This window comes from Helianthus annuus, chromosome 7 (genome assembly GCF_002127325.2).
Source record: "Helianthus annuus cultivar XRQ/B chromosome 7, HanXRQr2.0-SUNRISE, whole genome shotgun sequence".
Lineage (NCBI taxonomy): Eukaryota > Viridiplantae > Streptophyta > Magnoliopsida > Asterales > Asteraceae > Helianthus > Helianthus annuus.
Window position 1 is genome coordinate 98,757,776 of NC_035439.2, and position 72,089 is coordinate 98,829,864.

Consider the following 72,089-nt stretch of genomic DNA (forward strand, 5'->3'; position numbering starts at 1 on the left):
AAACAACCAAGCTTAATGAGTATTGTACTATTATTCAATATACACGATTAACACATAATTTAACAAAAACACTACGAAGCGTAAAGCCTCGTACCTTATAGCTTATCCTTCAACCGTGCGTTCGCTCCGGCTTGACTTCCCGATGCTTCACTTGTGTTGCCTAAATGTACAAGCCAAATGTTATTATGACCTCTCAGCACATGATTAAGGCATATAAATAGCCAAATACACTACATCGTGTTCTCATTAACGATTTTCGTTCATTATTTAAAAATGGCAATTCATTTAGGTATTTTGTCAAACATCTTGCATGCATATAATTTAGCTAACCATTTTAGTTCAATTAAATCATGGCTAACCAAGAATCCAAACTCAACAAGTTCAATTACTAATCATAATTCACATTAACTTGAAATTGCAACAAACTCGTGTTATTAGATTCTTTATTACACAAGAACATAGGGCTTTTCATACTAGCATCAAAACCCACCTCTTCATACAAAACATAATAACTTCAACACATAATTCTTATAATTCTATCAACTATATTCAGTTAGGATTTGATTCTACACTTAGATTACACATTACTTAGGTCATAATATATATCAAATTGTTCATGGACTTAAATCCTCAATTTTCACCAAAGATAAAATATCACAAAAACTGAAATTGCAACTTACTTTGTGTTAGACAACTAAGGATGATTGATATTCTTGATTCGAACTCGAATTTTAGACCGAAATTGTTGGAAATATTGTGAAAATATGAATTTTCACAAATATAGGAAATGCATTTTTCCGATTTTTAACTAGAAATTAATATAAGAAACGAAGGAGATTTCATATATTTATTTGTGGGTTTGTGTTCTATGTTGGAAGATATAACAACCCTCCTAAAACATACTTGGACACCCCTAAACATTCCTAAATATACCCCGTACGCGAGAAATGAGCCCGAAATACCCTTATACTTAGAAAAATCAAATAAAAACCATTCCTCACCTCGCTCGCGGGCCGCGACCCAGTCCTTTGGGTTTGTCGTGGGGCGCGACACTCGGTTACTTGCCGAGCACCTGGTCCGCCACGTGTCCGGTGACACGGCTAGCCTACACCCTTGACTCGACCAAGCTAGGGCCTAGCCTAGAGTCCTCGCGGGCTGCGAAGGACTTGGCTAAATTTGTCGCGGGGCGCGAGCCGCCCTAGTCCAGCCCTATAAATTGAGGTGATCGGCTCATTTGTTCAGTCGTTCAAAAATCAATTATCTCTCAAACTTTCTATAGGCAATTATTATACCCGGGCATAATACCTACTATTAAACATAGCTCTGTCTCGTTGTAAGTACTATAACCCTGCAATTATCTTACACGATCAATTTAGGATTCCGTAACGCATGTCGGCTCTGCCCGACGCAGTCGTTAGAATTATGTCTCGTGTTACATCCGATTAATCTAGGGCTCCGTAATGCATGTCAAGGCTCTGCCTAACTTAGTCATTGGAGTTCTTTCTTGAGTTGTACGGTTAATGTGATTTGGGTTATTTTACTAACACATGTGCATTGTTTAATTTTAATAGATAATAACCAGGAGAAACACCAGGAAGCTATAGTAGTATCACCTAAATCTACAATGTGAGTACATCTTCTTTTTGTCACCTTTTTGCAAATATATTTCTGTGAGTCAAAATGTTTTACCAAAACCTCAAATGTTTTAAATTACACTTAACAGTAATTGAGTATTTGTGATTCTACAATTACTGCCGGTATGTTGGGGTTTTGTATACAAAATGTGAAAGACGTTACCATTGGACAATGAGATAGCCAATGAGTAATATAACCCACAGGTCAGGTGTTGACAGTACTGAATGAGTAATTGAGTAGATGTAAACAAATGTAATTGCGGATGCCTCAATTCTGTAAAGTTGTAAAATTGTTTTGATTAAACTGGGATGCACTCGCTAGTATTTCTTGCTGATAAAATCTTTTTAAAATGCGTTTCAGGTAACATAATGTGAAAGCCAATAGAAGCCAGCTGGAGAGCACTGAAGGCTTGGAAAAGTGGCTATAAAAGTTACCTAAATAAAAATGAGTTTTTGTTTTCAATAATTAGAGTTTATCCCTACAAATGTATTATCAAATGAACATGAATTTTATCCCAACAATTTATTATTATAAAAAGTTTGGTGTTTTACTCTGATAAAAATATTTCCTAACTACGGCCCTGATGTATTCCGCTGTTAAATTAATAAACACCAATAGCACTGATCTAGACCCTCGCGGCTCCCGCTCCCGGGGTAGGGGTCGGGGGCTGCGACAGAAGAGCTTCGCAACGAACTAACCCGCGTCCAAGAAGGAGCTAAGATGAATGAGATATCGATGCTCAAAGTTTGGTGTTTGAAACATTGAATGCTGAAAAATTGGAAAAGTGGCACCTTGTCCCACATAGGAGGAGAGATGAAACTTAAAGGGGTATTTAAGTGTGAACACTCCATCCTTATTGTTTCATGGAAGCACACAGTAATTGTACTCGCAATGGGTTCGGAGCACCCTAACTCGCACTCGCACACGCGCGCGCGCGTGGTGTGGGCGATGGGCGCAATGTGGCGCTTTGATGGCGCACTTTGGTGTGACAACTCGAGTTTCCAAGATTTCCATCTTCGCATTAATTGCACGTTAACTGTTTACATTGTTTGTTTACACGATTTGTTTGCCTTGTAACTGTACACTGGATTATATGTTGTGATGCTTGTTTGATATGTTATCTATGTAATGTGATTAAGGTGTTTATCATGTATCCTGTTTGAAAAACTTAAACTACTTAAACCTTGAAGAGGTCCGACGAAACACAAGAGTTTCACCATAACCCACACCGACGAAACAGAGTTTGTTTCGTCACAGGCACCCCGTCGAAACGGGTGTTTCGCCGGCCCAATGATTCGTCGAAGCCCAGTAAGGGCCCAGTACGTTACACGGGTACTTATAGGGTATTCTGCTTCATTCATCACGTTGTTGGCGGTTTAGAAACCCTAGAACTCTCTCTCCCTATTAACCGCGACTGTGTGCCCTCGGAGCCATCTATAATCGATCAAATCATTCCTTCTGTTCATCGTGGTTAGTCTTTAAACCCTTGCATGATTGTTGCTTGAAATCATTAACTGTTAATCGAAATCGTTAGGTATTGATGCTAAGTAATGTTATGTTCATGTTTAGATGATGAATTGTCTATAATAGAATCTAGTTTATCGGTCACAATTTCGTGTATCGAGATCGGATTGCTTGTTGTTGATGATCAGAATAGGATGTTGATATTGATGAATCTGTTAATGTGCTCTCATGTAATGGCTAACACATATGCTAGATTGCCTAAGGTTAACACGTGTTTATATCATGATTGGTATAATAAATGGTATCGATGATTGCTGTATGACTGTATGAATTGACGTATGATGATGATCGCTGATAGTGTGTAACGGCTGTGGATAATGGTTAGGGTTTCTGGGTAATCGTCAGTTACACGACGTAACTGACCTTGTAGACGAAACGCAAATCACGGCAAAACTGGGGGTGTTTCGCCGAGAGTAAATATGACGAAACGGAGGGTGTTTCGCCGAAGATGATCACGACGAAAGGGATGGGTTTCGTCGAAGGGTTACACGACGAAACAAGTATGTTTCGTCAAGGGGTTAAACTGCACAGTGAACTCAGTTAAGTCTGTTAAGGGTTAACTGAGTTAGCTAATTGTTGTTAAATGATAGACATGACTTGCATGAGCTAGATTGCGTGCTTTGTGTTATTTGGTGATCACTGAGTCAATACCCACTGTGATTGCACTTAAACGTGAACTTCGTGAACATAAACTGATTATGTAAATGTGCATACCATAGGCCCGAACTGATTAATTGGAACCAAGTAGTTAATCAAACTGAGCAAACCAAGGTGAGTTCACACTCTTTCCAAGGCATGGGATTCCCGGTGGGTTTGGGAATGGGATTGAATGACTACCCGTACTTTCATCACTACTAGACTACTTATCACCGTCCTCGGTTTGGGAAGGACGCCAGTGTTAAAACCTACGTAAAACCTACGTACCATTGTCCTCGGATTGGGAAGGACACCAGTGTTAGAACCTACGTAAAACCTACGTACGACTGTCCTCGGTTTGGGAAGGGCACCAGCGCTAAACCTACGTGCTCTATACGTACTATTGTCCTCGGATAGGGAAGGGCACTTACGTAAAACCTACGTAAACTCATACTTACTATTGTCCTCGGATTGGGAAGGACACCTATAGATACAACTAGTCTAGTACATACAACATGGGAAGCCCCCACTTATCATTGTAAAGGTTTGGGAACAAGGGTACTGGGTAACGCATGGTTATGAAAAGAACTTACAATTTCTGAAACGAACTCATTAACTGAACAATCAATTGTGAACTCGCTCAACTACGTTGTTGACTCTCTGTTACATGCCTTGCAGGATGTTAGGTACTTATGGAGCTTGCACTGGGAGGCGCGGTCGTCGTGGGACATGGACGGTGGATGCCATGTAAAAAACATTAAAACATTTCGAACTTAATACTTATTTTTGGGTTTTCACATTTATGCTTCCGCTAAACACTTAACTATGTTTTGATTTGAACACCTTTTGTATTGATGGGTTGAACTTTATTTATTACTTACAATGTTCAATATGATTGGTGGCTTGATCCTGGTCAGTTACGCCTCCAAGCGATGATACTCCGCGTGTGGATTTTTGGGGGTGTGACATTTGGCGCTTTGACGGCGCGACTGTCTTGCGTATTCGTATAGGTTCATTGGTGTCTAATGCACGCGCGCATGTAAGTGAGCCAAACCAGCGCACGCGCAAGGGCCCTGCTCGCGCATGAATGTGAGCCAAAGTGGCACACACGCGCGCATGAGTGTGCAGAACTGCGCGTGCATGGCGTGTGCACAAGTTATCTTGCGCGCGTGCGCACAGAAGCTTCCCGACATTAATGACATAGCAGTTTCATTTCAGCATTTGAAACGGACGAGTCAACGGTCTTGACTGAGAATTAAATGACAAATTAAAGTGCGTTGAAGACATTCAATGCAATTTAATTCTCTCCTTTAATTCGTTTTGGCTGTTTCAACTCAGATGCTGTATAAATACAACATCTCTTCCGCTGCAGAAGACGCCAACAACAACATAAAGTTATGCAATCTGTTCTCCATACAGTTCTAATCTTCTTCATACTTCTTTCATGGTAGACTTCGGGTCCTCGTGCTAGCTCCGGCAGTACACACTGCTTCGGCTGTTGTACCATGGGAAACAAAATGAGTTCTCCTGGGAGACTTGGAATTTTTTTTAAGGGGCCTATGTTAAACACAACCCTCGGCCACTGTTTCTTTCTGTTTCATCTATTTCAGTTGTAAAAGTACTATAGTTTTTCAGCTTTCTTTATTTGTGTTCTGTAATCATTGAATAAAAATTGTTTTATTTTATTTAATTACGCGAACGGTTCCTATAATCTTAAAACAAATTTTTAAAACACCGTTCGTGTATTCAAAACCATTCTGTTTGTGATTCAAACCAGTTTTGTTTCACACAGTTTGTGTTTTAAAAAACAGATTTTATTTCTGTTTTCATCTTCAAAGGAGCGACTTTGGTTGAAAACAGTTTTCTGGTTACTTTCAGTTATGTCCTAAAAACTGTTATAAACTTTCTGTCTTGGTCTTCAAAGTTGGACTTAGAAGCCAAACAGTAAGTCTGTTCTTATAATTATAAAAAAATTTCTGGTTTGGTCTTCAAAGTTGGACTTAGAAGTCGAACAGAAAATTTGTAGTAAATCTAACTAAGAAACCCCTTGGTTATTTGCACTAAACCTAACCCGCGGGTTGTCTTTGATTGTTATCAGCGTGCAAAACCTCGGAGGTGTACCCCACTTGACATTAGAAATTAAAATTAATAGTTTATTAACTTTTGAACTAAACTTGGAAATTTTAATTTTCAGAATGTCGACTGAAAACGTTAACATCAACAACAATATGAATGTCGTGACGAGAACCCCCTTGAACGCCAACACTGTGGGAGCGTCCACCGTGGCCAATCACGTTGAAAGACCCGAGAAGTTCTTGGGTTTACACTTCAAAAGGTGGCAGTAGAAGATGTTCTTCTACTTGACCACCATGAACCTTGCGAGGTTCTTGACTGAAACCGCTCCCCAACCTGCGGAAGGGGAGACCGACGCCCAGGCTTAGTGCGCGGTAGATGCTTGGAAGCATTCCGATTTCATATGTCGAGGCTATGTGTTAAACGGCCTGTCAGATGCATTTTATAATGTGTACTACAATGTCAAGAATTCCAAAGATTTATGGGATGCCTTGGAAAAACAGTACAAAATGGAGGATGCTGGCATAAAGAAATTTGTGGTAGCCCGTTTCTTGGAATACAAAATGGTTGATTCTAAAACCATTATGAATCAAGTCCAAGAATTGCAAATTATACTACATGACATCCTCGTGGAAGGCATGACACTTAGCGAGACATTTCAAGTGGCAACGATGATTGAAAAGTTACCTCCTAGTTGGGTGGATTTTAAGAATTATCTTAAACACAAACAAAAGGAGATGGCTATAGAAGATCTTATTGTTCGTCTTTGGATTGAAGAGGACAATAGAGTGGCCCAAAAAGGCAGCCTTTCGTAAACTACTGCTAGCGCAAATATGGTTGAACATGGGCAATCCTCTAAGGGCAATAAGGGTAAGGGGAAGAAGGACAAAGAGAAAGCAAATGTGACACCCCGTTGAAACGCTTTCACTTACACTAGCTTGACAGTGGCTGCCTTAACTTTCGGGACGAAAGTTCCTAAAACTTGGGGATAATGTGACACCTCGGATCTTTCCGGATAACCTTTCGATGTAACGAACGTGTACGTAATCGACTAACAGTAAAAATGTATGAAAAACTATTTGTTATTATGTGTTATATGCCGAGTTACTTATGTGTATGTATATATATATAAGTGTTATATATATGTGAACCGAAACCTCGACCCGACTCGAGACCCGGAATGGTCTCGAGTGAACAATAGCAATTGGGCCGTTTGGGCCTTGTAACCGAGAACCCAACCCGAAACCCCCCCCCTAGCCCAACTCGGTACACTATATAAACCCAACCCCACCTCCCTTAATCATTTTACACACTCTCTTCTCACACTCTCCTCTCATCTTCTTCACTAAACCCTAAAACCCTAAATTTCTAGCAACCAAAATCATCTCCCCATTCTTTCATATCTCTCGGATCAAGTGAGCTATCAACAAGGAAGATCGGCCGAACCAAGAGACCACCCGAACACCCATTTTCTCTCAACACCGAGTAACCGGTTAGTGTTTTTATGTTCATGATTGTTGATGATTGATATGGTTTTATGCTTGTTGATGTGATTAGAGATTTTAGTATGAATATTAGGCTTGTATGTTCCTAAATATGCTAAGGAAGGTGGTTACTTGATGATGTTTGTTGTGAATGTTTATGATGTTTGTTGTTATGATATCCGGTTTGTGGTTTGTTATGATTTTGGTTAAATGTTTCATATTGTTTAAGTTGATGGGTTTTACTATCCGATGATGTTTAAAGATTTAGGCTTGATTGTTAGTTAATGTCCATGATTGTGGCTATTAAAATACATGTTTGGGTTTAATTTTGTTTATGATTTTGTCCGAAAAATAGGTAGGAGTTTTAAACAGGATTTTGGGATGTTTGTGAATGAAATTTGAACATGATTGATGAATATATGATGAACAGCTTGAATGTTGCTAAAATGTTTTGAATCTGCCGATTTTGATCTAAATTGTGCACAAAACCGACCAAGAAACATGTTTAGTGGCATAGTACAATATTTACATGAAATAGCAATTCTATTGGGTCGTACACTGCAGGTTCTAGAAGGGATTGCCATGCACGTTATCACGGTTGCGAGTCGCAACCATTGGTTGCTACTCGAAACCGCACATGACCAGCCGAAACCTCCCAGTTGCGAGTCGCAATCAGCACGCATCGAACCTGGTTGCGAGTCGCAACCACACCTGCTAAGTCGCAATCTCCGGTTACGAGTCGTAACCAAAACGTGACGGACCGAGACCGCAGTTGCGAGTCGCAACCTCGGTTGCGAGTCGCAACCACCTTAGTTTCGACTGGGCTGTTTTATGTTATTGGGCCTCGACTGTTTGTCTTGTTGTTTTGGGCTTCAACTGTTGGGCCTCCTATTGACTGGACTTCATTTTGATCTGCTACTGCATGTATATACGTTACTGTTTGTATTTCTGCCTGTTAACTGTATGTATGTCTACATGTTACTGTATGTATACGTGTTTACTTGTACCCGACTTGACCCATGCTTGGTAACCATGCTAGGACGTGGTAACCAACGAGCTTAACCAAGTAACGTATCTTACCGAGCAACCCAAGGTGAGTTCACAACTTAACAGCATGCGTCCCGGTGGTTTGGGACACGAGACTAAAACAACCCTATCCCCTTGTAAAGGGGATACCGTCTACATTCCTTCCCTAGTTATTGGGAACAAACTTACTTTATCTTCCCTTGTATTGGGGAAACCTTTTTAGTTAATTACTGTTTATACGGAATGCAATCAACGGCACTAAACGCAACTCTATCACTCAAGTCCCTACTACATAATACCGATTAGTCGCCGGTGCCAGGCGAACGGGTTATTAGTTGATAGCGCTATTTAGGTCTTACCAGCCTCACACCGTGCCATGGTATGGGATCGGTCGTGAACTAATGTACTCAGGCATCCGTCAATGATGATAGAACATTGACATCGGGGCATCCTGCGGAAACGCAAACGGTTACCTAGTGTTCGGTATTGGAAAAACAGTTTAGTCGCTAACTTTTGGGGTAGCTCCCCATGGCATGTATAAACGGATACATTAACTGGTGAAACGAGCTTTTGGTAATTAAAACTGGACAACTAGTGAACTCACTCAGCATTATTGTTGACCCCTTTACTGCATGCTTTGCAGGTGGCCAGTGAATGGAGCAGCTGCTTGGGATGTGTAGTGGTCGTCTGCCCGTGTGTTGGGCATTTATTATGCTTACCTTATGAACATTGTTCAAAACTATTTAATTATGCTTCCGCTACTTGTTACTGTTTAAACTTGAAACCTTAAACTCTGAACTTGATATTTGCTAATCCTATGGTTAGTAAGTATTACTTTAATATTAACCAATGCTTAGTATAATTGGTGGCTGGATCCTGGTCAGTCACGCCCTCGAAGCGGGTGTTATCCGCAGGTGGAATTTGGGGGTGTGACAGATTGGTATCAGAGCCATTGGTTATAGTGAACTTGGTTTTAAAAAGGGAAAACCTTTTTGAGAAAAAAACCAGACTATAACCCGTGACTCGTGACGACACTACACTCCAAGTACAAGGCTCGACTTATCTGACCTCATAGCTCGGACCCATAGTTTCTTGCTTAATTGTTTTATGCTTTCTGCTTTACTATACGTACTAGTTTGCCTGATTAGGTAGATACATCTTCCCTCTTCTATCCTATTCTCGCTATCACACACTCATACTATGTTTTCTGGTTATGAAGACAATGAGTGGACGCGGACGAGGAAACGTCAACATGACTCAGGCTCAATTCGCTAACCTGCTCAACACTGTGGCTGCAGCTTTCGCAGCTCACCCTATAGGTAAACTCGTTGTTTTAGGATGTTTAGATCCTACCGCCACCTCGTCTTTTCGCCTCTAAACCTATTTCGCTTCACTCCTCACAACAGGTCAGCCTGCACCTGTGCAACCACGTGTCTGTACCTTCAAGACCTTCATGGATTGCAAGCCTCTTCCGTTCAGTGGCACGGAGGGTGCCATAGGTCACCTACACTGGATCGAGAAGGTCGAAGCTGTCTTCGCTGTCTGCGAGTGTCCCCCTGCTAATTGGGTGAAGTTTGCTACTGGAACTCTTGAGGGAAGCGCACTTTCATGGTGGAAAGCGCAAATTCAAATGCTTGGTTTGGAGACTGCAAACGCTACTGCGTGGGAAGATTTCAAGGATATGATCAAGGAAGAGTACTGTCACAGGGATGACATCCACAAGCTGGAGAACGAGTACTATGAACTCAAGATGGTTGGGTCAGAGGTTGAGACCTACACCAAGCTGTCCAACGACTATGCTGCCCTTTGTCCAAACATGTCTCGACCTATGTATCGAAGGATCGAACTGTACATCAAGGGTCTGGCTCCAGAAATTCGAAGCCATGTAACTTCAGCTAACCACACTACCATTCAGCCGATCGTTCGACTTGCTCACAAACTCACTGATCAGGCCGTGGAAGAGGGCAGGTTGCCCAAAAGGATCAGTGCTGCGGAAGGAAGTTCCAGTGATGGAAAACGAAAGTGGGATGGAAATCAAGGCAAGGATGCTAACCCTACTCAAGCCCCAGCTCAACAAAGGAAAACTGACAACAACAAAGGCACTCAGCAACAGGGTGGCTACCGGGGAAACTACCCTAAGTGCAACAAGTGTAACAGGCACCACAATGGGGCATGCAACAAGGGTCAGTGTCAGCGATGCCACAAGATGGGGCACGAAGCCAAAGATTGTAGAAGTCAGTTCCCGGCAAGGCAGAATCAGCAACAACCCCAACAGCAACAGCAGCAGGGAAACAACAGGGCGTGTTTTAAATGCGGGGCAACAGGGCACATGCGAAAAGATTGCCCTGAACTGAATCAGAATCGCAACAACAATCAGGGGGCTGGGAACAATGAGCAGAACAACAATGCTGGGAATGCAAGGGGAAGAGCTTTCGTGATTGGAGCTGGAGAAGCAAGGAACGACCCCAACGTCGTGGCGGGTAAGTTCCTACTTGATGATCGTTATGTTTTTGTGTTATTTGATTCCGGTGCCGATGCCAGTTATGTATCCCTTCGCATTAGTAAGAAACTTAAGCACTCGCCCGCATTATTAAGTTCTAAGCATACCGTCGAGATAGCAAATGGCAAGAACATCGAGGCCACGCATGTGATCCACGACTGCACCCTAGAATTGCCTGGCCACACGTTTAGTATCGATCTTTTCCCTGTCAAACTTGGAAGCTTCGACGTCGTCATTGGTATGGATTGGTTATCCAAACATCGCGCTGAGATCCTCTGTCAAGAGAAAGCAGTTCGTATACCTCGCCGTTCTGGTCAACCCCTCATCGTTAAAGGCAACAGAGGTGGAGAAGTCACAGGCATTATCTCGCTCCTAAAAGCCCAGAAGTGTCTACAAAAAGGGCACACCGCTATCTTAGCACTCGTCACCAATACTCACGAAAAGGAAAAGAGGATTGAAGATTTTCCGGTAGTACGTGATTATCCCGAGGTATTTCCTGAGGAACTACCTGGACTCCCTCCTCACCGTCAGGTCGAATTCCAGATCGAGCTAGCTCCCGGAGCAGCACCTATAGCTCGTGCACCGTACCGTCTAGCCCCTGCAGAACTGAAGGAACTCTCTACACAACTACAAGAACTATTGGATAAAGGATTTATCCGTCCTAGTTCATCCCCCTGGGGAGCCCCAGTACTCTTTGTCAAGAAGAAGGACGGCACATTCCGAATGTGCATCGACTATCGTGAGTTGAACAAGGTTACCATCAAGAATCGTTACCCTCTCCCGCGCATCGACGACCTATTCGATCAGTTGCAAGGATCGAGCTACTATTCAAAGATTGACCTGCGATCAGGTTATCATCAGCTGAGAGTTCGTAATGAAGACATCTCCAAGACTGCATTTAGGACTCGTTACGGTCATTATGAATTCCTCGTTATGCCCTTCGGAATGACCAATGCGCCGGCAGTGTTCATGGATCTTATGAACCGCGTATGTAAGCCTTACCTCGATAAATTCGTGATTGTGTTTATCGACGACATCCTGATTTATTCGAAAAATCAAGAGGAGCATGAACAACACCTACGCCTCATCCTCGAACTCCTTCGCAACGAGCAACTGTACGCCAAATTCTCTAAATGTGACTTCTGGCTTCGGGAAGTCCATTTCCTCGGCCATGTAGTTAATAAGAACGGAATTCACGTCGACCCCGCTAAGATCGAATCGATAAAGAACTGGCCTACACCTAAGACCCCCACTGAAGTTCGTCAATTCTTGGGTTTGGCAGGTTACTACCGCAGGTTCATTCAGGGATTCTCAAAGATGGCACAACCCCTCACGACTCTTACTCAGAAAGGCGTCGCCTACAAGTGGAATGCAGCACAAGAATCTGCTTTTCAGAGGCTTAAGGATAACCTCTGTAGCGCTCCTATTCTCTCGCTACCTGAAGGTACTTACGACTTTGTGGTTTACTGCGATGCGTCTATTCATGGACTCGGTTGCGTGTTAATGCAACGCGAGAAAGTTATTGCCTACGCCTCTCGACAACTCAAGACGCATGAAAAGAACTACACGACGCATGACTTGGAACTAGGAGCAGTGGTTTTTGCTCTTAAGATATGGAGACATTACCTGTACGGTACCAGGTGCACTATTTACACCGATCACAGGAGTCTCGAGCATATCTTTAGGCAAAAGGAATTGAACATGCGACAGCGTCGATGGGTCGAACTCTTGAATGACTACGAATGCGCCATCAAATATCATCCGGGCAAGGCCAATGTCGTGGCAGACGCCCTCAGCCGAAAGGACACTATACCGAAGCGCGTGCGAGCACTGCAACTTACCATTCAGTCTAACCTCCCTACCCAGATTCGAAATGCTCAAGTTGAAGCATTAAAGCCGGAAAACATCAGGGCTGAGTCTCTGCGAGGATCGAGACAGCAACTAGAACAGAAAGAAGATGGTGCTTACTATGTAACAGGACGCATTTGGATCCCTCTCTATGGAGATTTACGTGAACTCGTGATGGACGAAGCCCACAAGTCCCGCTACTCAATACATCCTGGTTCGGACAAGATGTACCACGACTTGAAGACTACCTATTGGTGGCCTGGTATGAAGGCCCACATAGCAACATACGTCAGCAAATGTTTGACTTGCGCGAGAGTCAAGACAGAATACCAGAAGCCAGCAGGTCTACTCCAACAACCAGAAATCCCGAAATGGAAATGGGAGCAAATTTCCATGGACTTTGTTACAGGGCTACCTAGGTCTCAACGCGGAAATGATGCTATTTGGGTAATAGTAGATCGATTGACCAAGTCCGCGCACTTTCTGGCTATTAAGGAAACAGACAAGTTTTCTACCCTGGCGGAGATCTACTTAAAGGAAGTAGTTTCGAGGCACGGAGTGCCAACCTCAATTATTTCAGACCGAGACGCTCGATTTACTTCGGAACTGTGGCAAGCTATGCACAAATGCTTTGGCTCACGTTTGGATATGAGCACTGCTTATCACCCGCAAACGGATGGACAGTCCGAACGTACCATCCAAACTCTAGAAGACATGCTTAGAGCGTGTGTGATCGATTTTGGCAAGAATTGGGAGAAGCATCTACCGCTAGTAGAGTTCTCTTACAACAACAGCTACCACACCAGTATTCAGGCAGCACCTTTTGAGGCATTGTACGGTCGTAAATGCCGGTCACCTCTCTGCTGGGCAGAAATCGGTGATAGTCAAATCACGGGCCCAGAGATGGTGGTGGATACAACGGAAAAGATTGCCCAGATCAGACAACGCATGGCGGCAGCTCGTGACCGTCAGAAGAGTTACGCTGATAAGCGTATGAAACCATTGGAATTCCAGGTCGGTGACCGGGTTCTACTTAAAGTCTCACCCTGGAAGGGTGTGGTTCGCTTTGGCAAACGGGGCAAGCTTAATCCGCGATATATCGGACCATTCGAAATTACCGAGAAGATCGGTAAGGTCGCTTATAGATTGAACCTGCCTGAAGAACTGAGTGCGGTACACAACGTTTTTCACATATCCAACCTGAAGAAGTGTTTGTCGGATGAAACACTTGTGATTCCTTTTAAGGAACTGACAATTGACGAACAGCTACACTTTACTGAGGAACCGATTGAGATCACTGATCGAGAGATCAAAATCCTCAAACGTAGCCAGATACCTCTTGTACGAGTTCGTTGGAACTCGCGACGTGGCCCAGAGTATACCTGGGAGCGGGAAGACCAGATGAAGCACAAATATCCCCAGCTGTTCCCTAACGAAAATCCCAGCACTGAAGCTACGAACGAATTTCGGGACGAAATTCCAAACTAACGGGGGGATGATGTGACACCCCGTTGAAACGCTTTCACTTACACTAGCTTGACAGTGGCTGCCTTAACTTTCGGGACGAAAGTTCCTAAAACTTGGGGATAATGTGACACCTCGGATCTTTCCGGATAACCTTTCGATGTACCGAACGTGTACGTAATCGACTAACAGTAAAAATGTATGAAAAACTATTTGTTATTATGTGTTATATGCCGAGTTACTTATGTGTATGTATATATATATAAGTGTTATATATATGTGAACCGAAACCTCGACCCGACTCGAGACCCGGAATGGTCTCGAGTGAACAATAGCAATTGGGCCGTTTGGGCCTTGTAACCGAGAACCCAACCCGAAACCCCCCCCCCCCTAGCCCAACTCGGTACACTATATAAACCCAACCCCACCTCCCTTAATCATTTTACACACTCTCTTCTCACACTCTCCTCTCATCTTCTTCACTAAACCCTAAAACCCTAAATTTCTAGCAACCAAAATCATCTCCCCATTCTTTCATATCTCTCGGATCAAGTGAGCTATCAACAAGGAAGATCGGCCGAACCAAGAGACCACCCGAACACCCATTTTCTCTCAACACCGAGTAACCGGTTAGTGTTTTTATGTTCATGATTGTTGATGATTGATATGGTTTTATGCTTGTTGATGTGATTAGAGATTTTAGTATGAATATTAGGCTTGTATGTTCCTAAATATGCTAAGGAAGGTGGTTACTTGATGATGTTTGTTGTGAATGTTTATGATGTTTGTTGTTATGATATCCGGTTTGTGGTTTGTTATGATTTTGGTTAAATGTTTCATATTGTTTAAGTTGATGGGTTTTACTATCCGATGATGTTTAAAGATTTAGGCTTGATTGTTAGTTAATGTCCATGATTGTGGCTATTAAAATACATGTTTGGGTTTAATTTTGTTTATGATTTTGTCCGAAAAATAGGTAGGAGTTTTAAACAGGATTTTGGGATGTTTGTGAATGAAATTTGAACATGATTGATGAATATATGATGAACAGCTTGAATGTTGCTAAAATGTTTTGAATCTGCCGATTTTGATCTAAATTGTGCACAAAACCGACCAAGAAACATGTTTAGTGGCATAGTACAATATTTACATGAAATAGCAATTCTATTGGGTCGTACACTGCAGGTTCTAGAAGGGATTGCCATGCACGTTATCACGGTTGCGAGTCGCAACCATTGGTTGCTACTCGAAACCGCACATGACCAGCCGAAACCTCCCAGTTGCGAGTCGCAATCAGCACGCATCGAACCTGGTTGCGAGTCGCAACCACACCTGCTAAGTCGCAATCTCCGGTTACGAGTCGTAACCAAAACGTGACGGACCGAGACCGCAGTTGCGAGTCGCAACCTCGGTTGCGAGTCGCAACCACCTTAGTTTCGACTGGGCTGTTTTATGTTATTGGGCCTCGACTGTTTGTCTTGTTGTTTTGGGCTTCAACTGTTGGGCCTCCTATTGACTGGACTTCATTTTGATCTGCTACTGCATGTATATACGTTACTGTTTGTATTTCTGCCTGTTAACTGTATGTATGTCTACATGTTACTGTATGTATACGTGTTTACTTGTACCCGACTTGACCCATGCTTGGTAACCATGCTAGGACGTGGTAACCAACGAGCTTAACCAAGTAACGTATCTTACCGAGCAACCCAAGGTGAGTTCACAACTTAACAGCATGCGTCCCGGTGGTTTGGGACACGAGACTAAAACAACCCTATCCCCTTGTAAAGGGGATACCGTCTACATTCCTTCCCTAGTTATTGGGAACAAACTTACTTTATCTTCCCTTGTATTGGGGAAACCTTTTTAGTTAATTACTGTTTATACGGAATGCAATCAACGGCACTAAACGCAACTCTATCACTCAAGTCCCTACTACATAATACCGATTAGTCGCCGGTGCCAGGCGAACGGGTTATTAGTTGATAGCGCTATTTAGGTCTTACCAGCCTCACACCGTGCCATGGTATGGGATCGGTCGTGAACTAATGTACTCAGGCATCCGTCAATGATGATAGAACATTGACATCGGGGCATCCTGCGGAAACGCAAACGGTTACCTAGTGTTCGGTATTGGAAAAACAGTTTAGTCGCTAACTTTTGGGGTAGCTCCCCATGGCATGTATAAACGGATACATTAACTGGTGAAACGAGCTTTTGGTAATTAAAACTGGACAACTAGTGAACTCACTCAGCATTATTGTTGACCCCTTTACTGCATGCTTTGCAGGTGGCCAGTGAATGGAGCAGCTGCTTGGGATGTGTAGTGGTCGTCTGCCCGTGTGTTGGGCATTTATTATGCTTACCTTATGAACATTGTTCAAAACTATTTAATTATGCTTCCGCTACTTGTTACTGTTTAAACTTGAAACCTTAAACTCTGAACTTGATATTTGCTAATCCTATGGTTAGTAAGTATTACTTTAATATTAACCAATGCTTAGTATAATTGGTGGCTGGATCCTGGTCAGTCACGCCCTCGAAGCGGGTGTTATCCGCAGGTGGAATTTGGGGGTGTGACAGCAAAGGCTAGCAAACTTGGACCAAAGAAAGGGGTTGTGAAAAAGAAGCCTCAAGCATTTCAAGGGACTTGTTACAACTGTGATGAGCCGGGGCATCGCGCTAACCAATGCAAGAAACCAAATCTTGAGCGAGCACACATGGTGGATGAAGACGGAATGCCTTTGGTGGCAATGATTTCCGACAAAACCACAATGATGGATGAGATCAATACTGTGACCAACAATCCAAAAGGATGGTAGGTTGATACGGGCGTGACCCGTTATGTTTGCCCAGACAGGAGCCTCTTTACCACCTTCAGGGAGCTTGTGGGAGATGAGAAGCTGTACATGGGAAATGCAGCCATTGTGGACATCAAGGGTGAAGGCACGGTGATTTTGAAGTGGACTTCAGGGAAGGAGCTCACTCTAAGCAACATGTTGTACGTTCCAGACTTACGCAAGAGCCTACTCTCGGGATGGTTGCTTAATAAGTTTGGTTTTCATTTAGTTTTTGAAAGTGACGTTCTTACTAAACGAGGCACGTATGTTGGTGATAACTGTCGTTAGAGTCAATAAAAAACCTAATTAAACTACGTATATAGCGTAAGTAGGGTATCATATCCAGGGGGAATTTGTGGTTAGTGTAGAATGTGACAATCCGAGTTTTCAAGGCCCTTACTCGACACGTTATTCGTTTCGCAAAGTGTTTAGTATATGATTAATGTAACTTGTTTCATTATAACTCGTTCACGTTTAGTGTATGATTGAGATGTTATGATATTGTGTAGTTATTTAATGAAAGTGCATGAACTGTTTGGTACATATATCTCCTGTTGACGAAACTTTGGACCCTCCATTGCAAACCGAACTCGACGAAACATAGTCATGTTTCGTCATCACCTTCACCCAGCGAAACTAGGGGGTTTCGTCGCGCCTAGATGTTTCGTCGACACCGTATGGGCTTGAGCCTCAGGTGAGGCCCAAACGTGAATCAGTGTTATAAGTCCTCTTTAACTGCATGTAGCGTGTATTTTAGCGAAACCCTAGTTTTCTCTTGCAATCGACAGCAACACTCACCATTTTACTTGAATCCTCTTGCACGGTTAGCGTTCTATCACACTTCATCGATTGTTTAATGTTTGTTTGTAATGCATGTAGTCCATTGTAATCTCATGTTTTTTGTGAAAGTAGGGTTTTATGAGATACTGTAACCGTATGTGTGATTAGTAGGGTTGGATAGAGTGGGATAATGGTATTAACCAAACAAAGTAGATTCTACATAAGGGGAATTCGGTGTTTCGTATTCGCTCACGATTTATTACATAGATCTAATGATCTTGTTGCTATGTGTATATGATCCTATTGCTATGAATACATGATTCTGTTGCATTGTGTATATGATCCGTTGCTATGTATATATGATGATGATTGTGTAAACAGTTATGGAATGATCGAGATTATGGCACAATACGTGATGATTGGTTAGGATACTTGTGATTAAGTGATAGTTGCAAACCATCGATTGACATGATTAGGATTAAGGAACATGAAATTGCTGGTGAATGTGGTAACTGTCAATGCAGCCGGCGAAACGTACTGAGGATACGTCCTACCCACACAACGATGAAACTTGATGAGTTTTACCGTAGCCTTAGCTCGACGAAACTTGAAGGGTTTCATTACATTATAGCTCGACGAAACTTAAAGGGTTTCGTCACACTGTAGCTCGACGAAACTAGGTGGTCATTTATTAGATAGTCTTTCATTGCATGAGCCTTTCGTAGTGGAATGGAATTGTAATAGTAATATAAGCTCATGAAGAGACTAATGTATACTTGGAATGCTGAAGTTGTATGATGACCTCACTAATTGAGCATGGGCTTAGACTTGTGCAAACTAAACACTCTTGTACTAATATCATTCTGTTGGTACAAAGCACATGAGATGTGAACTTGATTGATAAACGAATACATGCTGCATGTTAATAATGATCATTGTGTGAATAACAAACCTGTCTACTGTGAGTTTTTACGCAATCTGTTTGTCTAAGTAACTGATAACATTTGGTAACCACAATAGGGTTTAGGGGTTGACCATCTGGATGGGTAATTAAATACAAACCGAGCAAATCAAGGTGAGTTCACTGCTCTTTTCCAAGCATGCATCCCGGGGAGGGATATCGGGTAACGTTCCAGGGAGGAATGTCAGGTTAATGGGATGTTTGTTATTACTCAGTTTCTATCATATAAGACCCCTTACATCTACTGATAGTTGCCGGGAAGGCAACGGGGTATTTAGTTGATAGCGCTATTAGGATTGGCACCCTCACACCGTACCGAGGAGGACGGGCATGAACTATTTACCTTGACCACTTAACCAATGCTTTGATAGAGGCATTGGGGTTGGGCAAACACATCTTGTAGCCACTTGCGGTAATCGAGTTAATAACAACATCTAAATAAAACGTTGAACTGTTTTAAACACACATCTGGTAACTAAACGCGTTAACAAAACTTTGAACTCACCAGCGTCGTCTGACACACTTGTCTGCATGCTTGCAGTTCGTTAGATTTCTGATTATGGACTTGCTATCTGGGAGCACTGGAGCGGTCATGGATCGAGGCTTTTGGATACCCGCTTATTGATTATGAACACATGTTTTGGAAACTTTTGAAATACTATTTACATTGTGCTCCCGCTGAATATTTACTTTGGTTTAACTCTTGACTTGGATTTATATTTTAAAATGAATGGAATGTTTTTATTAAATAATATTAGTTCGATATGATTAGTGGCTTGGATCCTGGTACGCTATTCGCCCCGCGGTGTTTCCGTATGTGCTATTTTGGGGGTGTGACAGTTTGGTATCAGAGCCACTGGTTATAGTGAACTAGGTTTTAAAACGATTTTATAAAACCAGACTATAACCGAACAGCTTCGAAAATCGACCATGACACTCAGCTCCAGATTGCAAGGTTCGTCTTCTGTTTACTTTATGAATTACTTGTTTAGTAGTCACACACTCACAGCTTGCATGAAACTACATACTGGACACTATGCTGATTTGACAGTGTGACACTACTCTTCGACTTTTGTGATTCGTAAACCTGTAACACCTTCTGTTGTACTATTTGATTTAGGGGGAAACTTCTAGCGCAAGTTAAGAGGCACTGAGATAAGCATGCAAATTGCCTTATTATTATGGGTGCACACATAATAATAACGTGAGGTGCATGCAAGTCCAGGTGAGGCTTAACGAGTGTGAGAAGGGTTTTGCCCTATTGTGTGTGAATTTGGTAGTTGTAGACTTTAACATGATACTTGACCTCTACCTCAACTCGACTCTTAAGTTTGTTCTCTCTCCTTATATAGAATCATGAGCGGACGAGGTCATGGACGTGGTCACATCGCGATGACCCAAGCTGAGCTGATAAACTTAATCAACACACGTGTGGCTGAGGCTTTGGCAGCCTACCAAGCTGGTACGAAATATGCCAAATACTCTTTAACATTGTGTCGCGTACACGACTCTTACCCCTGTAATGTGTTTTCTTTCGTCCAATAGGTCAGCAAAACCAAAACAATCCACCTGCTTGTACGTTCAAGATGTTCATGGATTGTAAGCCACAGACCTTCAATGGGACTGAAAGGGCTGTAGGACTCCTGCGATGGTTCGATAAGGCAGAATCAGTGTTTGCGATGTGTAACTGTCCTGCTGGGGACAGAGTGAAGTATGCTACGGGCACACTCGAGGATGGTGCCCTGACATGGTGGAATGCCCAGGTTCAGCTGTTGGGCATCGAGGTGGCAAATGCCACTACTTGGGACGATTTTAAGGAGCTGATAAGGGAGGAGTATTGCCCTCGTGATGAAATACAGAAACTTGAGAATGAGTATTATGATCTGAAGATGGTGGGATCTGAGATTGAGGCGTACGCGAAACGGTCACATGAGTTGGCGATCATGTGCCCGAACTTGTCCCGACGTCCGCATCGGAGAATTAAACTGTTCATCAAGGGATTAGCTCATCGAGTAAAGGGCTTGGTTACTACAGTGAACCTCAACAACTTAACTCAGATTATTCGTTTGGCTCACAAAATCACCGATCAGGAGGTGGAGAGTGGTTCTTTACCACCGCGTGTTTCTGCCACTACTGCTGCTACAACCCCCGCTACTACGCCTGCTAGTGATAACAAGCGGAAATGGAACGACGCTGACAAAGCAACCAGTGCCAGCCAATCTCAGAAAAGGCCTGACAATAGCAACAACCGCAGTTTCAGTCAGTCGTCTTCAGTTAATCAAGGCTAGGGCAACAATCAGAATCAGAGCTTTTATGTTGGGAAGAAGCCATAGTGCAACAAGTGTGGCTATCATTATTATGGGCAGTGTGTCCGGGCTTGTCGAAGGTGCAAGAAAGTGGGCCATGAGGCCAAAGACTGTAGAGCCCCATAGCCAAAGCAGCAGCAGCAGCAAAACCAGCAGTACCGGCGACAACAAAGGCAGCAACCCCATCAGAATCAGGGTTTCAAGAAAGGGTGTTATCAGTGTGGGGATGAGGGCCGCTTTAAGCGGGATTGCCCTTAGTTGAATCAGAACGCGAACGACAACAACTGCCAGAATAACAACAACAATGCTGGAAACAACAACAACAACGGCAACAATGGGAGCAACGGTGCTCGTGGAAGGGTATTCATGATCGGGGCTGGGGATGCTAGGGACGACGACAATGTCGTGACTAGTACGTTTTCTGTGAACATTCTTATTGCTTCTGTGTTATTTGATTCCAGTGCCGATTGGAGTTATGTGTCCCTAGAGTTTAGTCAGCGACTAGGGTTAACTCCCACACCTTTAGAGGTTAAACAAGTAGTAGAATTAGCTGATGGTAAGACGATAGAGGCTTCGCATGTCCTTTTTGGGTGTAAACTAGATCTCGTGGGTCAAGTGTTTGATATTGATCTCCTTCCTGTTACCCTTGGTAGTTTCGATATAGTGGTTCGTATGGATTGGCTGTCTAAGCACCAAAAGCTGAGATTCTGTATAAGGAAAAGATTGTGCGTATCCCTATCCATGATGGAGAGCCATTGTTGGTTCAGGGGCATCGCAGTGGTGTGATGGTCGGTATTATTTCAGCTATGCAAGCGCAGAAATGTCTATGAGGGGTATCCTTCTATTTTGGCACTTGTTTCTGATACTCCGTCAGGAGAAAGAAAGATCGAGAATCTGCATGTAGTACGTGAATTCGCCGATGTATTTCCTGAGGAGCTTCCTGGTTTACCTCCTCACCGTCAAGTGGAATTTCAGATCGAACTTGCACCAGGAGCAACTCCAATTGCTCGTGCTCCTTACCGTTTAGCACCTGGAGAGTTGCAGGAGCTGTGTAATCAGTTGCAAGAGTTATTGGACAGAGGCTTTATTTGTCACACCCCAACCAATGGCGGAAACATCGGGATGAGACGAAGTGTGAAGATTGCTCGAGACATCATAACGCTAATAATTGTGACAAGTATTAAAATAATCATTTCATTTCATTTCTAAAGAATCAAGTACAAGGTTTTGAAACAAAGTACAACAACATGAATAATAAAATGATATAATACAAATACAATTCTTTCTAAGTGGGTATCTAAGCATCCTACTTGATTCCATGCATCGTCAACATCCACCTGTAACATGTTAAAATAAAGTTCAATGCAAAAGCAAAGGCGAGTATACAAGTTTGATACGTACATAGCAAAAGATAAGTTTTGAACAATTCCTCATAGCAAGCATGTGATTCAAGATAAGCCTTTAAATATGGTATGTGTCTAACATATCAAACCAAGGAAACGCAATATGCTCATGACATAACCGAGATAAAGGGGCGGGTCGTTAATCCTATAGCGCTACATATGTCACGGTTTGGCTCGTACGAAGTTAATGATAAATTCAACACATAAGATAAATCCAAGTTTAAAGCATCAAGCCATCACGTATACAAGCATGTTATAGGAATGTTCATGTGTTTAAGGAAAATGTTCACGTGTAAGTTGATAGATAAACATGTTACACCCCAAAAGTGGTAAAAGTACAAAGGGGGAAATACGAGTATACTCACAAAGTTTGCATATGTTTTCCGACTATCCAATGTGACAAAGTTGACGAGGTTGGAAGGTTGAATGCGTAAAGGTTTAAGTTCAAGCATGTTTAGAGTCGAGATTCGGAATGAAAGTGACATGAAAATATTATATCAAAATATTCATCTTCACACATAACACTTGTATGACACTTGGTAACCACAAGGGTTATAATGATTTCATGAGTTGAACACCTATAAGAATCATAACAAGGTTTAGGTCCTTAGATGATAACCTACTACTTTGACAAATGAATATGATTTCAACATCAAAGATTCGAGTGTACATAGATAGTATTTAGGTTGTATAATATACACATATTATTAAGTCCAAATGTTCAAGTATTCAAGTAAGAGGTAGAAGATTACATCTTCATTTAGGTACCTCAAGTTGAGTCATGGGTGTCATGGATGGGGTAGGAAGACAAGGCTTCCATTTAGGTACCCCTTTGATGTTCACCACTACACTTGATGTAAAAACAACCAAGGAGGGTCATGAACCAAGGTCATTACATGTATGTAAAGTAAACTAACTAATAGAAATCATCAAATCATGTGAGGATCGTATGTTTGGACAACCCAAGTTGTTCCATAATCACTCATGTATCAAAGACTATGTTTGACATGATTTATGGGTTGAAATCCTAGACAAAACACCAAGTTTATGAGGTTTAATCCTTTGATTTCAAATGTCTCAACCTTGTTTTTAAGCTTAACCAACCATGGGATAAGTTGTAAGCATTAGGACATAGGCATGAGATGTGTTAGACACAAGTTGCATAGGTTTAAACAAGTTTTGAAGAACATAAAAATCAAACAGAAAGTTTATGGACTATTTCGGGGCATTTCCAGGTCTGATTTCTCCAAGGAGAAGTCTAGGAATCGAACCCCATGATTATCCAAGCAAGTAGGAAAAAGAATCAAGTGAATCGGATAAGAATTGAGTGAGTTATGCTCATTTTCGTGAAGGGGTGTCAATGTGCTCGAACCCTTGCTTTCAGCTACGGTTTGGAGGATGTTTTGAGAGTTTTTAGTGTTGCAAAAGTGGTAAGGAGGCTGGTTATAAGTGGTATTTATAGGGGGAAGGATTAGGGTTTCAATGGGTTGGGCTTTGGAAGTGTTTAGAAGGGGTTACACCTTGAAACTAGCCCACAAAACCCAACTATATGGGGCTGAATTTTGCTGAATCGGGGCTGCCATATTTCTTTATTTTTTTAAGACATTATAATGAGTAATTTTGTTAGTTAAGTTGTGTAATAATATGCAACAACGTTTCCCCTAACTTGTAACAAGGTGAAATATGAAATAAAACATGATTTAACTAGGTAAAAAGTGTAATGTACAAGTATGTAACATGTTTGTAAGTGACAAGTATATGTCACATATTAGATGATTAACCGTTGTATAAATAAGCATATTATTAGGGGTTTTTAGGTATCAACAATTTGAGGACAAGCATGGACATGCATCGTGAATAAGTATCGTATAAGTATGAATTACAAATAAGGATTTGATGTACAACGAATTCCAACGTATGAACATGTATGAATATGTAGGTGGTGAATTTAAAGAAATATGAATTTTGTTTATGATCCAAGTCTCGGATTTTACAACGAAAAGACGACTACAATAATACGAGATTTCCAAAAATAGCATTACAAGGCGAGCTTTCTAATTATGGAAAGTATGAAAAAGCAGGGCGTTACAGTCTCCCCTCCTTTAGGAAATTTCGTCCCGAAATTTATTCAAGAGGAAGACCTTGGAGAAAAAAGCATTTTGGCTAAAAGAATCGAGACTTGAGAGTTTTGAAACGTTTAGAAAAGTACGAAATTTTGAAGAACGATAGGATAGGACTTTGTTTGACTAAAATGAGTTGAGGCGTTTAAGCATAGGTAAAACGTGTATGCGTGCGCATAGGCAAAGGAGTTTAAATAAGTTTGAATGTCCCAGAATGGAGAGGTATCTTTAAAATATGATATCCAAGAAGTACAACTTTCGTATAATGCGTTTAGTATTTTGATGAAAAGTGTGGTAGTTTGCATGGGGAGTCTAAAGGATAGTATAAAAATCACATTTTCGTAAAAATTGTTTATTGAGAGTAACGAAAAGATTTGGTACTTTGAATAACGCGTTAAAGGTATACTAAGTACATTTACATAAGAATAAAGAATAGGAAGACAGTTTTAAAGGTAATAAGATAAGTTAGGATTCGAATGTTTAAACAAGCTTGATTGTGAACGAGGTTTGTATGAAAGAAAGGGATAAAGGAGAATAATACGAGCATAGAATGAACGAATGACTCTCAAGGAGTGCAAGTATAAGAATAGCATAAGTGTTGGATAGATGAACGTAGTGTGTTAAGGAGGAAGTCTCGTCGTGGATAATCGGATATAATGCGTTTGTGAGTTGTCTAAAGTTGTATTAGGTCTAAATAGGTCTGTAAGACATCGAATTTCTCATGGCACGTTTTACGGAAGTTTGATAACATGGTGAAAACACTTATATATAGGAAGTACCAGCGGCGTATCCACCGTGTTTTGACCATATTATGTCCGTTTCGTATTCGGTGTCATGTTACGTTCTGTGTTTTACCATACACAGTAGTACACTCTATGGTTCTCATGAGCCAATCACTATAATCCCGTGTGCACCCGCGATTATATTGATCATCGCATGGTCCGCATAGCTTGTACTAGTTATGTATGAATTAGGGTATACATAAAAAAAAATTTAGAATGTGTACATGTAAGAATGTAGTATGTAAGCAAGTCCATGCTTAAGTATGTATGGGACCCACATAAGCGAATCCCTCGGATTACGCTTGCGTATGGGTACGAATGTATGAATCATGAGTATGAATGAAAGTATGAGCATAAGTTTAAGTATGGATACGCGTGTATGTATAAGCATAACCATAAAACGTACAAGTAGTATGTGTATAAGCATAAGCATAAGCATAATACATATGAATGTAAGTGTAGGTACGAATAATAAAAATTACGTATATAGTGTATGTTGGGTCATCACGGATTTAAGTGTATAAAGGCGTTCAAAAGGTCGAGCATGTAGATACGAACGATATGAATGATGTTATCGCGAGGTAACGACCATAATGTGTATGATGATATGCGTGTATGGTTGTTTAAATGAAACATTGAGTTTATCGAATCAAAATTAGATTGAGCCTGGTTTGAAAGGTAGAGTATAGTTTGTATATGTAAAGGAACATAAAGTACTCTTTGGTTATGCATAACGTATTTTGTAACAAATAGAAATGCTAATTTGTTTAAAAGGGTTTACGTAATCCGAAAAATGGTCGGTCCCTATGAAGTCTTCTTGCCCACGTGTTTTGTAAATTGGTGTAGGAAAAAGGTTTTCGTTAAAAAGTAAGTTCGTTTCATCAAAGAAGAAATTATGAATTTAGGAGGTTCTTGTGAAAACTAGGATCCTTAGAAGAGAAATTTAGCAAAAGGACTTAGTGATTAAAAAATTAACAAATGATTTGTTGATGTTGAAAAGGGTATTTGGTAAAACAATCATATAACCTCTATAAGATCTTATAAGTATTTGAGAAAGGTTGGTTGGATTTTGTTTAAAAGTAGAAGGTGAGCATGTTTTAGTGATTAAGTCGAATATGAAGTTCATGGGCAAGAGTTTCATTGAGCCGATTAAATTGATAGGTAGCATTACGTAAGGTTTTGAAGTTCGAGCAATAAAACGTTTTAAGACAGGATTATGAATTTCGCATATATGAGTTGAGTGAAAATAGATTGTAAGATAAGGAGTACGTTTGATGAAACAATGTATTTTGAAATTATATAAGTAGGTATGTTGATAAATGATAAATGATCTAGGTATAAAATATGATCGAGTTTGCATAATAAGATATCTTGAAGAGACGTTTTGGTAACGATCACCTAGGCAAGGGAAACCACCCCTAACTCGTTGGTGAGGTCGTTTTTAAGAAAAAGAGGAGTGGAGTTGATTGTCGAGGTAAGGAAATCACTCCTATCTCGATGATATGTCCCCACTCGTTGTTACAAGGAATGCAAATTTAAATTATAGGAAATTATGCATATGTGTAAATGTGTGAAAAGGATTAAATAGGTTGTATGTGTGTGGAGAAAATACCGAGAGTAAATTCGTATTTGAAAGATTGCATCGTATAAATAATATAACATATGTTTGATCAAAGTTGGGATGGTTCCAAAATGGAACGTTGACTAACCAAAGCGGTCGAAAAGTCTTTCGAATTTGAGGAGCATGCTTTGGCCTAATAGGTGAAATACTCTCGCCGACAAGTCGGTTAACGGTATTTACCCTTCCGGTTACTACATGTCCCAAATCAATCGAAATTTCGAGGCTTGGCGGGATTAAAAAAAATCAAGGAGTGGAACTAGTCGACAAGGTGCGGGTTTCACCCCTAACTTGACAATTTCGTATCCTAAGTGTGGTTGGTACTCGTCGGGTCAAAATTTAATTTCAACACTTTGACGAGGGTCCACTAGAATTTGAAATTTGAACTTCTCCATCAAGGTGAGGATTTCACTCCTAACTTGATGGTGAATTTCGTGTAAAAAGAAAAGGAAAGTGGATGGATTGAGAGTTGTTCACCAAATTATGGGTTTCACGCCTATTTTGGTGAACTCGTCTCGTTTATGTAATATGTGTGTTGTCGGATTTAGAATAATCGAGTAAAACGCGTGAGGAAAAGTGTATATTAAAGATTAAACAAACAAGTATAACATGTCAAGAATATCACAATAAAAGTGAAATGATGAAACGAATATTAACGCATAGTATGTCAAGAACACACATAAAGGATAAAATGATGAAACACGTATTAACACATAATAAAAACAAGTATAGCATGTTAAGTGTTAACACATAAGTGACACATATGCTTACAAGATCAAAAGAGGATAAATAAAAGCAAATAAGATAGCATGCTAGTAATTTCAAGTAAAACATACGAATAAAGCTCTAGAACTATAGACTAAGTTAAAGCATTCCTACTTTTCCTAATTCCCTATAGTTATGGCTCTGATACCAATCTGTCACACCCCAACCAATGGCGGAAACATCGGGATGAGACGAAGTGTGAAGATTGCTCGAGACATCATAACGCCAATAATTGTGACAAGTTGACGTGATGCCGTGGTCACAATCAAATTTAATCCCAATAACAACTAAATAGATAGCGGTAAGTGGGTATCGAACACAGGGAGTTTGTGGAATGTGTGCTATCTCGATGTATGTCTAACTTCACTAAAGCAAACTAAATTGAAAGAAAAATAAATTCAAGAGTGGGTTTGATTGGTTGATTTTTAAACTAAGATTAACTAATTAAATTGCAAAAGAAAAGTTTTGGTTGTAAACAATTAGAGACGAGTGACCATCTTTAGTTTCCGGTTTGCTTCAACATTTGTTCTATCATTCACTAGAAAGAACTACATAGACATAGTTCATGTGCAATTACTTGTTGTGATGAAAGGGAACTAAGTACTCAGATTCCTAGAACGTGAGGTTGTTACCCGATGACCAATTAACCCTTACCCGATCCTAGTTCTACCCATGATATCTCGATTGCCAACGGCACCAAGAACGTATGGTTTCAAAATAGAATAATCATAAGCATCAACAATTTACAAACAAATAAGAACACACCATGATAAATAAAACATAAATTCAATTTACCATTCTAGAAATATGAAGTCAAGCACAATTGTCTCTACAAACCTTCAACTAAAGATGACCATAAAGAGTTTAGCCATTCATGACTTGAACAACCATCCCCCACCAAGTCTCCATGTTCATGTGAATCAAAAAACACCAACAAATTGTTTAGAGATTGGTTTTGAACCAAGAAAAACAAGCCAAAATCGCCCAAGAAGTGCTCCAAAACGGTTGGGAATGATTGGACGATGAAAAGGCACCATAAACAACCTTAAATGAGGGAGTTACAAGTTTCACGTCAGTCTCCACCGTAAGCTACGGTGGCCACCGTAGCTTACGGTGGCTTGAAATGGCCTACGGTGGGTTAAAACTGGCTTACGGTGACAATTTTTGTCAGTGGCGCCGTAAGCTACGGCCCTTGCCGTAGCTTACGGTAGGCTTCAACCTAAAAACTTGTTTTCAGCATAACTTTTTCGTTTCAACTCCGTTTTCTTCACCGTTTTCGCCTACGTTCTCGTAATTTCATCCTCTATCATGTGATATTATTAGTTCTTCCATTCAAATATTTTATTTTTTATTGATGCTCCAAATTACTTCCCTTTTAAGCTCCATTTGCACCTGCACGTCCAAACAACTAGTAGTTACCAAGTTCAAACAATTAAACGTGTAAAGCATGGGATTTTAATCTTTTTAAGGCACTTAAGGGTTGTCCTACGGACCACCCGTCACATCCCCACACTTACCCGTTGCTTGTCCCAAGCAACTCATTCACTAACCATTTCAAAACCACAAGCGATCAACATGCAAACCAAGCTAAAATGTACCGTCCTTTTACAAACTTTTTATCATACCACAAGACACACCCCTCACAACAACTCTCGGTGACAAGTAGTATTAGCAACATTATGCTAAAACGCTCAATGCAAGTGTGTGATTGTGCGACAATAAGCTTGTATACAAATCAAGTTTCCTCCTATCAAATATCTAGCATGCTTATGAATCAAAAGGACTTAGGGGTTATAACGGGGCTATGTGTAAAGGTAGGAAAATGGTGGGATATATATGCAAGAGCTAATTGATTTGACCCGGTTTTTATTTCTACTACTAAACAAAGCAAACATCAATTATATACACAACTTCTTCGACATTCTCAACTACTATTGCAACTAAATACTTCTTTTTTTTTGTATTTTTCTCATATTTTTCTCTTTCTTTTTTTTCTTTTCTTTTTTTTTTCATTTTTTTCTCATAACACATAAAACTCAACAATATATACAAGAACATCAACAATCACAAACTAAATTCCTAAACCGGGTCATCTCAATAGGTAAAGTTTTTTTTTTTTTTTTTTTTTGTAAGAAGTAGGTTTGGGTCACAACCGAATAGTATAAGGCTCAAACATGGCTTTCTAAAGACCAAACCCCCACCCCTCACAATAGCAAGCTCATATATGTAACGTATGAGGTCCAACCCCCAATTCCCACACTCTCACACATCTAGACGAGGCTACCTAAAAGTCCTCTATCATTTTCACAAGCATGCTAATCCTAGGCTTCAACAAGAATTCGTACACAAGTTCTATTAACACGATACACACACCGCCACTCAAAACAATGAAAGCATCATCTTTACTAATCATGTGTGGCTCAAACACTCACCAAGAAATGACTAGAAAGGGGTGTCGGTATGTCAAGTGAAATAATATCAAGTGCTCAAATTCCGATAATTTTTCGCTTGGTTCACAAATTTTAAAATTCTCAAAAATTTCCCCATATCCCCACACTTGGGATACATTGTCCCAATGTATAGTTTTGAAGGGATGATCGCTTTTAACCAAGAACATTAGCTTTTGCTAATACTCTCAAATCCCAAATTTCTTTTTGTATTTTTTTATTATTTTTTTTAAAACACACCACCAACTAACACATCCCACCAAACAACAAACACATCAAAACACCACCCAACCGCCCAACCAAAAACTTAAACATGAATATATACAAAGGTGCACAAAATGAGAACAAGACACGACCTGATTAGTAAATCAGCAGTGTTGGTAGTGATGCATCTGCGGTAATCAGACCGGTTCATGAACATCTCTTGGATTTGCCGATATCTCAACGGGGATGTTACCAAACATCCCCACACTTGAATTATTGCATCTGCGAGGGTTGAAACGTAATAACCTGCCAAAACACAAACACAACACCAAACAAAGCAAAACAAAACACAAATACAATACTCTATATCCTCGGGCTGCCTCCCGAGAGCGCTAAGTTTAAAGGTCTTCAGCCAGACCATACCTGATATTCGTTATGGTGGTCTTAATGCACACTTACCCGCAACATTTCCAACAAATGCCCGGAAATTTACATGCCATCTCCATAGATTTGTCAGTATATTTGGCATGTTAAAGCTGCTCCTACGAGCTTTGCTAGTCCACTTCATGACATATACCTTAATGTCTGGTAGTTTCACCCTTCTCATCTTATTCCTCGAACCCTCTTCCCCACACTTGTTAATTTGAATCATTGATATGGGAAGAGGTTCGGTACACATATCCATCCCATCAGCCTGCTCTACCTCATAATCTGCACACATCATCTTATCTATAAGTGACTCTTCATCAGATAAAGGACTCATTGGTGTGGTATTATCCTCCACAACCTCCTCCTTCATGTGAGAATAATCTCTAATATCGTCAGGTAATGGTGAAAGGCGTTCTTCTATCTCTATCTTCAATTTTAAAGTATGACACTTAGAAACTAAGCAGCTGATTCGGTCTTCATCGGACAGGTTGGGTGTTGCTAAATATTGCTCGAGTTTGGACAAAGTTACTTCCAATACAGCAAGCTCTTTTTCCTCCTCGATCTCATAAACATAAACACCATCGGGCTCAGAATATTCTTCGGGATGATATTGTCGATATCCCTGATACGGTCTATAGATGCGCGCTTCCATCATCTTTTTATTCCAATACTTTGGGTTTTCTGAATACACCGTGCACACATCATAATCATAAGTGTGATCGCGACCGCAACAAAAACATAGACTATCCATCCTTGCCTCATAATAAACTTCCTCGTCCCGATCGTATCCATATGAATAATAGTCATCCTCCATTTCTGATTCATAATCATCAACGTATGATGGAGGTGGAAGCTGTGAAACATAAGACACCGGTTTTCCATGTGCCCTCCTGTAGTGAGCCTCGTGGCAACCAATACATGGATGTCGTGGACCCCCGCACAATCTACACGTAAATAAGCTGAAATTTGTGTAATGCCCTGTCATCCTGCACAACACAACTCAACTACCAAGTGTAAATCATGAACATAAAAGAAATCTTTTTGGTTTTTTTTAATTAATTTTTTTTTCAAACTAATACACAAGATAACACACGTTGCGCACTACTCCCCGGCAACGGCGCCAAAATTTGACGTGATGTCGTGGTCACAATCAAATTTAATCCCAATAACAACTAAATAGATAGCGGTAAGTGGGTATCGAACACAGGGAGTTTGTGGAATGTGTGCTATCTCGATGTATGTCTAACTTCACTAAAGCAAACTAAATTGAAAGAAAAATAAATTCAAGAGTGGGTTTGATTGGTTGATTTTTAAACTAAGATTAACTAATTAAATTGCAAAAGAAAAGTTTTGGTTGTAAACAATTAGAGACGAGTGACCATCTTTAGTTTCCGGTTTGCTTCAACATTTGTGCTATCATTCACTAGAAAGAACTACATAGACATAGTTCATGTGCAATTACTTGTTGTGATGAAAGGGAACTAAGTACTCAGATTCCTAGAACGTGAGGTTGTTACCCGATGACCAATTAACCCTTACCCGATCCTAGTTCTACCCATGATATCTCGATTGCCAACGGCACCAAGAACGTATGGTTTCAAAATAGAATAATCATAAGCATCAACAATTTACAAACAAATAAGAACACACCATGATAAATAAAACATAAATTCAATTTACCATTCTAGAAATATGAAGTCAAGCACAATTGTCTCTACAAACCTTCAACTAAAGATGACCATAAAGAGTTTAGCCATTCATGACTTGAACAACCATCCCCCACCAAGTCTCCATGTTCATGTGAATCAAAAAACACCAACAAATTGTTTAGAGATTGTTTTTGAACCAAGAAAAACAAGCCAAAATCGCCCAAGAAGTGCTCCAAAACGGTTGGGAATGATTGGATGATGAAAAGGCACCATAAACAACCTTAAATGAGGGAGTTACAAGTTTCACGTCAGTCTCCACCGTAAGCTACGGTGGCCACCGTAGCTTACGGTGGCTTGAAATGGCCTACGGTGGGTTAAAACTGGCTTACGGTGACAATTTTTGTCAGTCGGCGCCGTAAGCTACGGCCCTTGCCGTAGCTTACGGTAGGCTTCAACCTAAAAACTTGTTTTCAGCATAACTTTTTCGTTTCAACTCCGTTTTCTTCACCGTTTTCGCCTACATTCTCGTAATTTCATCCTCTATCATGTGATATTATTAGTTCTTCCATTCCAATATTTTATTTTTTATTGATGCTCCAAATTACTTCCCTTTTAAGCTCCATTTGCACCTGCACGTCCAAACAACTAGTAGTTACCAAGTTCAAACAATTAAACGTGTAAAGCATGGGATTTTAATCTTTTTAAGGCACTTAAAGGTTGTCCTACGGACAACCCGTCACAAGTATTTAAATAATCATTTCATTTCATTTCTAAAGAATCAAGTACAAGGTTTTGAAACAAAGTACAACAACATGAATAATAAAATGATACAATACAAATACAATTCTTTCTAAGTGGGTATCTAAGCATCCTACTAGATTCCATGCATCGTCAACATCCACCTGTAACATGTTAAAATAAAGTTCAATGCAAAAGCAAAGGCGAGTATACAAGTTTGATACGTACATAGCAAAAGATAAGTTTTGAACAATTCCTCATAGCAAGCATGTGATTCAAGATAAGCCTTTAAATATGGTATGTGTCTAACATATCAAACCAAGGAAACGCAATATGCTCATGACATAACCAAGATAAAGGGGCGGGTCGTTAATCCTATACCGCTACATATGTCACGGTTTGGCTCGTACGAAGTTAATGATAAATTCAACGCATAAGATAAATCCAAGTTTAAAGCATCAAGCCATCACGTATACAAGCATGTTATAGGAATGTTCATGTGTTTAAGGAAAATGTTCACGTGTAAGTTGATAGATAAACATGTTACACCCCAAAAGTGGTAAAAGTAAAAAGGGGGAAATACGAGTATACTCACAAAGTTTGCATATGTTTTCCGACTATCCAATGTGACAAAGTTGACGAGGTTGGAAGGTTGAATGCGTAAAGGTTTAAGTTCAAGCATGTTTAGAGTCGAGATTCGGAATGAAAGTGACATGAAAATATTATATCAAAATATTCATCTTCACACATAACACTTGTATGACACTTGGTAACCACAAGGGTTATAATGATTTCATGAGTTGAACACCCATAAGAATCATAACAAGGTTTAGGTCCTTAGATGATAACCTACTACTTTGACAAATGAATATGATTTCAACATCAAAGATTCGAGTGTACATAGATAGTATTTAGGTTGTATAATATACACATATTATTAAGTCCAAATGTTCAAGTATTCAAGTAAGAGGTAGAAGATTACATCTTCATTTAGGTACCTCAAGTTGAGTCATGGGTGTCATGGATGGGGTAGGAAGACAAGGCTTCCATTTAGGTACCCCTTTGATGTTCACCACTACACTTGATGTAAAAACAACCAAGGAGGGTCATGAACCAAGGTCATTACATGTATGTAAAGTAAACTAACTAATAGAAATCATCAAATCATGTGAGGATTGTATGTTTGGACAACCCAAGTTGTTCCATAATCACTCATGTATCAAAGACTATGTTTGACATGATTTATGGGTTGAAACCCTAGACAAAACACCAAGTTTATGATGTTTAATCCTCTGATTTCAAATGTCTCAACCTTGTTTTTAAGCTTAACCAACCATGGGATAAGTTGTAAGCATTAGGACATAGGCATGAGATGTGTTAGACACAAGTTGCATAGGTTTAAACAAGTTTTGAAGAACATAAAAATCAAACAGAAAGTTTATGGACTATTTCGGGGCATTTCCAGGTCTGATTTCTCCAAGGAGAAGTCTAGGAATCTAACCCCATGATTATCCAAGTAAGTAGGAAAAAGAATCAAGTGAATCGGATAAGAATTGAGTGAGTTATGCTCATTTTCGTGAAGGGGTGTCAATGTGCTCGAACCCTTGCTTTCAGCTACGGTTTGGAGGATGTTTTGAGAGTTTTTATTGTTGCAAAAGTGGTAAGGAGGCTGGTTATAAGTGGTATTTATAGGGGGAAGGATTAGGGTTTCAATGGGTTGGGCTTTGGAAGTGTTTAGAAGGTGTTACACCTTGAAACTAGCCCACAAAACCCAACTATCTGGGCTGAATTTTGCTGAATTGGGGCTGCCATATTTCTTTATTTTTTTATTTTTTTAAGACATTATAATGAGTAATTTTGTTAGTTAAGTTGTGTAATAATATGCAACAATGTTTCCCCTAACTTGTAACAAGGTGAAATATGAAATAAAACATGATTTAACTAGGTAAAAAGTGTAATGTATAAGTATGTAACATGTTTGTAAGTGACAAGTATATGTCACATATTAGATGATTAACCGTTGTATAAATACGCATATTATTAGGGGTTTTTAGGTATCAACAATTTGAGGACAAGCATGGACATGCATCGTGAATAAGTATCGTATAAGTATGAATTACAAATAAGGATTTGATGTACAACGAATTCCAACGTATGAACATGTATGAATATGTAGATGGTGAATTTAAAGAAATACGAATTTTATTTATGATCCAAGTCTCGGATTTTACAACGAAAAGACGACTACAATAATACGAGATTTCCAAAAATAGCATTACAAGGCGAGCTTTCTAATTATGGAAAGTATGAAAAAGCAGGGCGTTACATTATTCGACCCAGTTCTTCGCCTTGGGGAGCCCCAGTTTTGTTTGTAAAGAAGAAAGACGGGTCCTTTCGCATGTGCATTGATTATCGGGAACTCAACAAAGTGACCATCAAGAACCGTTATCCATTGCCACGCATCAACGACTTGTTTGACCAGTTACAAGGGTCAAGTTTTTTATTCGAAGATCGACTTAAGATGGGGCTATCACCAGATGAGAGTCCAAGAGGAGGATGTTCCTAAAATGGCTTTTAGGACGCGTTATGGGCATTGTGAGTTTCTAGTTATGCCGTTTGGATTGACTAACGCGCCAGCGGTCTTCATGGATCTCATGAACCGTGTATGCAAACCGTACCTCGACGACTTCGTTATCGTGTTTATTGACGACATTCTGATCTATTCAAAGAGCAAGGAAGACCACGAGCGGCACCTACGTCTCATTTTGGAACTTCTGAGGAAGTAGCAACTTTACGCAAAGTTTTCAAAGTGTGACTTTTGGATTCGAGAGGTACACTTCCTTGGACACATAGTGAGTGAATCAGGAATACACGTGGACCCAGCTAAGATTGATGCTGTCAAGAATTTGGCGGCACCAAATAATCCTTCGAAGGTGCGGCAATTTCTTGGTCTCGCTGGGTATTATCGCAGATTTATCAAGGATTTCTCGAAGATCGCTCAACCTCTTACCTCGTTGACACAGAAAGGTGTTGTGTATTCTTGGGGAACGAAACAAGAGGATGCTTTCCAGTTGCTGAAACAGAAACTCTGCAGTGCACCGATTTTGTCCCTACGAGATGGTACAGAAGATTTTGTAGTATATTGTGATGCTTCTATTCAGGGTCTTGGATGTGTGTTGATGCAACGCAACAATGTGATAGCTTATGCTTCTCGGCAGTTGAAGGTTCACAAGAAGAATTATACGACGCACGACTTGGAGTTGGGAGTCGTAGTGTTTGCGCTCAAAATCTGGAGGCATTACCTGTACGGTACTAAATGCACCATTTATACCGACCACAAGAGCCTTCAGCATATTTTTGATCAGAAGGATTTGAATATGCGACAGCGTCGCTGCGTTAAACTATTAAACAATTATGATTGTGCGATCAAGTATCATCCGGGTAAGGCCAATGTTGTAGCTAACGCTCTCAGTAGAAAGGAATTGAAACCCAAACGTGTCCGCGCCTTGCAGCTTACCATTCATTCTAACCTGCCTGACCAGATTCGTTCGGCTCAAGCTGAAGAGTTAAAAGAAGAAAACATTGAAGCAGAATACTTAAGGGGCATGGAAAAACAACTTGTAAAGAGATCAGATGGTATTTACTACTTCATGGAGCGTGTATGGATTCCTTTGTTTGGTAACCTTAGAGAACTTATGATGGATGAAGCGCACAAGTCTCGATACTCTGTACATCCAGGTTCGGATAAGATGTATCAGGATCTCAAAGTTATGTATTGGTGGCCGAAGATGAAAGCTCACATCGCGACTTATTTGAGTAAGTGTTTGACTTGCTCGAAAATTAAAGTGGAATATCAGAAACCGTCTGGATTGCTGCAACAACCAGAAATACCCATGTGGAAATGGGAGCAAATCGCAATGGATTTTGTCACTGGGCTACCTAGAACACAAAGTCAGCGCACTTTCTGGCAATCAAGGAAACAGATAAGTTCTCACAACTAGTTGTTGTCTATCTCAAGGAAGTGGTTTCTAGGCACGGGGTACCGACATCTATTATTTCTGATCATGATCCGCGTTTCATTTCAAATTTGTGGCAGTCGATGCATAAATCGTTTGGTTCGCAACTCAGCATGAGTACTGCTTATCACCCGCAGACGGATGGTCAAAGTGAGCGAACCATCCAAACACTGGAAGACATGTTGCGGGCGTGTGTTATCGATTTTGGCAAGGGTTGGGAGAAACACTTGCCTTTGGTGGAGTTCTCTTACAATAATAGCTACCATACCAGCATTCAGGCAGCTCCATTCGAAGCATTGTACGGACAAAAGTGTCGTTCGCCTCTCTGTTGGGCTGAGGTGGGTGACAGCCAGGTCACAGGCCCTGAACTTGTGTTGGAGACTTCAGAAAAGATTGTACAGATCAGGAACCGTATGGCAGCAGCGCACGACCGTCAGAAAAGCTATGCTTATAAGCGTAGGAAACCTTTGGAATTCGAAGTTAATGATCGTGTCATGTTGAAGGTATCACCCTGGAAGGGTGTGGTGCATTTTGGAAAACGCGACAAGCTAAACCCTCGTTATGTAGGGCCATTTAAAATTCTGGAACGGATTGGTAAAGTGGCCTACAAGTTAGAGTTACATGCTGAGTTGGGTAACGTTCATGATGTTTTCCATGTGTCACAATTAAAGAAGTGTTTGTCGGACGAAACACTGGTCGTACCGTTTCAAGAGCTGAAAATCGATGACAAGCTGCAGTTCGTTGAAGAACCAGTAGAAATTATGGACCGGGAGGTCAAGGTCCGTAAGCACAGCCGTATTCCGATAGTGAGAGTTTGTTGGAACTCAAGACATGGACCAGAGTTCACGTGGGAACGTGAAGATCAGATGAAGCTCAAGTACCCACATCTATTCCCAGGGGACAAGTCTAAGTCTGGCACAACTAGTGAATTTCGGGACGAAATTCCCATTCAATTTGGTGATGATGTGGTACCACGGAAAATCCACAGTCATCCTGAGTTAACGTTTTGGGGTTTTGGGTCGCTTATCAAATTTCGGGACGAAATTTCTTTCAAGTTGGGGATGATGTGACAACCCGAGTTTTCAAGGCCCTTACTCGACACGCTATTCGTTTCGCAAAGTGTTTAGTATATGATTAATGTAACTTGTTTCATTATAACTCGTTCACGTTTAGTGTATGATTGAGATGTTATGATATTGTGTAGTTATTTAATGAAAGTGCATGAACTGTTTGGTACATATATCTCCTGTTGACGAAACTTTAGACCCTCCATTGCAAACCGAACTCAACGAAACATAGTCATGTTTCGTCATCACCTTCACCCAGCGAAACTAGGGAGTTTCGTCGTGCCTAGAGGTTTCGTCGGCACCGTATGGGCTTGAGGCCCAGGTGAGGCCCAAACGTGAATCAGTGTTATAAGTCCTCTTTAACTGCATGTAGCGTGTATTTTAGCGAAACCCTAGTTTTCTCTTGCAATCGACGGCAACACTCACCATTTTACTTGAATCCTCTTGCACGGTTAGCGTTCTATCACACTTCATCGATTGTTTAACGTTTGTTTGTAACGCATGTAGTCCATTATAATCTCATGTTGTTTGTGAAAGTAGGGTTTTATGAGAAACTGTAACCGTATGTGTGATTAGTAGGGTTGGATAGAGTGGGATAATGGTATTAACCAAACAAATTAGATTCTGCATAAGGGGAATTCGGTGTTTCGTATTTGCTCACGATTTATTACATAGATCTAATAATCCTGTTGCTATGTGTATATGATCCTATTGCTATGAATACATGATTCTGTTGCATTATGTATATGATCCGTTGCTATGTGTATATGATGATGATTGTGTAAACAGTTACGGAATGATCGAGATTATGGCACAATACGCGATGATTGGTTTGGATACTTGTGATTAAGTGATAGTTGCAAACCATCGATTGATATGATTAGGATTAAGGAACATGAAACTGCTGGTGAATGTGGAAACTGTCAATGCAGCCGGCGAAACGTACTGAGGATACATCCTACCCACACAACGACGAAACTTGATGAGTTTCGCCGTAGCCTTAGCTCGACGAAACTTGAAGGGTTTCGTTACATTATAGCTCGACGAAACTTAAAGGGTTTCATCACACTGTAGCTCGACGAAACTAGGTGGTCATTTATTAGATAGTCTTTCATTGCATGAGCCTTTTGTAGTGGAATGGAACTGTAATAGTAATATAAGCTCATGAACAGACTAATGTATACTTATATACTTGGAATGCTGAAGTTGTATGATGACCTCACTAATTGAGCATGGGCTTAGACTTGTGCAAACTAAACACTCTTGTACTAATATCATTCTGTTGGTACAAAGCATATGAGATGTGAACTTGATTGATAAACGAATACATGCTGCATGTTAATAATGATCATTGTGTGAATAACAAACCTGTCTGTTGTGAGTTTTTACGCGATCTGTTTGACTACGTAGCTGATAACATTTGGTAACCACAATAGGGTTTAGGGGTTGACCATCTGGATGGGTAATTAAATATAAACCGAGCAAATCAAGGTGAGTTCACTGCTCTTTTCCAAGCATGCATCCCGGGGAGGGATATCGGGTAACGTTCCAGGAGGAATGTCAGGTTAATGGGATGTTTGTTATTACTTAGTTTCTATCATATAAGATCCCTTACATCTACCGATAGTTGCCGTGAAGGCAACGAGGTATTTAGTTGATAGCGCTATTAGGATTGGCATCCTCACACCGTACCGAGGAGGACGGGCGTGAACTATGTACCTTGACCACTTGACCAATGCTTTGATAGAGGCATTGGGGTTGGGCAAACACATCTTGTAGCCACTTGCGGTAATCGAGTTAATAACAACATCTAAACAAAACGTTGAACTGTTTTAAACACACATTTGGTAACTAAACGCGTTAACAAAACTTTGAACTCACCAGCGTCGTCTGACACACTTGTCTGCATGCTTGCAGGTCGTTAGATTTCTGATTATGGACTTGCTATCTGGGAGCACTGGAGTGGTCATGGATCGAGGCTTTTGGATACCCGCTTATTGATTATGAACACATGTTTTGGAAACTTTTGAAATACTATTTACATTGTGCTTCCGCTGAATATTTACTTTGGTTTAACTCTTGACTTGGATTTATATTTTGAAATGAATGGAATGTTTTTATTAAATATTATTAGTTCGATATGATTAGTGGCTTGGATCCTGGTACGTCACTCGCCCCGCGGTGTTTCCGCATGTGGTATTTTGGGGGTGTGACATAGAAGATTTTAACGAAAACTAAAATTACCTAACTTGGGGGGTTTGATTGATTGATTTTGAAAACAATAAAACTAATTAGAAAAGTTATGATCAATATGAGAAAACGCAACCCTCACCCGGAATCCTGGTTGCTTGTTTAACACAAAAACCCGTTTATGAATTCAAAACACCTCATAGACATGGCCTTGGAATTAATGGATTTGATTAATTATTAGAGATAGTTTTTAATATTCACCATACAATCTAACAATCATTTAGTTATACCAATTACCCGCCAAATTACCAACCCGTTAACAACACAAGTATGTTGCCAATACGCTTGATAAAACAACAAGTAATTCAAATATAATAAAACATTGCACAACTTCCAACACAAGTAGTCAAGATTACCAGTTTAACGAATTCATAAACAAAGTCTAGTGAAAAACTGCACAATCTCTCATCCGGGTGGGCGTTACAAGTAAATTAGCCGCTCATGATCTTCGTTGGGACTTCAATGTCGATTGAGAAGGCTTGGAACATAGAAAACTGCTTCGAAAGATGTTGAATAATGGTGAGGTGATGATGGAATTCGTCTTAGGGTTGATATGTTACGACTGATGTTGATTAATTTGAAAAAGATCCTTTTATTCTTCCTCTTATATCATGTGAATGATGGTTGGCAATTAGAAAAAGATGAAAGTGGTTTCCCCCTAAAACCATAGGTAATGCCTTGTATTTATATTCAAAACAAATTCCCTACTGTTTCCAATTTGAGTCATAATCCAATTTCTTCATGATTTAAGCTTCCTGAATACATCTGGTGCTTCGCATAATAATGGCCCAAAACGTAAGTGCAAGCTTGCGGCCCACTTCTCGTTCAACCTTTTCATATTTTCATTGAGCTCAAGTCAACTTACCATTTAATTCCTTTATAACTCACTGGATTAGTTTTGCTAATTGTTTCCAACAGAAATCTTCTCAAAACAAATAAAAAACTTTCCTTTTCTTTTTTTTTTTAACGGCCAACAAAAATTCTTTTATTATAATACCTAGCCAACGGCTAACATCAAAATTTACATACACCAAGTCACCAAATAAACCAAATTCAAACCAAACAGTCCAAAAGAAACATAACTTCCAAAATCAAAGCCCCTCCATTGCTCCCATGACATCGACTGTTCCTTCAATCGGTGCTTCACCCATGCGTAACTTTTTGCCTTTATTTCTTCCACAATGGCAGTGATAGACTTTGCTTTCCCTACAAAAATTAAATCATTTCTGTACGTCCAAATGGTCCATAACGTGACTAAGCACACCGTGTGAAAGGCTTTCTTCTTTTTTACCGAACCACAAAAAATCTTGTGTGCATCAAGAATATCTCGTATGCTAAAAGCGATCACCGGCTGCATTTTACACCACTGAAATACCACTTGCCAAACTGTTTGAGCGAAACCTCACGAGACTAACAGATGATCACAAGTTTCACTATATTCTCGACACAAAATACATTCCAAGTTCTGAACCGTAATACCTCTCGCATGTAGAGCCTCTCTGGTCGGCAATCGTTCTTTGAAAGCTCTCCACTCTACCAACCCAACCTTTTTAGGCAACCAGTTGTTCCACTCGACCACGTAATCAGGCTGAACTCGATTAAGGGAAGCCAATGATTTCCGAATACTACTGATGTTAAACTGACCAGTTGGATCCAAACTCCAAGACCACAAATCCTGCCCAGCAGTAACCGAGAAGGACTGTAGAATATTGGTCAGGTGAGCAAATTCGCTGACTTCGGATACGCTCGCTAAATCCCGTTTCCAAGACCATACCCAGTTGACACCAGTAGGATCGATCCGGATTCTATCAGCAACATTTGACCATTTATCCTTTTCTAGCAAAAAGAGAGACGGAAACATCACCTGAAATGTCTGCGGCGCTGCCCAAACGTCTAGCCAAAATGCAATCTCCTTCCCGCCTCGAACCGAACCTTTGATAGCACTCCTCAAATCAATCCCCAAAGGTGACAGTCTAGATGAAACAGAAGCGATTTGTTTCCATGGACCCGAAATTGATAGTTTAGCAGGAATTGGATTCCATGATCTAGAATTAAAGTGGATGGCCCAAATTACTTTCCTCCGTAAGCTGTCTTTTTCAGTCTTAAATCTCCACCACCACTTCGCTAGCATTGCCAAGTTTGTGTCCCTTAAAGACCCGAAACCCAACCCCCCATATTCTATCGGAGCAACTACATTTTCCCACGCCATCCAAGACATCTTAGATACCTCCTCGGTTCCTCCTCAAAAATATACTCTACGAAGACTTTCAAGGTGCTTCAAAACCTGTGACGGAGCTCTATAAATGGAGAAAAAAATAGGTCGGTAAAGCGTACAACACCGACTTTGTTAAGGTTATCCTCCCTCCATGCGGTTGGGAATGCTAATACCCTGATTTTTTGTACATCTGGTGAAGCATTAATGTTTTGTGAGAAATATAGAATTATAATCTACGTTATGAATTAAATGTTGATATAAAGGTTGGCACTCAAAAGATGTGTGTAGTGGTCGAAATATGCTTCTGCGGTGGTCAGAATATCATCGGAGTGGCCGGAACATTGCCGAGGAAGACACTTTTATAAAACATGGTGTAAACGTGTCAGCGTAGGTATGGCACATGAGGTAAAATTAAAGTTTACTATATAAATATGAGTAAGATTACGAAAATGCCCTTTTGGTAAGGTTACAGTTTTACCGCTAGGGGTTACATTGATGCAATGAGTAAACGTCCGGTGTAAGGCAACAATTTTTAAAAATAAGGGGTAAGGGTGTCAGTGCCCCTAACTACTGAAGGTGAAATTGCAATTTACTCCTAATTAAATTACTGTACTCTAGAGTTTAAGTATGCTCATAAGTCATATCTTGTTATATATTTTTGATGATCTGACAGTATGAGAAAATAGTAATAAAATTAAAAAATCAACCTTTATTATGACAGTGACTGTTAACAAAACTTTTCTTTTAACACCACCCATTGTGAGAGCTTATATATAGAGGGATTCAGGAACAATCAAACATGTACTTCTTATTCATCTAGTCGTATCATATAAAACCTTTCGTACCCTACATGGCTCAAAACAAGCTTCATGTAGCAATAATCTCAAGCCCGGGGATGGGCCATTTAGTACCCGTGTTATTACTCGCCAACCGGCTCGCCACTCACCAACCAAACATCACCCGTCGAATCACAACTCCTCAACGGCTCCTCCGCCCACATCAACTTAATCAAAATCCCATCACCAGACATCTCCAGCCTAATCCACCCCGATGACGCTGTGGTCACCCGACTAGCAGTCATCATGCGGGAAGCTAGAAACGGTATTTGGTCTGCCATCTCCGGTATGACCTGCCGTCCACACGTCCTCGTCGCTGACCTCTTTTCTAGCGAGTCACTTCCAATAGCGGACGAGTTTCACATGCGAAAGTACGTTTATGTTCCTTGCCTTGCGTGTTTTCTCGCTCTAACCACGTATTTACATGTCCTTGATAAAGAGGTGAGAGGTCAATATGTTGACCAGATGGAACCACTGAGAATTCCTGGGTGTGTCCCGGTCCAGGGTCAAGACGTGCCTGACCGCATGCTGGACCGGGACAACCGTCAGTATAATGAGTACGTTAGGATGGGAATTAATTTCACAACTTTGTCCAATGGGATTTTGGTTAACACGTGGCGAGATCTGGATAGTGCATCACTTGATGCGTTAAAGTACAACGAAATCTTGAAATCCGTTGTGAAGGTTCCGGTTTATGATATTGGACCGTTGACCCGAGTTGTAGATCCAACCGGTTCAGAAGGAAATAATGTGATCGAGTGGCTCGACATGCAGCCGGTTGAGTCCGTGATTTTTGTATCATTTGGGAGTGGTGGGACACTCTCGGCTGAGCAGATAGCTGAGCTGGCTTGGGGTTTGGAGCTGAGTCAACAAAAATTTGTATGGGTTTTACGTCCGCCAGCTGGCAACACCAAGGACGGCGCGTTTTTCACCTCGGGGTCTAGCGTTCCATGTGGACCGCTAGACTTTCTTCCAGAGGGTTTTATGAACAGAACTGGAACCCGAGGGTTAATTATCCCATTATGGGCGCCACAAGCGTCAATATTGAACCATGAATCAGTTGGTGGGTTTTTGACACACTGTGGGTTAAATTCGATTTATGAGAGTATTTTAGCTGGAGTGCCAATGATTGCATGGCCGCTATACGCCGAGCAGAGACTAAATGCCACCCTGCTCACGGATGAGCTGCAGGTGGCGGTTAGGCCGGCAGTGTTGCCGGTCGTAGAAGAAGTAGGGAGGGAGGAGATACAAAAGATGGTGAGGAGTTTGATGGAGGGTGAAGAAGGAAAAATGATGAGGGAGAAAGTAAAATTATTAAAGGAAAGTGCCAATCATGCATTGATGGTTAATGGTTCATCATATAAATCAATGTGTGAGTTTATCACTGGTTGCCAAAATAATGGATAAAGGTTACCATGTTAGTTATCTTATCTTTGTAATGATGAAGTTACCATATTAATTATTTTATATTTGTAAGGATGTGAAAGTAATAATAATGTTATCTTTGTCATGATAATTTTTAAATATTACTACCTGTTTGTATATTTTTGTTTAGGTCTGACAAAAGTAACCTGTGTACTTTATTTCGGGTCTATACGGGTCGAAAAATTAAACTCTTGGGTCAGTCTGGACATGAGTAAAATTAAGAACGGATTATTCGGGGTGGATCTGTAACAAACTAAAATTAGGCACGTCTTGACCCCGGACCGGAACACACCCAGGAATCCTCAATGGTTCCATCTGTTCAATATATTGACCTCTCACCTCTTTATCAAGGACATGTAAATAGGTGGTTAGAGCGAGAAAACGCGCAAGGCAAGGAACATAAACGTACTTTGGCATGTGAACCTCGTCCGCTATTGGAAGTGACTCGCTAGAAAAGAGATCACCGATGAGGACGTGTGGACGGCAGGTCATACCGGAGATGGCAGACCAAATACCGTTTCTAGCTTCCCGCATGATGACTACTAGTCGGGTGACCATAGTGTCATCGGGGTGGATTAGGCTGGAGATGTCTGGTGATGGGATTTTGATTAAGTTGATGTGGGCGGAGGAGCCGTTGAGGAGTTGCGATTCGGCGGGTGATGTTTGGGTGGTGACCGCGAGGATGGTGGTGTCGAGGTGGTGATGAGTGGCGAGCCGGTTGGCGAGTAATAACACGGGTACTAAATGGCCCATCCCAGGGCTTGAAATTATTGCTACATGAAGCTTGTTTTGAGCCATGTAATGTAGGGCACGAAAGGTTTTATATGATATGACTAGATGAATAAGAAATACATGTTTGATTGTTCCTCAATCCCTCTATATATAAGCCCTCACAATTAATGGGTGGTTTGAAAATAAAAGTTTTGTTAACAGTTACATCACCCGTAGAGGGGGTTTTGGGGCGTTCTATCCTTATAAAACGCTCCACAACGCCGAGGTGACCACCCCTGTGGGCGTTTTTTTTCGAAAAAATGGTGGTTGGCGTTTTTTTTTTCCACGCAATTGTTCATTCTTTTGGGCCAATCACTTTCCTTTCCTGATTGTTTCTGTTTGGCCAATAAGATTTTTTGATGTTTTTTTTTATTTAATTCTATTACACTTCTTTTAAATTATTTTTAACTGCTTCTTTTATTTTACATTAATTTTTCGATATATAAGTCATTAAAATTAACAGAGATTTTATAAGTTGATTCAACTATTCAATTTCATATAAGTCATTAAAGCCTTGAGTACATCTAACTAATTCTACTATTCAATTTTATATAAGTCATTAAAGCCTTAGTACAACTAATTTTATATAAGTCATTAAAGCCTTGAGTACAACTAACTTTCTAGTATTCAATTTTATGTCATTAAAACCTTGAGTACAGCTAATTTTATATAAGTCATTAAAGCCTGGAGTACAACTAACTAAAATACAATTTATTTTCCTTTTTGGTTTATTGGTTCATCGCAAATGATTCATATATTCTTACTTTTACCAACTTTTGGTTTGTTAGTAAAAGTTGCAATTCAATTTTTTTTTACACTTTTCATCCATGTAATTTTTGTTTTTTATAACTTCGTCGTTTTATGTTTCAATCTAAAAGATTTTTTTTTTTGTTTTTTACCTCAAAACTTTTTCACTTTTAACTTTGGTTCTATATATTTTTTATCTTTACAGATTTGTCACTTTAGGCTTCGATCGAAAATTCGCGAGTTAACACTCTGCAACGCGTGTATGTGGTTCAAAGTTTTTGCGTTATTTTGTTTTGCGGTTATACGACTTTGTTGTAATGTACGGGTCCTAGGTCGACTTAGTTATTATTTTATATGTTTTATGTTTCAATTTAATTTTTGAAAGTTAATACGCAATAACGCACATGCGTGTTTCAACGATTTTATATCTACTTTTGATTTGGTTTAGCGGTCCCATCACAAAGCTCAGATCCTAAATAATAGTTGAATAAAAATAATTAATCATCACATTTTTCCCTATATTAATTTGGAAAAAGCTAATGTCTCAAGTTTACTATTTAATTTTGTGAAACTTGCACAGCTTCGTGTACGACTCAGTAAACCAAATGTTATATCTCCACTTAGGCCTGTAAACGAATCGAACGTTCAGTGAACAATTCGTAAACTGTTTGGCAGGAAGTTCATTTATGTTCATTCGTTTTAATTTGGAAAAAGCTAATGTCTCAAGTTTACTATTCAATTTTGTGAAACTTGCACAGCTTGGTGTACAACTCAGTAAACCAAATGTCATATCTAGGGCTGTAAACGAACCGAACGTTCAGCGAACAGTTCGTGAACCGTTCGGCGGGAAGTTCGTTTATGTTCGTTCGTTTAATAAACGAACGAACATGAACAAGAAATTTCGTTCGATTAGTTAAATGAACGGACATGAACAGAGGTCTCATTCGTTCGATTGTGTTCGTGAACGTTCGGTAAGATGTTCGTGAACATTCGTTCATATGCGTTCGTTTATGTTCGTATGTTTGTGTTTTAATTAAAGATTTTTGTACTTTCATATATTTTATCTATACTTTTTATATTATTAAACTTTTATTTATTTTATTACCCTAACAATTAAACTAGGAAACCCTCTTTCACATTGTTTATACACCATTTCCCTTTCTTTTCTCATTATTTATATCGGCGAATACGATTGACCTCTATTCCACAATAAGGGATTCAAGTTCCAGTAATACTCTCTGGGCCATCTACCTTTATCCTTCGTCGCGTTCGCCAAATTTATTTGCGTTCGTGAACCGTTCGCGAACACACTCATTTCCTTAATGAACGAACACGAACATAACATCTCGTTCGGTAAGTGTTCATGAACTGTTCGTGAACACATTTAGTTCCTTGACGAACGAACACGAACAAGGCCTTGTTCGTGTTCGTTCGGTTCGTTTACAGCCCTAGTCATATCTCCACGACTCTACTTTCTTTTTCTGCACTGCTAATGAAACACATCACCAAGTTCATCATCCTCCATCCACAAATCACTTCTCATCCGCTGGACATCACTCCCATTTCTTTCTTGTTTAAAAGAAGGCTTGTTCTATTCACATATCACTAATTTCTTATTCTCACATCTTTTTCACTCTATCTATCTCTGTATATACAGAGAAAGATAGAGGGAAGGGATGCAGGGGCGGACCTAGCACAGAACAAGGGGCAACCCCCGTTGCCCTTTGACGCTCTGGCGGTAGTGTAAAATTAGTGTAAATTTTGGAAAAAAATTGGCGTTTTACCGATTTCACTGCCCCTTTTTATAGAAACGTTGCCACTTTAGATTTTTTCTAGATTCGCCACTGAAGGGATGTATGAATTTTAACACCCTTAAGCAAATTGTTGCACAAATATACACAGATTTATAAATTATGTAAACAGTTTCTTGAAATTATATACAATAATACATATAATAATAATAATAATAATAATAATAATAATAATAATACATCAATAACAAACAAAATCACAATTATTACTCAAGTTTGGTGGAAATTATATCTCGGAAAGTAAATATCACAAACTAGGAATTTCCCATTGCGCGTTGGGAATCCGCATACAAATTAAACCAAATGGTAAAGACATGTATAAAGTTACAAAATATAAATGTGTAAAACAACCAAACCCTAAATAAAATGTAGAAAATACAAGAAAACCATGCGAATGTAGATAAAATACCCCGTGCATTGCAAATTTGCAATGGTATGTCATGTCGTATATTAAACTCAAGGAAAACCATACGGACGTAGAAAAAAAAGACTTGTGTCGAAATGTAGATAAAAACACATGTGACAGTATATTCGCATATAACGAAAGTTAAGTCCTAAATTAAACTTGAGTAAAACCGTGACATATCCAAAGTTATTACAATTAATAAAGAGTAAATTACAAAACTCGTCCTTTATGTATGTCACTTAAATCAAATCGTGTCCTTTATCTTCAATATATTCAAGAAACATACTCGATGTTTGCAAATCCTTACAAGTTATGTCCTTTAGCTCCAACACAGTTAGTTTTTATGATTAAATTTGACCTAATAGACCCCACATGAGGGTATTTTAGTCTTTTTACCCTGTCTTTTGTAATTTACTCTAAAATTAATAATCATAATCATCTTCAACATTCACCTGCCACCACACCCTCTCTCTCTCACACACACACCAGCTTTCTCTCTCTCTCTCTCAATGCAAGACCACCACCACCACCACCACCGCCGTACACCTCAGCAGACCGACCACCACCGCCGTACACCTCAGCAGACCGACCACCACCGCCGTACACCTCAGCAGACCGACCACCACCGCCATATTGTTCTCTCTCACACACACACCAGCTCTATCTCTCTCTAATTGCAAGACCACAACCACCACCAGAATGACCACCATCGCCGTACACACACCCAACTCCGGCGACCAAGAACTCCCACGCCCAACCCTCCCCTCTTACTTTCTCTCGGATCGGAACCCCAGCTGTCGTCCTCTGGTGTGCCGCCGCCTCCTCTGCCACGCGCCGCCGTGCTCCGATTTGTACGCAGATCCACTCGTTTTTGTAACAACCCTTTTTCAGTTCTGATCTTAAACACACATATTCTCTCTTTAAGTTCTCTCTCTCTCTACAAAACTCTCTCTCTCTACAAATTTGGGTTTTTGATTTTTGTGTGTGGTTTTGTTTAGATATGAATCATGCAAATTTGGGTTTTTGAAGTTTTTGTGTGTGGTTTTGTTTAGATCTGTTGAGGTGTTTGGAGAGTGTGCAGATTTGGGTTTTTGAAGATGAATCGTGCAAGGTAAGATGGAGTGTATGAGAAAGACTTATCTTGATTTGGGTTTTTGATTTTGTGTGTTGTTTTGTTTAGATATGAATTGGCTGAGGAGTGTGCAGATGATGATGAAATAAAGATCTGCGTTCAAAGAGAGAGAGAGAGAGAGAGGGGGGGGGGAGGGGAAGATCTGAATTTTTTATAATTTTTTTAGTATTTAGGGTAAAATGACCAATATACCCTCATGTGCTTCTCACGTGACCTGACTTAACTGGGAAAACAAACTAGGTTTAGGGTAAAGGACATAACCTGAATGGTTTTTCAAACATTAAGTATGTTTTCTGAGCTTATTAAAGATAAAGGACATACTTTGTAATAAATGACATACATAAAGGACGAACTTTGTAATTTACTCATTAATAAATAAATTTAATAAAAATAAGATAAAACTATAACTATTCCAAAAATCATAAAAATATATGGAAAATATAACACACAATTTGTTTAACATATTTAACACAATGAATAAAAAGTATTTGAGTATAAAATTATGAATTATGAATTATTTATATTTTCTATTTGGTTTACAAAAGTAAAGTAAAATAAAATATGCTTATGTTTCTTGCGGCTAAACTTTGAAAGAAGAAATTTTGATGACCAAACTACAAAAGAAAAACTTTATGGTAGCTAAAATGATGTCGTTTAATATATATTATAATAAATTTAATAAAAGTAGGATAAAATAATAATTATTCTAAAAATCATAAAAAAATTATATGGAAAATATAACACACATTTGTTTAATATATTTAATACATAGAATAAAAAGTATTTAAGTATATAATTATGAATTATTAATATTTTCTATTTTGTTTATAAAAGGAAAGTAAAATAAAGCATGCCTAGGTTTCATGTGAGTAAAGTAAACTACAAAAGAAAAAAAAAAACTTTATTTTAGTTCAAATTACATAGTTTAATATATATATATATATATATATATATAGGGTTAGGTTCATGAGTAAACAACATACTTGTTTGTAAACAGAGTGTGAACTAATCTCAGTCATCCATTTGTTTTTTAATTAAAATGATAGGATTGTAATTTTACCTTTAACTAGGTTTAAAGAAGTTCGCCGTGTTGCGGCGAATTTCTTTTGTTATTTAGTCTGTGTTTATATGTGTTTTGAAATCACTACGAGCGTGTTGCGAACGGAACTGCTGACAAGAATAAAAAGAAAATGTAGAAAAAAAAACACTAAAAGATAACCAAAAGAAAATCAACCAAAAAAGTTGTATGGTAACGATGTTGTTCGTATGAAACCCGTGGTCAGAGATGAGCAAATTGTTCTGGGTATCGGTAACAAATTTGCCGAACCGAAAGATCTTAAGTACCAATTCGGTACCGACTTTTGGCATTCCTGGTACCGGTTCACTACCGTTTTTTACCTTCATATACCGGTACCGTAACCGGTATTTTCGGTATCAGTACCGATTCCGTATCGGTTGGCACCGAGCTCATCCCTACCCATGAAACTAAAAAAAGAAAAAATTAAAAGTTGAAGAAAATCAACAAAAAAAGTTGTACGATACCATTGTTCGTACGGTAACCGTGATTAGGGATGAGCAAATGGTACCGGATAGCAGCACTGAATTTACCGACCAAAAGATTTCCAATATCAATTCAGCACAAACTTTTGACATTTTCTATATTAGTGTCGGATTTTATCTTCATGTACTGATACCGAACAGGACCGTCCCAGTATTTTCGATACCAATACTTGTTCGATGCCGGTTGACACCAAGCTTATCCCAACCCCTTATATGAAAAAGGAGATTAAGGGCATGTTTGGCTTAGCTTTTTAAAAGGGCTTATGACTTTTTGGAAATGTCAGAATTTAGTGACTTTTTGGAAAAGTCACTTTTCCCCTCACATATACCTCATTGCCAAACAGACTTTTTAGAGCTTATAACTTTTCAAAAAGCCAATAAGTCAATAAGTTGTTTCAAAAAGCTTAGCCAAACATGCCCTAAAGTTAAAAAGTAAAGAAAATAACTATTATTATAATATTAAAATAATAAAAGTATTTAAAAAACTATTCATTTCATTTCCTTTATTAATATATTCCCGAACCAAAAGATTTCCAATATCAATTCGGCACCAACTTTTGACGTTTTCTGTATTAGTGCCGGATTTTACCTTCATGTACTGATACCGAACAGGACCGTCCCGGTATTTTCGATACCAATACTGGTTCGATACCAGTTGACACCAAGCTTATCCCAATCCCTTATATGAAAAAGGAGATTAAAGTTAAAAAGTAAAGAAAATAACTGTTATTATAATATTAAAATAATAAAAGTATTTAAAAACTATATATTATTATAATATTAAAATCACTATTCATTTCATTTCCTTTATTAATATATAGTAATAGTAATAGTAATTTTAATAAATTAGATTTAAATTATTTTGTTTTAATTCTTGATTTCAGTTACACGTTTTCTATTTAAATCATGTTGTTTTAATTCTTGATTTCAGTTACATGTTTCCTATTTTGTAAAGATTATACATTTTCTCATGACATATTTACATATATGTACTTTTTAATTTACATGTGTATGTATGTGTATACAAAAGATATACATATATGTATAAAACAGTTTGGCTGAATAGAAATTGTGTATAAAATATACACAAACAGAACTAATAAATGGTTTATACACATATGTACTTGTATTGGATACTCAAAGTACACATATGTATTATTCAAATTACATATGTATGCATGTGTATAAAACGGATATACATATGTGTATAAAACAGGTTGACTGAATAGTAATTGTGTTTATTTTTAAATTAATAAATTAGTTAATTGGTGAGAGAAATGAAGAGAGAGAATGTAATTAAATATTTAATTGGAAAGAGAACTAGTTAACAATTTAGACTTATACCCTTTTCATTTATTTTCTACACATAAATAATTTGGAAATTGTCATTATTATAAATCTCAAGATCTCCTAAATCAATGGACAAGATTTGTTCATTTTGTTCACAAAAACAATATGGTTCACTCTTGAACCCTACCCTACCCTATATATATATATATATATATATATATATATATATAGGGGGCTGCTAGAATGAGAACCACCCCGAGTTGTAAGAACCGCGAGAACTACACCCCACGGAGCGCCGTTCGCCGCGATTTTTTTTTACAAGTAGATGTGTGCATTATAAACACGGCCGTAAAAAATCACGGCGAACGGCGCTCCGTGGGGTGTACTTTTTTACACCTCAAGTTTGGTGTTTTTTAATTTTTTTTCTTTTTTCTTTTTTTTTTCACCAAACTTGAGGTGTAAAAAAGTACACCCCACGGAGCGCCGTTCGCCGTGATTTTTTACGGCCGTGTTTATAATGCACACATCTACTTGTAAAAAAAAATCGCGGCGAACGGCGCTCCGTGGGGTGTAGTTCTCGCGGTTCTTACAACTCGAGGTGGTTCTCATTCTAGCGGCTCCCTATATATATATATATATATATATATATATATATATATAGGGGACCGCTAAAATGAAAACCACCTCCAGTTGTAAGAACCATGAGAACTTTTTGATCCATGGCGAGTTGGAACAAATTTTTTTTTCATAAACGTAGATACGTGTATTATAAACACATTTGTAAAAAAAATTCAAAAAAAAAATGTCGTGAGTGTAGTTTTGAGCACCACAAGTTTGTTTTTACGGGTACCGTAAATTTTATTTAAATTTTACGGTACCCGTAAACACAAACTTGTGGTGCTCAAAACTACACACACGACATTTTTTTTTAATTTTTTTTTTACAAATGTGTTTATAATACACGCATCTACGTTTATGAAAAAAATTTTTGGTCCAACTCGCCCCATACGGTGTAGTTCTCATGGTTCTTACAACTGGAGGTGGTTTTCATTTTAGCGGTCCCCTATATATATATATATATATATATATATATATATATATATATATAGGGAGCCGCTAATATGAAAACCACCTCCAGTTGTAAGAACCGCGAGAACCACTCTCAACCAATCAGATTATGTCAACATAAAGGGTGTTTTAGTCATTTACTCCAAATGTCAAATCCCCTTTCTCTCTCTATTTAGCGGTCCCATATATATATATATATATATATATATATATATATATATATATATATATATATATATATATATATATATATATATATATATATATATATATATATATATATATATAGGGGGCTGCTAGAATGAGAACCACCCCGAGTTGTAAGAACCGCGAGAACTACACCCCACGGAGCGCCGTTCGCCGTGATTTTTTTTTTACAAGTAGATGTGTGCATTATAAACACGACCGTAAAAAATCACGGCGAACGGCGCTCCGTGGGGTGTACTTTTTTACACCTCAAGTTTGGTGTTTTTTAATTTTTTTTCTTTTTTCTTTTTTTTTTCACCAAACTTGAGGTGTAAAAAAGTACACCCCACGGAGCGCCGTTCGCCGTGATTTTTTACGGCCGTGTTTATAATGCACACATCTACTTGTAAAAAAAAAATCGCGGCGAACGGCGCTCCGTGGGGTGTAGTTCTCGCGGTTCTTACAACTCGAGGTGGTTCTCATTCTAGCGACATTAAATAGAGAGAGAAAAGGGATTTGACATTTGGAGTAACTGACTAAAACACCCTTTATGTTGACATAATCTGACTGGTTGAGAGTGGTTCTCGCGGTTCTTACAACTGGAGGTGGTTTTCATTTTAGCGGCTCCCTATATATATATATATATATATATATATATATATATATAGGGAGCCGCTAAAATGAAAACCACCTCCAGTTGTAAGAACCGCGAGAACCACTCTCAACCAGTCAGATTATGTCAACATAAAGGGTGTTTTAGTCAGTTACTCCAAATGTCAAATCCCCTTTCTCTCTCTATTTAATGTCGCCTGACATTTTAAAATCTCTAAAAAAATCTCTCTCTCATCAAACCAGTCATTTACCCCATTAGCATTCTGTTCTATATTTGTGTTTCCAATGTTGGTAAATGGAATTCAACCCCTGGAGTATAAACTTTGAAGGTAAGCAAACAATCTCCAGAGAGATTCGATGAGAGAGAAGGGAAACCGGAGAAGGAGTTCGAAGAGAGAGAGAAAGATGGCAGAGGCCAGTGGCGATTCCCGGCGACGGGCGCCGCCGTGAGCGATGACGATGATGATGATCGGTGATGATGACAGACGATAACGATGATGATCATCATCATCTCACTTGGTGGTGGGGAGGTGTTGTTGGGGAAGACGTTGGTGGGAGGTGGCGGAAGACGGTGATGGGGATGGGGATGGTGGAGCTAAAAAAACCCAGATGCAAAAATTTAAATCAGTCGACAACCCTGAAACTCAGTTGTGTTACTTCTTTTCATCTCATGATTCTCACTTCTTTTCAGGAGATTTAACCAAAAGTTAAAGTTTTTTAATTTGGGTTTCGTGATTTTTACTAATCCTTTGTCAAAATTCTTGAAACTCCACTTTCTTTTTCTTGATTTAACTTTGCCCAATTGGTAAAATCACACATCCAATGTGAGGTTTTTGCATCTGGGTTTTCTTGATTTCACCTTGTGTTTTCAAGATTCTTGAAAGCTCACTTTCTTTTTCTTGATTCTGCCCATTTGTTAAAATCACACACAAAATGTGAAGTTTTTGCATCTGGGTTTCTTGATTTGTGATTTGAAATCAATCTTTACAAAAAAAAAATTTGCATTTTTCTTGAAAACCTACTTTCTTTTTCTTGATTTTGCTCATTTGGTAAAATGACTAAAATCACAAACCCAATGTGAAATTTTTGCATCTGGGGTGGTTGTTGGGGAAGACGTTTGTCGACTGTTTACAGGTGCCCGGTGGTGCCGATGGTGCCCATTGGTGCCAAGGTTTTTTGAACTTTTTAGTTTGATTTGTGTTTTTTATATTGGTCGATTAAAGTGTGGTTTTGGATTTGTGTTTTCGAGATACACTTTTTTGATGTTGTTTTCCCCCTAGTCGATGATGATAACGATATATCTGAGACACCTTCCGAGTGTGCGATTTCTGGGTGCATTCGTTTTTGCGTAAAAAAGTTTTTGTAAAAAAAAGTTAACCCGTAAACTTTTTAACGTAAAACGTAAAAAGTTTTATGTAAAACGTAAAACGTAAAAAGTTTTACGTAAAACGTAAAAAGTTTTACGTAAAACGTAAAAAGTTTTACGTAAAACGTAAAATGTAAATTTTTTTAAGTAAAACGTAAAAAGTTTTACGTAAAACGTAAAACGTAAAAATTTTAACGTAAAAAGTGTAAAAAACGGCGCGTCAAAAAAACGTGTAAAAAACGGCGCGTTAAAATTACGGCGCTTGAAAAAAACGGCGTGTAAAAAACGACTCGTTAAAAAAACGACGATTGAAAAAGCCCGGCATGCAAAAATCGGTGCGTAAAAAGTAAAAACGTTAACGTAAAAACATAAAAAGTATAAAAAATCTTTTTTAAAAAATCTGAATTTAAAAATGTTTTCAATAAAAAGAATTATGTTTAAACAATAAAAACTAATATAATAATATAAAAAACTAATAGGTAAAGGATCCTGTAAAAGTACCCAAAGTGTGAGAAGTGTAAGAAATAATCTGGTGTTGACATGTGTCCATCAATTATATTAATGAATAAGGGTAATAATGTAATTTACTCCTAATGGTAGTTAAAGTCAATTAAAGGAAATGAGATCATGTGTTAACTATTTTAGGAGAAATTTTAGGAAACATATTTGTTTTTACGATTTTATACATCTGATTGTTTTATCTTCTTCATCATCTTTTAATCGCAACATGAACAATGTATCCAGATGTTTAAAACACCACGCCATGAACAATGTCTCCAGATGTTTAAAACACCACGTCATGAACAATGTCTCCAGATAAACCACCATGACTTGAATCATAGTCATGGTGTTTTAAAATCTGGGAATGTTTTGTATTGATTGTCCAGATGTTAATACACCATGGATGTAATCATAATACAATGTTTTTTGGATTCCAGATAAAACACCATGACTTGAATCATAGTCAATGTCTCCAGATGTTTAAAATACCACGCCATGAACAATGTCTCCAGATGTTTAAAACACCACGCCATGAACAATGTCTCCAGATGTTTAAAACACCACGCCATGAACAATGTCTCCAGATAAAACACCATGACTTGAATCATAGTCATGGTGTTTTAAAATCTGGGAATGTTTTGTATTGATTGTCCAGATGTTAAAACACCATGGATGTAATCACAATACAATGTTTTCTGGATTCCAGATAAAACACCATGACTTGAATCATAGTCAATTTATCCAGATTTTTTAAAACACCACGCCATGAATCTACTTACAGTTCTTCTAAACGTGAAACACCACGCCTTGAATCTTATATAAAACAAAAAGGCTTCTGATTTAGATCTTGGTCATTAATTCCGATATTTAAGGAAAAAGGAGTGAATGTAGGTGTTTTTGGTTGTGTAGGATACGGTTACCATATTTGAAACATTGAAAAAAACACTATTGCCCTTCAATTCTACATAAGGTCCCTCTAATTAAAACACAATTTACATTTTTATACCCTATTGATCTCAACCATTAGATCAAATATCCAATAGTTTAAAACACTTTTTACCCTTCTCACATTTTAAACACTTTTTACCATATCCCTACCCAAAACTAATAAAAAACAATAAAGACAAAATAGAGTTATTTTACTAAATTACCCTTTTGAATTAAAATATTAAAAAAATAATAAGACAAAAAAATATTTAATATTATTTTTTGTTACTTTTAATCTCATCCATTGATTTTGAAGATCTAATGGCTAGGAACTGGTTCTCACGGTTCTTACAACTGGAGGTGGTTTTCATTTTAGCGGTCCCCTATATATATATATATATATATATATATATATATATATATATATATATAGGGCCATGATCATTTCAGAACCATAAATATTTACAGAACTTGCAGAACTCCTAATAAACAATCTTTTTATTTATATATTTTTATGTTTAGGATAATTTTATTATTTATTATGTGTATTTTTACGATTACATACATGTTAAGAATAATTTTATTATTTTTTATATGTACTTTTATAATTACACATATGTAAACTAGTTTTTTTACATATATGTAATTAGTTATGACACGTATATATAATTTTGATAATTAAACATATGTAAACTACTTTTAACATGTATGTAATCAAAGAATTACATATAATAGATGATAAAAAGATTCTAAATACAAAAACTTATATATAAAATGATTGTTTATTAGGAGTTCTGAAAGTTCTGTAGTTATTCTAAATACAAAAACTTATATATATATATATATATATATATATACATATATAACAAACTAGAAAACAAATCTAAGCTCGTTGCGCCGTGGCCAACGAAATTATCGTGTAATTGATAAGATTTACAAACTTTAGTTATGATTAACCTTATCATACTTCGTTTCTCATCTAAATCCGAGTAACTACTATAACTACAATGATATACTATATTAATAAAGCCAAGTTGATAACGAATAACTCCAATAGTTGTTTTGTTTGACAAGCTAAAGTCCCAAAACGCTACAAATAATACATTTAAAGTATCTATATACTCTATACATATTATAATATGTATAGATATAAACATTAACATATAAATAGCAAAATAAAATATAAATAACCACTACAAGAACATGTACCATCAAAACGGCAAAACCACATGTTGAAAAAGCAAAACTAACGTGTTTATCTATCTAATTAACAATTTTAGCAGCTGTTTGCATGTGCTCTTCTATATCCATATTTTATTAAATAATTAAATAAACTTATAAATGCATTTTATTTTCCCAAAAATGTTATAAGTTAACAAACACTTACAAATATCCACTGAAAGGTTGTCGCCATGCAACCCATTTCCATTTTGTATAACTTTTATTTTAATATTTTTTGTAATAATATAAAGAAATATATATTATATGTAGAACGTCTCTCATCAAAGCCAAACTAGATTTGCTTTTGTGTTTCTTCAAATTACTTTATTGTCTATTGCTAAATCGTTTCAAAGGCAACAATGTTTTTTGTCGACTCGATTGTTTTGTTTCGGGTTTGAAACTTGGAGTTAACCATTTTGATTCAGATTAGGCTGATTTTTTTTTGTCGTTTCAAAGCCCGTACCTAAGTGCAATCGAGATTTATGTGGCTCAGAGTCAGGGGCGGACCCAATGTACAATGGGCTGTAGCACGGGCTACGGCTCAACCCCGTATTCGTATTCGCAGTGTAATTTTATTTCGGTTTTATACATAGCATACCCAAAAACATATACGAGGATACCTCTAAGAGAACATTATGAAACTTGATATTATTAATCAAGCCCAAAACCTGTCTAGTAACAAAGCCCAAATTATAATTAGTTTTATGAGAATTAAGCCCAAATTGTAATAACTAATAAAGCTCATATAATAAAATAAGTGATCTTGCGCGCAGTGGCGGACTATGATTTTTTTCCAATATGGTCCATTTTTTCAGTGTTCAAAATTTTCATAACAAAATGTTAAAATTTTCGGGTCGGGTCATAACGAGGTTTGAATTAGATTTAAAAAAAAGGAAAAATAAGTTATACAAGGATTGAACCCATGACCTCTTGTTGGTAAAGAGGAGTGTTTACCACTACACTAGCCTTTCTTTTCTTTCTATGGTGTCCATCAAATTGTAGGGTCCTTATAAAATTTAATATACCGGATCTACTAATTTTTTTAAAAAACATTGGCGTCCGGGGACCCCGACCCGCTCTATGTGGGTCCGCCCCTGCTTGCGCGTCTTATGATTGAAATGGGAGTACATAGTTCTTGACCTTTGGTTTATCGGGTAGTGAAGCTAGCTTTGGTTTTACCGGTTGCAACCGCAACCGTTGAAAGATGTTTTTCGAAATTGAAGATTATCAAGACGGATTTACGCAATCGAACGGGCCCGCAATTCTTGAACAATGTCATGTTTGTGTGGTCAAAATGATTTTTTTTCATAAAGTAAAAGGCGACGATGTGATAGAACGATTTCAAGCTATGAAAAACAGAAGAGGCCAAATCTATTAGGTATTTGTTTACTTTATTTATTTATTGTCTTTTTTTAATATTGTATGATTGCACGGTAAAAAAAATTGGGATACCCCTGATTTAATGGGCTAGTTCCGCCACTGCTCAGAGTCCATGAAAATCATGTCTGCAAAGCAGATTGCAGATAAATACCCACCATCCATCCATCAGCCTTGCCACGCCATCCTCGTCAAATGTCGGTGTAAATTTAGAACTCATCACAGCCAAGCAAAACCATAATCACAGCCAAATGATAAAACACGTAATCAGTTTGTGTGAGTGTAATTACTTAGGAAAAAGCATCCAGTGAAAACCAAAGCCTGAAAAAACTATACTTTACAAAGCCAATAATAAAGCATCGCATCTCTCAGATAGGCCAATCCTCATCGTCATCGAGTTTAATACAAAATTTCAAGTACACCAGATAAAGTTAATGCTGCAGTACATAAGAAGCGAACTCTCGGATGAGATTTATCTCATCGTCACCGAGTGAGATGGAAGCAAAAGCCCCAAAATCTCAAGCATAAATCAACAACGGATGCTTAACCAAACGGTTTGTAATAAACCACCGCACAAACTCCCGATGCACACAATACAAACAACAATGCACCAAAAAGTGACAATATCACACCAAGTTCATCACCACCGGGCAAGTGTTCGACGACCGAAACCAAACCAATCCATCACCACCGAGACGAAATGATCGTAAAAACCGATCCCGACAACAAGAAAACTCGGTTTAAAGATGGCGTCGTCGTTCTAACTCTGGCAAACATGGTATATCGCTAAAAATGCTAGTGATTCTCGAAGGGGGAAACAAATAATCAGAAAGTTAGAGCGGGAGAGAGAGTGAAGAGTAGTAAAAATAGAGAGTTTAGAGGGAATAAGGGTATTGTTTTTATCCCAAATCCAGCATATGGTCTCTTCTACAAATCAAACGCATTGTTTCTTTTGAAACAACCATATAAAACATTATTGCACAATGTAAAACCCATGAAGCTAAGAAATGATACAAATTATAGAATTATATAATATAATATAATTGTATATTTGTTTTTTTTTTCATTTAAAGGCATTTGTTTTATTGGACTTTATTCAATTTAAACACGAAAGTGGATGAGGATGGACCAACACTTTGTCCTTTTACTATTCCATCTTAAAACCCGTTGGATTCTATTGGGTGATTATCTGTTAGGCGTCGGATATATCTGACTCAAACCCTTCAGGTAACTGCTATTCAATTGCATTTAGGATTATGAGTATAACAATATATCAAATAAGTACAATGTATATAAATAAAATCCCAAAATGTATATAAAAAACACTTAAATGCATTGATGGCAAAAACAATGTATATCAATAATTGATATATATATATATATATATATATATATATATATGTACACACACATTAAAAAATAAAAGAAACTATATCAGCTAAACGGATACACTTTCTTTAATAGTGGGATCTAGTAAACAAGTATATTATCAAATCCTAAACATGTCCCAAACTCATAAAAAATAAAAACTAATTCTGAACCCTATCTAAGACCTGTTCCAAATATATTTTTAGTTTAGTCATAGGATTGGATTTGGTGCAATTCTCATCCCCACTAGTCTTCTAGTTGCCTCGGGTAGGCATACAAATGGTGACAAATCAAGCTGTTATTGTCAACTAGCGGTAAGACCCGTGTGCAAACATGGGTCGTTTCTTAGAAAACCATGCATAACACATATTGATAGAACATATAGATATGTGTATAGATATTGTACCAAAACGTGTTATCTATTATAGCTAAAAGACAACTATAAGTAAATATAAAAGATATTTAACAAACTTAATAAAAGATGTCTAACAAACTTAATAAAATTCATCAGTTACATATGATTATTTCCATTCTCTTATTCAAAAAAAGAGAGTATCCACCCATTGACAATATAAATTGTTATAAACATAAGTTAACAAACTTAATAAAATTCGAATACAACTTAACTTTAACAAACATTAACTAAGAACATACGATCACCTGCCTAAACAACACACATCAAACCTCACTAAAGAATTTGTTACGAAGCAACATGTCCTTCGCTACATGTTGTGATCTGGTTAAATATGCTACTGCAAACAATGTAACAACTGCTGATCCAACAATCTTCCTATACAACAGATGATACGAAAACCCTTCTTTATTACTGATTTTTATTTCTCATCAAATCTCCTTGATTTGTTCTTTGAATTGTAGTTCAAAGTCCAGGGAGAACATATCTTCTTCATCATCCCTCTCAAGTTGAAGGTCCAACAAATCTTGGAGATCGTATGCATTTAGATTATATGCACTATCCATTTTAATCTCTTCAACACTACCATCTGATCTGATCAAAGTCAATATTTGGGTTTTTGAGCATGACTTCCACTTTACTATTTTTGGATTAGTTGGTTTTCTTGGGCAAAGAATTAATGGTGAGTGTGGTCTGCTAACTAAATTTGTAATTGATTCAGACAAATCAGATGATGAGAGAAGGTTTTTCAGAGTACCGATTTTTAGAGACAGAGCAGCAGTTGTAGGATAGACTGGGTTTTGAAGAACATTTGAATGTTCAGCTCTAACTTCTTCCAGCTTTTTGTAGGTCTCAACTATCTTCAGTTTAGACCATCTGGCAATGGATCTAACTGGACCATGACCAGCAACCACAAGCTCTGCTCTCATTCTTTTAAACTTCAATACCTCATCTGAATCCAGTGTTTTGACTTTCTTCCAATTAGGTGGAGTTGACTTTACCAGAGGATCATTATTCATTTTTGTGATTCTATCGATATGAGTTTTTCTCTTACGTCTGGAGATGATTTCTGGTGAAGGGGAATGTTTTGGTAGTGAAGATGAATGTATGGGAAATCTTTGTGACGTTGGAGATGGTTGGATTGTGGTTGGTGTAGTGAAAATGAACATGGCAGATGTTTGAGAAACTTCTGCTGAAACAACTGGTGTCTCAGCAGCTGTTTGGTAAACATATGCTGATACTTTTGTGTTCCCAGCATCTATTAACAAAATGGGCGATGATGGTGTGGAAGGTATTTTCTCCTTCTTTTGTGGTTTTTTTTGGAGAAGGTTGGGATTTAGGTTGAGCAGGGGATACAATTTCTGTAGGATTAGCTTTTGAATCTGGTGGCAACTTTCTCAGTGAATCTTTCTCCCCCTTTTTGGCACCATCATCATCATCATCATCATCATCATCATCATCATGTTTCTCAAATATTGATGTATAGGTGGAACCAGTAAGTTTCAACAGATGTTCCTTAATGTTCATAATGTCTGCTTGTGTGTCTTTATACCTGGCATCAACCAAATTTCTGATAAATTCCAAACTAAAATTGCGGTTACTTTCAGCCAAATTCGTCTGAGCTTGAAGGATAGGTTGCATAGAATTCCAAAGCTCATTGGCAATTTCCTGTCTGGTAGGTTGACTTTTAAAAAGCTCTATCATCTGCTTAATCAATTCTTTCATTTCAGCAACATCTGTTTCAATGGTAGACACTCTAACCGTCAAATCCTTATAAGTTAATTCTTCACCTACTTTAATAGGATTATCTGAATTCCCACCTGTAGTGGTTGTATTTGTTTTGATAATAGGAGAAGTCTCCATATCATCAGAAACAGATGCCCCTTTTTCTTCGTTCTGGGGACTTCCCACTGAAGCAGAGATTACAGTTGTAACCTCATCAGTAGTTGCCTTCAAGGGAGTCTTAATGATGTAACCACTGTCCAACTGATCACCAATGGGTTCAACAGTTGTAGTGGCTACTCCACTTGAACTACCACCAAGAGTTTCGTAATACTCAACAGGGATAACCTCCTCAACTGTTTGTAGGATAGGAGATTGAATTGGTTCAGACACAATCATTTGTTGCGATCTACTCTCAGTAATGTGTGCATTAGAGGAACTGTTTTCTTTCTGAAATTCAATTGCTTCAAACAGAGGTAATATTGTTGATGGAACTTGAGTCGAGGGTTGTGGTGTAGAAAGCGTGATTGCCCTGGGAGAGGGACTTTTAAACATACTTTCATATGAAAGGTCTACTTCATGTTGTGGTGTCCCTGTACTTACAACATGATCCTTTTGTGAGGATACATGAGGAGTTTGGATGGGTTGATTCCAACAACTGTGAGGAAGTAGCAGCAGTGGTTTCAAGTGACATTTGTGTTGTCACTGCATTAACCTCTGGGATCTCATCTTCCAGAGGAACCTTTTTATTTTGTTTGGTTTTGATGGGCTTTTTGGATGTGACAGCTTTCTTTTTGTGTTTTCTTGGTGTGTGTTTCATAACACCGGTTGTGGTGTCATGATCACCGGGAGCAGTTAAATCAACAACAGAAGTTTGAGCAACTGATGCGGACGCATCTAAAACAGGCTCATCCCTCTTTGTTTCAGTTGTTGAAACTTTTGACTTTTTATCCATAAGTTTAGTAAAAGTTTTACCTGTAAGGCTATTTATTTGAAAAGCTACACCTTGTTCAAAATCTGTTTGTGACACTTGTTTTCGTAGGTAGTAGCTTAGAAGTCTTGGATACAACAGAAAAGCATTACTACGAACACCTTTTTTCAATTTTTTCACATTTTTCACATTATTCAACAAATTAGAAAACAGTGCTTGTGATAAATTGTAATCAGATTTTGTTAAAATAGCATAACTCAAATACTGAATATTCAAAGGTATCTCATTAAATGCGGTGGTCTTGGCTGAGAGACAAGTTAAAAGAGTATGAAACAAAAATTTCATTGGTGGAGGGAAATTTGTTTTGTAGATAGTAACTTCCTTTAATTGTGCATCATACCCTCTTTCAATGAACTCTGTATGAAGTTCAAGTTTTTCAAAGTTGTTCTTACCTCCCAAGTCGTCCAATGCAAATGTAGTGCAAATTGTAAAGGGAGAAATTCGTACCACACTTTCCCCGACCTTAGATGTGATGGCAACTGGATTATTATCTTCAGCCTCTATTTCAGCATTAAACCCAAATTGTCAGAGTGTTTCTGTATGAACCGAAGCATCAGCAGTAAGAATTAATTTGTATTTCGATGACGTTAAAAGGTCAATTATTGAGTGATAGCTGGTATTTTTGCTGGTTTTCTCGAAGATGGGGAGGTAGTTGTGAGGGTTTTTGATGTTTAGAGACATGATCGGAGAAGAAGGTGATTTGGGGATGAAACAGGGTTTAAGTTGGAGGGTTTTTAATATGTTGGAAACTGTTTTTGAGAATTTTGAATTCGAGACTGCAGTGGTAGAACCTCGATTTAGGGATGAAACAGCTTTTATATAAAGAGAAGAAGTGAATGCTGACGTGGCAGTAGTTACAAATATTTGATGGCTAAAATCTGTCCACGTCAAAACCTCTCTTGCGACAACCGACAACAGTTGTTTGGAAACCTCTGTTCGTCGTTGGGAACAGTGTAAGTCAAACAGTCGTTAGATAAACAGAAATTATGAGAAAAGATGATAACTTTCAGCAGTTGTTTTATTTTTAGCTAACATCTGTCCACGTTAAAACCTCTGTTGTCATAATGGATGACAGTCAGCAATATAGTAAATCAACAGTCATTAGGATAAACAGAAATTATGACAACAGACGGTACCCTTTAACAGTGGATGTATTTTTAGGCAAGCAGAAGTTTCAAAAACAGTTTTTTTTTTCAATCGGTGTAACTCAACAGTCGTAAGTCTAACATCTGTTATTAGCCCAACCACTGTTAGTATCAAATCCTCTGTTAAGCATTTTAAGATTGAATATCATCTGTTGTTCGTTAACATTTGTTGACCCATAGCAGACCTTTGCATCTTCAGACATTTATTCATCAGCAGATGCTCTCTTTTGTCAGACTTTAGCTACAACACACATTTTATAACACCAAAATATATCGTAAATTCCTTCAAAAACTGTTATTGATAAACAAAATTATATAATAATACTTATAGCAGACCTTATATAATATTACTTATTCATCATTAGCCCAGCCACTGTTAGTATCAAATCCTCTGTTAAGCATTTTAAGATTGAATATCATCTGTTGTTCATTAACATCTATTAACCCATAGCAGACCCTTGCATCTTCAGACATTTATTCATCAGCATATGCTCTCTTTTGTCAAACTTTAGTCAACAACACACCTTTTATAACACCAAAATATATCGTAAATTCTTCCAAAAAACTGTTATTGATAAACAAATATATATAATAATACGTATAGCAGACGTTATATAATAATACTTATTCATCACTAGCCCAACCACTGTTAGTATCAAATCCTCTGTTAAGCATTTTAAGATTGAATATCATCTGTTGTTCGTTAACATCTATTGACCCATAGCAGACATTTGCATCTTCAGACATTTATTCATCAGCAGATGCTCTCTTTTGTCAAACTTTAGTCAACAGTGGTAAATCAACAGTCGTTAGAAGACACAGTTGTTTCATCATCAACAGATGTTCTCTTTTACCAAACTTTAACTATAACAAACCTTTTACAACTCCAAATATTGACTCTCTGTAATTTGCAGGAACACAGATTCTTCAAAAAACTGCTATCAATGATCAAATGCTAAACATTTGTTTTATCTTTGCACTCATCTGTTCACCATCAAACCAACCCTTGATACTATTAAACCTCTGTTGACTTACCAAACAGATGTTCAGACACAATTCAACATCAACATAATCTGTTCACCATCAAACCAACCCTTGACACTATTAAACCTCTGTTGACTTACCAAACAGATGTTCAGACACAATTCAACATCAAGATAATCTAAATCTTACTGAAACACTAAATAAGTAAAACTAAAACACAACATAGATTCATAAAATTAAAATTTATTCATTTATTCATGACATTAAAACTAAAACTCCAATAATTACAACACATACTGAACAACATTAAAGTTCAAATCTAACAATTACAGAAAGAATTAAGAAACTTTAGCTTCAACTCCATCAATTGCTGAACCTCTCAATGTATGTCCTTCAGCATCGCCATGAACTCCACGTCTCTATCACCGCACTCTATATTACTGACAACACAAAGCTCACGAACGGAAGTTGAAGGCACCCGCATAAGATCTCTGGAAACCTGCTCTCTAGTGAACAGGCCAACTGTTAGTGCATACATCTGTCGACTTCGTCTTGTATCGAGTCTTAGTCTTAGAATGTTAGATTAGGGCACATTGTACGAGATTTCCCGACATGTCCGTATGTGGGAAACCACCATGTTCGTATGTGGGAAACTACTATGTTCGTATGTGGGAAACTACTATGTTCGTATGTGGGAAACTACTATGTTCGTATGTGGGAAACTACTAGTTCCGCTTATATGGACATGAGAGGTTCCGCTTCTATGGACATGAGAGGTTCCGCTTATATGGACATGAGAGGTTCCGCTTATATGTACGTGTACATAAAAGCAAAACTACCAACACTATAAATAGGGTCTTGAGCGAAATCATTTGTAACGTTCTTGTTTTCCATACCGAGGTGATGTCGGTGTGAGATTTGTTTGTAAACGTTGTTACATCAATCAAAATTGTGATTTAAGTGAAGATCTAGCTGTTTCGACGTCAGGTACTTGTTTTCCGCACCTGTATCTGATCAAAACTCCTCTGATAGACTCGTTCGAGTCAAAATTCGATCCTACAAGTGGTATCAGAGCTTCAGGAGGAGGAGTTCTACAGAGATTTGCTGGATTTCATTATAAATTCTTACTTCTACACATTCTTTCTTCATCAGAACGAGATTTTACGGTTGAAATTCGCTCAAAATTTCACAGATTGTGTGTTATTGATCATAGACAAATCCCTGAAAGTTTGGCATTGAAATTCGAATTAAAAATGGACTAAAATTGGATCTGATTAGGTTTCGCTTATACGTACACTCAGTAGTTTCGCTCATTTGACCATCAGGTTTCGCTTATGTGTCACCACTAAGTGAATAGTTTCGCTCCAAAGGACCTCCCAAGTGACTTGTTTCGCTCATAAGGACATCAAGTATTTCGCTCATAAGGACATCACCTAGTTTCGCTCATACTGACACCTAAGTGACCTAGTTTCTCTTTTGTGTCAACCCAAGCCACCTGTTTTCGCTCTTGTGTACACCATAACCTTAGTTTCGCTCATAAGGACACTCAACATCCTGATTTCACTTGGACTTTATTCGTTGATTTTGTCGGCAATAATCAAGTATTGGTTCAATCAAATTTTAGTTTGGTAATAGAAATTGTCGGCCATCTATTATGGGCATGTGATCATTTAACAAATCGGTTAGCCCATGTGAATAAATCAGTTTGCATGTGAAACAATTAAAAGGGTGTCAGTTAGTGGGAGTTGTTTAAAAAAACGGTTGTCGGCCAATTGTTTGCATGATATCATTTGTTTTTAGAGGTCCAATTGAACATGAGCTTTTGTCGGCCCAATCATAGACTTTGTAAATCAAACGACCCAATACATGATTAGTATAATTAGCAGCCCACGTGATTAGTATGATTAGTGTTGTCGGATACATGTGCTATGCTAAGTGGATTTGTGGTCCAATGTTTGTGTAGAGAGGTCAGCCCACGTGATTGGTAGAATTAGAGGTCCAATGAGAATTGAGGGGTGATCAAGATTGTCGGTTCATTAAAGTCTATATGTGACATATTATCAGCAAATGTAATTAGATTTTGAGAGGTCCAATTAAATCAATCGGTGTATCATAGGGTGTCTGCAACATTCACTTAAAGGTCCTATTATAATCAAGATATGTGAACAAGTGTCGGATTGCATTTATTGATCAGCCAAATCAATTGATTCAAGTGCATGTGATCTGACCAAAAGTCTCGGCCCAATCACATTATATATGATCAAGTTTTAAGGTGCGGCCCAACAGAAGAGAATTGAGTTTTTTAAGTCATCGGCCCAATTAGTGAAGGCTAAATTGAATCCATTTGTTTTGTTTAAAAAAAACACATAACAGTTCACAAGAGGTAGTTCAGTCCGTTTAAATTCAAACTTGTTTCAGGTCGTGTGGTATTAACCAGGTCGTTTGAAAAGGTCGCTTGAATTCAGTTTAGATTGCTTGAAACTGTACCAGTTCGTACGGTTTGGAGTTCACAATTGTCAAAAGTTCATCAGGTCATTCGAAAGTCCATCAGTTCGCACGTAGTGAGTCTGGTTGTTTAAAATTGATCCGAGTCATAGCAGTTCTCACGGTTTGCCAATTTAAACCTCTGTCCGCACAGAATATTCATCAGTTCGAGTGATTCAGTTTGCACAGAGTATTAGTTTGATTCAGTTGCTTTGATAAATGTTTTAAACTGATTGCGTTTTGTTTGTTTGTGTGTCGTCAGGTGATACAGGTGTATTACGAGGTGAACCAGTTAGTTTGAAAGCTTCTTTGAAAACTTCTTCGATATCGAAACATGGATTCTGAATTCTACATTGCATTTGCTACAACTCCGACTAGTCCATCCGACATTACTAAGACCATGACAATGGAGATTAAAACCGGAACAATGCAAAAACTTGGGAGAGCATCGAAAAGCTTGGGAGAGCATCGAAACGGTTTGAGAATTGGGTTCAGGCGAATCATCTAAAAGCTTGGGAGAGCATCGAAACTGAATATGAGAGGCCAAAGAATTCAATGGGAGTCGGTAAAATCATTTCAGAATTCACGGAGCAAGAAAAAGAGAGTTATAAAGTAGAAAAGATGATGATCAATTTGTTACAACAAGCTGTTAAAGAGGATATTTTTGTGTTGCTTCAACATGATGAAAATGCTTTTTCTATCTGGGAAGCTCTTAGAAAGAAAGTTGAGGGAAGTACTGAAATGTTACAGAGTAAAGCAGCTTTGTTGAAAAAGGAGTTTGAACTTTTTACGTGCATGCCTGGTGAAACAACAAAGACTCTTATTGAAAGATATTGTCATCTTGTACGCACCATGTCACAGTTGAAGATTACTAAAACTCCAGCAGAATGGGTTGAAAAACTTGCTGATGCGTTACCGCAACAGGAATGGGGTACATATCTGATGATATTGAAGAATTCCGGACAGTTTAGCAGGTTATCGATTGCACAGTTTATAGAGAAGTTGGAGGCACAGGATCTGGAGCAGCAGGAAATTGCTAGAATGAACAGTTCTACTCATCAACAAGATATTAAATTGTACTATAAAGGAAATATTCAAACTGCTGAAGCCAGTCCAAAGATACAAACTGCATTTAGTGCTGGAAATCAATCTACACCAAGCAGTCAAGGATCAGTCAACACTAGTGGGTTCTCAACGGTGAATCCTCCAAGTGTTCAAAGTTCATCTGCTGGAAATGGTCATCTAATTCAGTGCAATGTGGCTTTACATCTTCAAAATGGACAAAATTATTCTGAAGAGATTGTAAAGAATCATATGGGATTATTGGTTACTGCATTAGAGTCTTATGAAGGGTTGATTGCCGAAATAATTGGTAATCCGATGCTCACAAAGGAAGATTATGACCAAATCGATGCAGAGGAGCTTGAACTGATGGATATTAAATGGGCTTTAGCGAGTGTTTTGAGGAGAGCAGAAAAGTTTAGATTGATTACAGGAAGGAATGACTTCTTGGATGCAAACCTTTCTAATTTAGGATTTGATAAATCTAAAGTTGTCTGTTTTCGGTGCAGGGAGAAAGGCCACTTTAAAAGAGAGTGCAAGAATCAGGAGCCGAGAGGAGCGAAGGAGTCGTCTGGGAAAGATGATTATTATAGGAAATCCATTTATCAGCAAATCACTCATCAACCGCATCAACAAAAAGAAGCTCAAACGGCACATGGAAGAATGATCGAGGATGCAAACAGGAAAGCTTATTATGCCATCGTTGATCAAGATGATGAGAGAATGGCTGAAGGTTTTAGCTGGGACAAGTTTATTCCAGCTGATTCAAATGTTCAAGCGTTTATTGCACATATTATTCGAAAGCCAGAAATGCTGAAGGAATGGATGGAAGTGTTATCTGATGAAGAGAAAAGTGAAAATGAAGGATCTGTTTCATCTGAAAACAGTTCATCAGAAACAAGTGATAGTGATGAAGAGATGGAACAGATAAATCTTGGAAAAACGCATTTATCTTCTGACACTTTTGAATTTTATTTTGCAGAAAAATTGAAGAAACTGAAAGAAAGGAAAGCTGCAAAAGAATTGAAAGAAGTCAAAGTGATTGAGAAGACAGTTGAAGTAGAGAAGATAGTGGAAGTTGAGAAGATTGTGGAGTTAGCAAAGATAGTTGAAGTCACAAAACTCTGTCTTACATGTTTAGAGTCTTGTAAACAATGTATAGAAAAAGATGAGAGGTTTAGTGAGTTAGAAAAGTTGAAAGAACAATTGTTGTTTGATGTAAAGAATTTGAAAAAGTCATATGATGTATTGAACAGACATGTGAATAGTTTGGAGAAGACTAACTCTGAAAGAGAGAAAGCTTTGAAGATGATGAATGCTACCATGATGACAAAGCAGAAAGAGATCAACTTGTACATAGAAGAATGTGCAAAGTGGAAGAAAGAGTTGGATAGTGAAGCAGCTGAGAATGAAAGAATCAGAAGATTGTTGCGAAGTTACAAAGGTTGTGACTACATAAATCGATAGAATTTATCCAACAGTTGAAGGATTTGAAGCGTTTAAAGGTGAAGAAACAAAGCCAAAGAAGAAGAAGGATACTGGTAAAAAACAGGGTGTCTGTTATAATAAGTGTCCGCCTCCAATTTGGGAAGGGTACTCACCTAGAAAACCTAACGAGGAAGAACTAAAACAGGCGGTCAATATTAAGCTAGAATCCGAGATAACCGATGTTTTACCAGACAATATTGATGTCACGTTCACAGCGTCCGACACAGATCATGAGTCCGAATTGATAAAAAGAGTGGTCGATCAGGTGTTGGATAAGGATGAGGAGTCAGAGTCAAAGTCCGAGTCCGAAAGTTCGTGTCAGTCAGTCGGGAGTTCAAATTCTTCCGAAAAGAGTTCAAAATCATCGGGAAAACGGGTTTACAGTAAAGAGTTTTTGTTGTCAAGATCTAATTTGAA

The 72,089-nt window shown here is 38.4% G+C and overlaps 2 protein-coding genes and 1 pseudogene across 2 annotated transcripts; 1 reads left to right on the forward strand and 2 right to left on the reverse strand.

Annotated features, from left to right (window-relative positions):
* Nucleotides 1-40,984: 40,984 nt before the first annotated feature.
* LOC118480143 lies at nt 40,985-43,606 on the reverse strand. The gene is made up of 2 exons (XM_035974849.1): nt 43,488-43,606; nt 40,985-42,970 (listed from the first exon to the last, which is right to left on the reverse strand). Exon 2 carries the CDS (start codon nt 42,781-42,783, stop codon nt 41,968-41,970), a length of 816 nt encoding a protein of 271 aa, XP_035830742.1. The 5' UTR covers nt 42,784-42,970; nt 43,488-43,606; the 3' UTR covers nt 40,985-41,967.
* Nucleotides 43,427-45,132, forward strand: LOC110868190 (annotated as a pseudogene).
* A 137-nt stretch (nt 45,133-45,269) lies between these two features.
* Nucleotides 45,270-45,839, reverse strand: LOC110866758 (anthocyanidin 3-O-glucosyltransferase 5). Its single transcript, XM_022115903.1, has one exon. It carries the CDS (start codon nt 45,837-45,839, stop codon nt 45,270-45,272), a length of 570 nt encoding a protein of 189 aa, XP_021971595.1.
* Between the last annotated feature and the right edge of the window lie 26,250 nt (nt 45,840-72,089).

Excerpts from the sequence above, each read along its gene's own strand:
- LOC118480143 (XM_035974849.1), bottom strand. The coding sequence starts at position 42,783 with ATGTCTTGGATGGCGTGGGAAAATGTAGTTGCTCCGATAGAATATGGG.
- LOC110866758 (XM_022115903.1), bottom strand. The coding sequence starts at position 45,839 with ATGGCTCAAAACAAGCTTCATGTAGCAATAATTTCAAGCCCTGGGATG.